Source organism: Dermacentor albipictus, chromosome 2 (assembly GCF_038994185.2).
Source record: "Dermacentor albipictus isolate Rhodes 1998 colony chromosome 2, USDA_Dalb.pri_finalv2, whole genome shotgun sequence".
Taxonomy (NCBI): domain Eukaryota; kingdom Metazoa; phylum Arthropoda; class Arachnida; order Ixodida; family Ixodidae; genus Dermacentor; species Dermacentor albipictus.
In genome coordinates, this window is record NC_091822.1 from 77139099 (window position 1) to 77211187 (window position 72089).

Genomic DNA, 72089 nt, shown 5'->3' on the forward strand with positions numbered 1-72089 from the left:
ATATATATGTGTAAATATAAATTTATATATATATACACACATTGAAGTAGACGCGCGTAGGAAGCGATTTATTGACGTTTCGGCCGGGGTCCGGCCTTCGTCAGAATCGATGAAGGGCGGACCCCGGCCGAACCGTCAATGAACCGGTTCAGACGCGTATCTACTTCACTGTGAATATTTACCCGGACCTATATATATATATATATATATATATATATATATGCGTATATACATGGTAGAAGGCGTATCTTGGTTTCAGCAAGGTTATAGGTGAAGAGAAGACTGAAATAAAGCCGCTTTTATTCAACTGGAAAAGTGGATAAAGTAAATTCAGTTATTCAACGGAAATCGCGTCAGAGAAATCATCAAATGCGAGTTACAAAAGGCTGCTAACATATTAGCTTGGGATTGTATATAAAATATACGAGAATAATGGAAACGTCACATGACCATATCACCGGATGAATAATCGGACGACGCCATCGGGTGCAACGTGACGCCACGCGATGACGTCCTCGTCAAGTGATGACGTCATATGATGTCTCTCTAAGAAACAGCACACTGTGCTCTTCCCGCTTCTTTGTACTGCCTCCGAGATTGGCCAACATTTTTGCCTGCGCACTGCCCACACGGACGCGAAAATGCCGCAAACTAGAGGCTAAGAACTTCGCTGTAAAATGTTGGTCTCCAGCAAATGGCACCACAATGCGCAGTCGATTTCAGGAATTGCAGAACCCTCTGACGACACACAGACACATACATACATACATGAATGCATACATACATACATACATACATACATACATACATACATACATACATACATACATACATACATACATACATACATACATACATACATACATACATACATACATACATACATACACGAGAAGAAGGCAAAAGGAAATCGAGGGGCCCGATTTTGATCAGTTAAATCCTCTGCATTTGCCAAACAATAACACGAATATTAGAATAGTAGAAATATTTTGTGGTTCTTAAAAGAATGAAAGAAAATCACATATAGATGTAAATGAAAGTGGACGAAAAAGCAACTAAACCCTGGTGGGATTCGAATCCACGTCTGCGCATTAGGCGTACCAAGCTATTACCAATTGAGTTAGCGCGGCGCCCTCTTTCCACGCACCTTCTGGGCAATTTATGCCTGATGTCTGCTACAACTAATCCTGGAAGTGTTCGCCAGAGCCAACACTCACGGACTGCGCAGTGGATGTACAACTTCCTATCCTCCACAGGCATCACGTAGTGCGTGAACATTTGCAGGTGACGGCAACTGGTCATAGAACACACACATGCGGCCTGTAATCATCAAAGCTGCCGGATTCGAGGCGCACTCTGTGTAAGCAAGATGAAAAGAAGGATAAATAAATGGAAACGAAAGGTGAATAATATATATATATATATATATATATATATATATATATATATATATATATATATATATGATAATATATATATATATATATAATAAATAATATATGATAATATATATAATATATATATATATATATATATATGTATGTATATATATGTACACATACATACATATATATGAGCAGAATAGAAACCGAGGAACCTGGGCCCTATAACGCAAAACTATTGCAGTATGTTTTTATTCCAATCTCCTGACGTCAAATATGCGTAACCGCTGACGGCAGCATCGGGCGCTGACCCAACGAATCATCTGAATAGACCATTACAAGGAACACCTCGTTTATAGGAGGTCACTTGTATAAATTAAAAACGAATAATATTTCCTACACTGAGCGTCTTCTCATACCTAACTTGCTGACAAGAGGCGAGGAGTACGATGAATTGGAGAGGGATACAAAGGGGCCGAGCCAGTGCACTGAAAATCGACGACCGGATGAGGACGGTGGTGCCGGCGTGTATCATCCGGCCGCTTTCGTTCACTTATCTTGCAGTGGCTGGTCGAACATCGTGACCGCATGCTGCTGAAGGGTACGAATGCCACTAAAACGGATCCTCAGCAAATAATAGTTGGCAGAACGAGGTTGTAGACATGCCGAAAGTTTTCGAAAATAGTACACGGCCAAGAAAAAAGCTTTGAATGCAAATAAACCAATGCTTTCCGGCAGGTGCGAGTAGCCAGTGCCTGAGCTATCGCCGGAAGCCATCTTTTATTCCTTTGAGAACGGGGCAGCCTGCAGCTATCCAGAAAAAATTCCCTTCTATTCGGCAGATTATTACAGTTTTGACGCGGTCACGCCACATTGACGCGGTGAGGTTTCGCGGCTTTGTGACGTCGTGAGACAGGCGGATGAAATGGGTGCAGCCCGAAAACTTTTGACCAATAGCCGAGGGCTAATAGCGAAAGGGCATCGAATGAGAAATAACTATTTTTCTTTTGTTCGGGACAATCATGCATAATCAAGGTGTACACGTCATATCAGGCGGGGAGCTATTGCGGTTTTCGTGACGTCGCTGACAGACAGTCGAAGTGGGGGTGGTTCCAAAAAGTTTTTGACCAATGGCGGAAGGCTGATTGCACAATTGGAATAGAAAAGTTTGGAATAGCGTTACGTTATAGCACCCCTGATTTTAATGGTGTGATGTGATCATATATGAATATAAACATATTTGAATACAAATACTAAAAAGTGAAGAAGAGCACAAGATCATGTAGTAAAAGAGTTACACTGCTACAAGTACGCAGGAAAAGGACGGCGTCTATATATATATATATATATATATATATATATATATATATATATATATATATATATATATATATATTGACACGTGTACTTGTTTGTCTTGATCGGGCCGACATGTTTCACCGCCTAACCAATGTTATCGCACAGCGCAGGACGCGCCTGCATGTATCGGAAGTTTCTGGAATGTTATCGCTGCTTTTATCCGCAGTCTCGCACCGAACCTTGTGTAATCTGATCGCATGTGTGCGCTCGTTGAACTATAAGTGTAGCCTGATTTGTGGGCACAGGTTCACCCAATAAAAGTTAGTTTTGTCTTTCACATTATTGCTGCTGTGTTCTTCAATGTCACCACCACGTGACACTATATTACTCCGGTGATTGGTCTCAATTGGTAGAGCATCGCGCGCGAAAGGCTAAGGTCGTGTGTTCGTTCCCCACCTGCGGCAGGTTATTTTTTCATCCAATTTTTTCCCAATAATTTAGCGTTCTTTAATTTCATTGTTCCAGCACAAGTAATTTCTTCTATATTGTCCTTGGTGTGAGTGTTTGTTGGCTTCTTATGATATATATATAAATTAGGTGTGTGTATAATCATATATATTTGTCTTTGTGGGCGTATGACATTGTGTATGCTTGCTTGTTTACGCTTTGTTGCAGCGCCGGGGTAAGAAACGAGCTCCGGGTGTATGCAAGGACGGCAAGTGCGGGAAACCTGATAACTCAACCATATGAACTCCTCTCCATGCGCCAAGTAGGACTACAGCAATTCCTGCATCATTAAAGTTAACCCAGATAGCAAGACCTTGCCGTTATAAAATAAAACCTGCCAACTGTTAACAAGCCTATTTTATGTGATTCATTTGCTCATTTTATTTCCTACCTCTGTATATGGATGGAGGGGCTGATAAGTACTGATACTTACCTAGAAAAGAAGGTTTAGCTACCAGTGCATAATGAAACCCCATTATAGATATTCCCCCAGGAAGTGAATTCACATTTGCCTGGTATCTGCCCTGCAAAAACATTTTTCCGTTCACTGGTGCAACTACTCCTTGGCAGCTATAACTGCCTCCAGAACACTGTGTTTTCTTTTATTAGATTCGGCAAAAGTTCATAGCCAAAACGAGCAATGTCGGGCGAATAAGGTGTATGCGGCATCGCTTAAAAGGTGGTCAGTTTCGACCGTTTTCCCCTGCTGTCTGTCACGAGGCATGGATGTGCAGCATTATCACACCTTTGGAAAGCTTTACTCTACTTAATTCCTTCATGTTCTACCTTAAGTATATGCAAAAAAGCATAGTAGTAGCTTCAATTGATGGTTGCACCGTGTTGGAGGTAGCCCACAAACAGAACTCCTTTTTTATTTAACTGAACCTGTTGGCATACGCGTCATCACCGAACTTTGCGCATATAATATCTCTGGCTAGGATGAACCATTCTGATTCGAATACTATGATTGATCATTTGCCATGGGATCATTGCACTAGATCCGTGTCTCATCACCTACCTGTAGCTTTGTCTGGAAAAGGGACTAGTATCATCGCTATCTATTCCAAAGTAGCCACCATGACTCCACACGCTTCCTCTTTTTCATGTGGGCAAACTTTGGAATTGACTTGCTGCAACTTTTCTCATTGCTAAGTCATCGTCAATTATGGCAGAAACTCTCTCACATAATGTTGCTAGGTACGCGCGTGTCAATACTTCTGCCTCCTATTTCGCGGTCCTACTCTATGATCATATCATACACAGGTTTCACATTTGCAGGCACGGACACCGAAACATGGCGTTTACTGGGTTTCGTTCCCTTAATAGTGAATTTGCCTGTTTCAACATTCCCAACAAAGCCCTAATTACTCTTATGTGAAAGGCCACTATCGCTGGGAATTCGAACCATTTCAATATGGATCTGCCTGGCAACTTTGTATTGGAGAAATAGGAAGTTAATTACGGCAATGTGCGTTTTAAGAAAGAGCTTTACTAGATGTACTGTCATCTTTATGCTTTTTAAAAACCAGCTGAAAGTACAGCTATTAACTTTTGCAACTTGGATTATAGATAAGTCGGCCAATAAACGCAACAAGTTGCACTATAACTAACCTTATTTCCTGCGGCCAAGCCTCAACAGATATCACCATACCGTCGTATTGTAATTGGATTCACGAGCACTTCTCGCAACTTGGGACTACCAAAAATATATTGTTTTGGTTCATGTTTGAGTTCGTGTGTTATCATGAAGTCTGTGTAGAACGAAGCAGGAATGATTCAGTGCGCCATAATGATCGTGCAACTGAAGTGGGCTGGCTAGAGTAGTTTATGAATGTGTTCATAGCGTCGCCCTAATTGTTGTAATTCCTGTAAAAACTACGAGCAGTGCGAAAAAAGTGAGTCACACAGTCTAATACACAATCTATGGTGTTTCATGATGGGCGAAACTAGGATCTGAAGACGGCAAATGGATTAATGGATGTTCGAGCCTAGAAACGCTTTTGTGAGAGATTATTGCTAGTTGGCTGACTGTGCTAGTTGGGAACAAACAGTGAAGACCAACCGAGCAGCAGCCCTCACGAGGAAGGAAAAGCCACCGCATTTTAGTCCTCATGCAACCTTTTGCGTTGTTCACGATCACATGTTTGCCGCTATAAGAATGCGCATGAAAAAAAAGTCACACACAAAAGAAAACGATTATGACGGTGGCAGTTTTGCTACGGGCAGTGGCCTGTGTAGTGATCTCTAGCATTCGGATCTCTGCTTTCTAATGCTCCATTTTAGTGGTAATAATGTCTCAGAGACAGTACCAACTATTCGCAGAACAAACAAGTTCTTCTCAATTTTGTGACTGCATTTTTTGTGTGCAATATGTTTCTCCCACATCACGGTACGCTTTATTACACTAAACTAGCGCAAATTTCAAGACGCGTTTGCAAAAAATATTTAACGACTTATTGTCCGTACGGCAGCCGAATCACAGTCGCGCGAAGCTTCGCAATCTTGGTTACGCCTGTAAGCTGTGAAAATGCATCGTTGAAATGCCTCGAAGTTTAAATGATGAGCTTCTAAAGCAGAGTCAAACCGCTTTATGAGCAGCAGGCTCATTATAACACGCTTATGTTGAATTACTTAATATGGAGAATTTATTTAGGTATTTCTTTGTTGTTTACCTTGCCTTCTGTATGTCCAGTATGCAAATCTAGCCACAGGAGCACGAGGTCAAAAAGATGATCTAAAGCAGATCGACTATGAGCCCTTAAAAAATGTTATGATTTAGAAAAATCAAGCTCTACAATAGCACTAAAGCTTACTTAACAAAACCGATAGAACTGTTCGAAGCTTGAATTAGGGTGGGCAATAAATTACTAACATGGTAAAATCGATTGATCTTATGCTCACATAATTGAAGGAAGTGCGCAATTAGCGAGCTGTCAGAAACAGTGATTTCACCAGCGACAACAAACGGTCAGTCATTCACTTTTGTCAAGGTACTTGTATGATTGCATGGAAGAAAGTGTGTGTTCTGACTTCTGAGATTTTCGCCAAGCCGAGGTGAACGAGACAGACAGGTCTCGTTAGTCATTTCCCTAGAGAAAATTGAATCCTGCATGCCAGTCGGAGCAGGCTGAACCTGGTTAGAGTGTCGGAAGAAATCTGTAGAGAAGACACACACAAAAGGAAAGAGAACGGTATGGTAAGTGGACTTCGTCAAAAATGAAAGGCAGCGAAAGCGGGACATGAAAAGGAGCATGCGCTCCTACATAGGCCTGGCAACTTGCGTAGGATATTGTGTCCGTAACAAATGCTGCCTCGTCTCGGATGGGTTTGATACCTTGAGGCAGCATACGAGAGTTTATGCGTCGGCTGCCTGCTCCTATATTTTATCTGCTGCGTCATGCCGTCGTTCAAAAGGAAGTGCGGGCGAAAACGGAGTGGCGCGGGCGAAAGGAAGGGCGAAGGCCTGTTGCGCGAGAGATATTCTTGGTTTCTGGGAGAGGAAACGTTGGGGGGGGGGGGGGGGTGATGTGCAGCGCGGTAAATGTCTCTCAGCGGAGGGCACCTCAGCCGCATCCAACTGCCTTGAGAGGGCATCGTGGCGTGAACCCGTCACTCTCGCTCTCGCTCTCGGAAGCCTGGGTTATCTTCGCATTCCTTGACCGCGCAAACTCTTAACGACGCATCGGTAAGGCCAAATCAATAGCGCGAAGGCGCTCGCTTGCCCGCGAGCCGGTCCTCACTCCAACGACCGTTCAGCGGCGTTCAATGGGAAATTAACGCTTTCGCATTCGCAACTCCCAAATGGGAGTTGTAAATTTATCTTCCTGTTTTATGCGTAGTTTTGTAGCCACGTTGGCTTTTCAGCAAGTACCACTAGGCGAAGAAACAGTTCTTACGATGCCCATGGTGTGTATTCACGGCGAGGGTCCGCTTAGGCCTGTGTGCGCAGCGATCGTCGGAGTCTTGTTTATGATCTTTTCGCTTAACAGAGATGGTTATGAATACGTCGTCGGCACGTCTATATTCACACCAGCAAGGTGTACAGCTGGGCTAATTCGCAAATATTCATGGAATTCAAACGGAAATGAAAGCACCACAGCAACCGAGACCCAACGAGTGCATAGCCTGTTGAAGTTCAGTTATCCACTTTCAATTATTTCTTCACTGGACTGTGCCATAAGACTTGTGGCTCCTTGGTCTCTCGATCTACTCGCGCTCTATTGCCGTAGCTATGGATCCTGGTATGCAACGCACGAAGTTTACCTGCGTGCATCCCGCAATCTTTGACCTGTTTGAGATGCGTTAAACTTGTCTGTTGTATTCGGTGGACCGAATCGTTTTTCTGACAAAGTCGACGTACAAATGTCGGATGCATAACTATTGAGTGCATTTATTCCCACTTGAAAACTCTTCAGAGCGCTCAATTTATTACTAGTACGGGCCTAGAGCCTTTTATTAGATGTTGCAATATGTATGGCTTAAAACAGCATAGGGTGTCTCGATTCCTAGATACGAGCTGGGATGTGGTTCATGTTGCGTCTGTTTCACGGCGACCAGGTAAGAATAACCATCGCGCAAATTTGCACTCAGCAGTACAAGGTGCAGAGTGCAGTTTGGTATGTTGGAAGCACAGCGTGGATTCAAGTACACTTAAATTGAAGTTGCAGTTTTCTCACTGAGTAAAGCTTAGGTACAGATGAAGTACGCGGATCCTAGGATGTTTTTAAGCTGTACATTGACTGTAAACTGATGTGGAACAGTTCGCGGCAGCGCCTACGCTCCCCTAACAGGTGGCGCATAAATTCAAGCGCCTGAACACATACTTCTTAAGCAGTTGCTACTTCCGCTTAGTGTTCTGTATGTTCATGTTGGCTTTGGGAGGTATTTTAGATACTGGCGTAGTAGATACTGGGCGTAGTCATGTCACCAAATAAAGAGCTTATTAAGGTCTCGCAGTAAATCCTTGAGCTGCATTGCATCACTGATTCTTAGTTCATAACTTAGGATCTCACAGCCTATCGGAGGTTTCGTTAGCTATACAAAACGCATGACTGACTTCTTCATATTTATTTAGCGTTGGCTTTTAATATGTTCATTTCGTGCAAACTTTCCAAATGACCTCCAATTATTCGAACGTGCAACTTTTCTTAGATCCCTACCGATCCAAAATTATTACTGTACCACCACCATTCCGGAGTTTTATGGGCAGGTTGAATACATAGTGTGGTATAAGTTGGTTCAATACGTTAAATGCAAAATTCAACTGCACACATGAATCGGGGAGGCAAGTACCGCATTATATAAATTTTTGAATGGATCACACATTGCTCTAAATTATTCAAATAACGTGTTATAAACAAATGCTATATGATAGAGCCGAGACGATTGCGAAGCAGATGATACACGTGATTTTATTGAAGTATACACAGCGCACAGATGTATTACCCAGTACAAACACGAGAATAAAGGTCCCCGACAAATTTGTGCAGATTGGTGGAAAATTCTTGATTTAACAATACTGACATAAAGCAAACCCCTTATGCTAATTTACAATCATTCCGAAGCACTTTATGCCACTTCTCCGTTTCTAGTGCTTCAAGCACTACGCAAATTTAAGGCTGTCTCACTGGACTTCAAGAGGGAAATATACTGTTAAAGTTGGTTTCGCCGTCTCTTAACATAGGACGACCTACATAACCGAAAACATGCTAAAACTAGGTCAGTGGCAAGTTGAAAGAGTCGAGAACCTATGTAAGTGATTCGCCAAAGGAATACTAGATGTAAGCAAACCCTGCTATGTCAGTCACAATCAGTTGTTTGTGTTTATCGCCAAGTTTTCTTAGCCCCATTACTTCTCATTGAACCCGAGGATAGGCACGACGATAACACAACTGCTGCCGCTAACAGAATGTAACAAAAAAACGCGTTTGCCAGCCATGTTTTTCTTAAAGAATTAAATGGGGCAAGAGTTATTTTTCATTTTTTATTATACAAAGTAATAACTTGCTATTTCTAAATTTGGAGCTCATACACCATGCTTATTCGTGTTGTTCACTCGGCATCCCTGCTAGAGTTTAATATGCATAGGCGTGCTTTACGATATTTATTTGCTTGTGCTGTGCATATGTATCTCTAACGCATGGCTCTTGCTATTGTTGTAGGAGTGAGGATGAATACGTCTGTACCTCAAAGGTGCTAATAAATTTTGTCAAGGAAGAATTTTGCTCCTCAAAATTTCTTTGATTTCCAATACCAAGAAAAGCCTACAAACACGGAAGTAATTACCAATTTCCAATTTTTCAGGGCGTGCTCTCAAGCTTAGAGAACCCGGCCGCCACAGGAGAGATATCCATAGAGGAGCATCCGACATAAAATAACTACTTCTTGTCTACAACATATGGAAAACATCTATTTTGGCACCTACAATTATGCCTGTAGCAAAACAACGTGAAAAAGAGTAAAATCGGTGAACTCACTACATGACATAATGACACATAAAGCAATAACATAGTCATCCAGCTTTCAACTCGTTTTTCCGTTTTTTTTAAACACTCTAAGCATGTTATTTAAAGTTGCTGCACAGGTTAAAACGGAAGTGCTTCGAAATTTATGTCACATGTTATAAATGTCTGTTTTGATTGGTGCTTTTGATTTAGTTGTACTGTCTTCGTTTGTACAATTTCACACATGGCAGTCATGTTTGTGAAGCAGACCAGTATGACCAAAAGAATACATGGACCCAAACCTAAAATAGCAAGATGACCCTGCGCACATGTATTGTAGTGACGTGCAAGTAAGGGCGTCTTGGTAATTTTAGTATTAAAAATATTGTTCGCCATTAATCATAAAAATGCAGTTTTGTTACTAGTAAATCAGAAATATAAGAAAAGAACATCAGAACCTCAATGAAAGCCGCTTGTTCATTACTGACAACTGTGGCTAACAATCCACCGAATATTATGTGAGTAACCAATTTTGCCTTTTTGTGCCACATTGGTTTTAACAAATATGAGAGAGGGAAGATTGGTGAAATGCTTTCAGCAACGAATTATCACTTAATTATTTGTCGACTGCCTTAAAGAAGGAAGAACATTACACAATTTATTCCCGTTTGTATTACATAACCGTAGGCTACGTAAAACTGACTATGTTGCAAGACAAAGTTGTGCAACCCGCCTTGTGAGCACAATAGAGCAGCTATATGTGACAAAATATCAGACGTGCGTTTGCTGCTTCTGTTTGTTGGTCTGCCCTTCCTATTCATCATGGTGACGACGACGATATCGTCGTCGTTATGTCGTTATCATCTTCAGTTATACGTCATGATTGCAGAATGGCCACAAATGAAAATAGGATATTTTGTTGTGGGACCGCAGAGGTTATATTTGCAATTTTGCTTGATAAGTACCTGGTAAATGTGGGATAAATTCAGCACATACGGACTTATGATTATATATTTCATTTGCATAGTAGCATTTCTTGCTGATGATGCACTCTAATGATATGGCTCAACGTCACAACCACTCTTTCTCTTCAGCTATGGCACAATTACGTTAATGCTTAATTAAAGTGCTGAAAGTGCACTAAAGTGCTTAATTAAAGCACTCGGACATCTATTGGAATTTTTTATTCGTGACCAGTTCAACGTTTAAAGACTTTAAAGAGGGGGAGATAACTTTTGAAGAACGTTTAAATATGGCAAAGAGAAATTATAAAATACCTATAACCATTCTGGTAAACTAAGTTTTAAGAGAATTTATTCCAAAATGGTGGTGCTTCATATTTTGAGATTCCTCTTCAGTGTGAAAATGACTACTAGCATAGGGTAACCAAAATAATCCCGTTTCATTGACTTCAAAATAACGAAAAAGGCTTGACCAACTGTTCTAGGGAGCTTCTTTTCTATCGTAGACGGCATCAAAGCTTTTGAGTTCAGATGGCACTGAGCCTCCTAAAATTAAAAATCAGTGACTTTGAAGTCAGCTCTCCATTACAACTTATTATGGGTCACGAAACTGGTCACGACTGTCACGAAACAACGACAGGAGACTGATCCTCGGAGATTGTTTTTAAGCACCAAGGAAGTAATTGGAGCCTTTCTGTTATTGCACACATGCGTTTTAAGAGTCATCTTGCACCTCGAAGTATTTAGCACGCAGTTATACGGCTCTGCTGTTTTGGGAATGCGTCAGTAGCTAATGCTTTTTCGATAGGAGGCCACCTAACGAGCTGGTTGGCTTCTTCTTTGTCGAAGTTTCTTTGTCGGAAGCCGGCTTATTCGAGGCTCCCAGCAGATTTCCAGTCCCGGACTCTTGCTTGGGGGCGGAAACTTGGGTTGGAATGAGTCGCTTTTGCTGCGATTGGCCACTAACAGATTCTTCTTTTACGCAGTTGCCTTTCTTGCAGACTCTCTTGGCGTTGTTCACGGTGACCAGCTGCAAGCAAAAGAAAAGACACCATTACGGGCAATAGGAACTTATTGGAGAGGTAATATTGAAATACCTACGTAGACACAGATGCTATGACCGAACATTTTCAGCACACCGCTCAGCTGCAATGTTTAAAGCATACCCTAACTCTGCATCATAACTAGCCTCAGTATACTTAAACGCTACCCCACTCAACGCTTTACGTCCATTAAAAAGAGTGGATGGCAGCGCCGCCTGCCGATAGAAGTGGTTTCTACGCTTCGTTGACACTACAGGGCAAATATTGAGAATCGAAGCGTGTGCTTCAGCCGAGTGGTGGTGCTGAATTAAACTAGGTGGAGTGGAGGAAATGCTTCGAGTGGCGAATCGCTTGAGAATGCAGGGCTGTATCACTCCAGCGCAATATTTCCGATAGGCGTGCGTCTTGAAGTGGCACTGTAAATGCCGAGTTACATATTCATTCCGCCAGCTACGACAACGAGAAGTAAAAGAACAAAGACATGTGCTGAGTGAGTGCTTATTACCTAATTATCATAACTGCAATAGAGAGAATTCAGTTAACAGAGCAGGTAGGCATTGCGACAATATTGGCTTCAGCGTGCCACCATACCACAGAATGCTGGCCTTTCAACCGAGAGCTTACATCTCTACTTATGAAAATTCAATAACTGCCTCTTCAGCTCAGCCACTAAATACAGCGCATTCCTACGAAGTCTTTAGGTAATATTTAAAAACAGCTGTGTTGAAGTAAAAGGACTAGTGCTTCGAAGACACCTCGTCAGTGGTGCCGACCGCGGGCTGGTTGGGGATACTGGATAATTGTTCAGTAATTAACAGGAATTATTAAACGATGTTTAGACATTTCTTTTCTACGAGCTCATTGAAGTTGGTAGACTGAAGCAAGCCCTCCGTATACGAACGATGCCAGCTTTTGGATCTTGAAAATTACAATTAGCAGCAGAACTTTGGCACGCCAAATTCAGGCTATCAGAGCGCGCGAAACCGAAACTTGTTTTATGGTTATCCGATTCGCCGTCAGTATCAGAGGTTCAGTGATGCCCTTGCGACCATCACAATATTTCCCGTGTTACCGTTGCGACAAAAGAATAAAGAAAACACAAGAAACTTCCCAGCAACATCCGAGGAGCACGAGGATAACAGGTGGACGATTTACACACACACACACGCGCGACCTCAATCTGCAATGCCGGCACGCCTAGGGACAAACGCATACAAAGCGCTCAAAGAAACTTCTCATGAGTAGTCCCAAGGCAAAGTCACACATTCGTGAAGCAAAAGTCCCAGATTTTCTCTCTCCGACCCTCTTGTACTCGCGCCTGCGCACGAGTGGCTGGCGATTCCTGAAACGCAGCGCGCTGGCTGCCCGCTGCAAGGGGACGTCACCTCGAGAAGCACGGCTTTGCACTTGCTGCTCCCTTCCAGTTTCGCGTGCTCTGACAGCCGAAATTCGTCATGCCATAGTTCTGCAGATAACCACATTTTTCTAGATATAAAAGTTGACAAAGCATTTACGAAAAACTCTATTGATTTTACCCGTTTTAATTAGTCCGCTGAAATAAAAGGCAAAACTAATTAAATTGTTTTAATTGCTGACAAATCGCCACGTATCATCACCTGACACCGCTTAGACACCGTTATTGATTGTATACCTCCGAAGGAACGTTTTTTCAGTTTAATATTACTTAACGTCGTCGTAAAACTACCAGCACATTTACCGCGTCAAACACGCTGCGAAGGTCTTAATCACGTGTAGTAGTTTTACGTGGCGCGTTGAGCTCCCAAGCAGCGCGGAAAGAAAGCTCCACCTATGTTCGTCTTCTCACATTTGTGCAGGAAGTGCAATGACTGCACGTTATAGAGAAGGCGAGCGCTGCATCCACAATCGATTACGACATGCGAAACTGCACATTAGCGAGAATAACTCCATCGTAAAAGATGGCTGAGTGCACTATGTTCAAATCTATCCGAAAGGTGCAACTTTAGTCTCACTGGAAGACGTTATGCGCATAAAGGTCAGACAGAGCCTTGAAATGTATTTCGCTAGAATAGCAGCTTGGGGGCTTGTTGGTTTCGCATCCTGGTGTTAACAGCGCAAAATGTAGATGGGACACGAGACGAGAAGGCGACACCTCAAGCGCCGACTTTCAACAACGCCTATTTGAAACACGGCTTCTTATACCTTTGCCCACACGCGTCACAGACACGCGATTCCACATCATGGGAAACATGCATTGTTTTTCACTCAAGATAATTGTCCGTGGAAAAGCTTAAGTTATTTTTTTTTGTTCGTGACAAGGACGGCGTGTTAATGTATTGGTGACGAAGTCTGGCAATCTCAGCTGCCTCGATTATCTCCCGAATCAGCTGGGCATTCTTTTCTTATCAGTACTTTACAGCGTCTGAACAAAGCGGCACAAGCTTTAAAGGGGCAATTGTTGACGTGGATACCTAGATTCCTGTTCGCCTGCTCGACGCTAAGTTTATGTTCCTTTAATATTTCGTTTGTGCATCTTAAAGTTTGCCCTATGTACTTTTTTTTACATTTCAAAGGTATAGAATACACTCCGGCTTCTGTACAACACAGTGTACTTCTTTAAAATTAATGTGTTGAAAGTCAGCGCTTGTGGTGTCGTCTTCTCGTCTCCTGTACCGTCTATGTTTTGCGCTGTTAACATCAAGAGCCATGAAGCCGAGGAACACAAGTTGAGAAACAGCGCTGCTTAAAAGAATGGTAATACTGAACTTGTTGGAACTTTCTTAAGTAGCCCACTAACATAAACTTCTTGTGAGAACGCATTCCATCACAAATATTCCCTACGCGTAAGTAATTATTATAGCATTTTGGGCTATTTTCTTAAGTTGCAGAAAAAATGTTTGAGGGTCCCATAAGGAATTCAAGTCTGGTTTGAGGAAATCCATCTGGCATCTTGTATTTTCACATTTTTTAGTTTACCTTTCTTTAGTTGCAGATGTATGGTATAAAAGAGGCACTCGAATTTTAAGTATAATTTCACGCCAAGCTTTCACGGAAGAACAATTTCGCATCTAAGAGACACGCAGTGGAATTTCACAGATAAACCCTAAAGTAGTGAAGAAAATGGCGTCCAAGCACTTTAGCAAAAAATAAACTTACCCCGCAAGAAATACCTTCAGGTTCAAATTCAATGCGCATGGGCCATCCTTTGCAGATGTACCAACACCTTCCACGGTATGATTTCGCCCACTGAGAAACATGACAAGCAAAAAAATAAATATTCGCATGCCAATGCAGAAAGCAAACATGCAAGTTTATTCATCACAACATATGACCAAATTACTATCCAATAATACACAGAGTGGCATATACACAACTGCATTTCATACCATGGATTGGTCTATCAAAGCCCTAAATGGTTGATTAGTTGTCAAGGAGTAGCTGGTAGAGGTCATTTAATAAAGATCCTATAAATATATAACCATCAAACAGGCCTGAATGATTCACGACATCTTTGTAAAATAAATAAATTCTACGCCATTTAGGTGTTTATACAATGAGAAATAAATAAGATCCTAAGTTGGGCGATCGGCCTATGTATATCGGATACTGTACAGAACTCGGAGGAAGGAGGAAAAATTGAACCTCCCCATGGCATGTATAAGCCAAGAGACCTAATCATCAAGAGCAGGTGTGGGGCTGTAGTTTTGGTGCGCACTGTTCTTGCGTGGAAAGTGGTGGTCCATGGTTTACCACTGTGCCTTACTTAAGGCTCTCTGTACGAATGGGAGCACACCGTACTGTCTCGTGTTGCTTTATGCTCTGTGTGTTCTTTATGTTCTGAATTCCGAAATTCTGATCAGTCCTGTTGCGGCTTCTTTTTATACATTTATATACGTACCATTTCGCATGCACTTCTGCGACTCCGTTTCTCTTACGCAGGAAAATTATGCGTTGCGTGTAAGTGGGTGTTTTTTTTTTTCTCCGAATCTGCACAATATAACATTTATGGTACAAATATGGCCTCCTTATGACTCCTTTAGAAGAAGAAAACGCCACAATATACGCAACTGATTAGCATAAGTCTCTCCAGCGAGTAAAGCACTTGAGCCAAACATGTGTGTAACGTCATTATTGCGTGATGTCCATCCAACATTGAGGATGCGATATTAGAGCGTGTACCTCCATAGAAACGGAACTGAAATTGTCAAAGTCATCAAGAAGATTCCAAGTGTGCATCGAGTCCCATACTTACCGGAGGTAAAGGGACGGCCCTCTCGCAGTTGCCGGGTTGCTCAGATTGCTGTTCTGTTGAATTAGTCGATTGCTCTAAAAATGAAAAAGCAGGGTTCTTGAGAAAGTTATATTGCCTCGCATTTCTCAAATAATAATTCGAGGCCACTATTCACCATACTTAGAATTTAGTAGATCCTATTATGTTTACCCATGGTATATTGCACACAGAAAAGAAGTTGAAGATTCTTATGGAAAATCATCTCTGCACTAAACAAAGTGTAGCATACGTGCAGAATAAGTGTTATTGCATTGTTACAACTTTTTTAACATTCTTAAAAGCTTTGCATACGCGATTCAGCGGTAACTATAAAACCATATAATGTCCCATTTACATACAAGTACAATTTGCCAAATAGCGCATCGGTTTTGAATAAGAAATGCCCCTAGGTGAGGCCCACACTATGCTTGAAGAAGAAAAAGCAGTACTACAGAGACTGATTTTTCAGTGCTGCAATTTGCAAAGTTAACCTTAACACACCACATCACTTGGATGTCGAGCTTTCATGAAATACGAAACTATTAATACTTGTGTTACACCATCTTAATTGAGCAGCTTTGCAAAGTATAAGTTCACCATGCCTACAAGAGCGGCTAAATACAGGCAGTAACTGTTGACAAACAATGACTTGCAAGTTAAGCGGCAGTGTTGTGCAGCAGCGGGGACCAGTCCACTGTGGCATGGCTGACACTATTGAGCTTGCCGTGCTGTCAGAACTACGTACAGTTACCCACACAAGCTAACTCAAACAACGTCCAAGAAGTAACGCAATTGTGGTTCTGCGAGCCCCTGCGCGGCGCTCAAAGCTTCGCTCGTATGAAGCGGACTGACAGTATGGGCCTCATAGTCGTTTCCTTCCCGACTGTGACTTCCATATACCAGGAGATCTCAATAGTCATGAGCGGAAGCGCCTATGTCGCCGTCGTGTAGGCAGCTCCTACACGAAGAACTATATGCGTATTAGTGTATTTTTCCTAGCGTGCTACTATGTGCTACTTGCGATGTGGGCCAGGACTGAACCCACGGAATTTTTATTTTCACGCACTTCGCAAAGCCAACATATTTCTCTGGAAATATTCTACACACTCCACATGAGGTGCGGGGCGTTCCTTGGCCAGGTCAGTGCACGGGCTCTCAATTGCGCCCCCTAAGGCGCTCATTGCATTCATGCAGGATACGGACGAGGTTCAATTGTAGTGCATTAGTGAAATATTGCAATATTAGTGCATTGAATGTAGTGCTACTGCATTATTGGATATCACGCATATGGGCAGTGTTATGGTGGGCGTCTAAGCACACAAGAAGTGAACGCTCTTTCTTAACTTCCTTTTTTTTCTAACGCTTACCATTTCTAGTGGCGTAGCATGTGGATCTTAAAGCTACTGCAACCTCTCGTGAAACAAGTAAAGCTTCTGTTCATTTCTGCAACATAGGTGATCCGCGGTGTCCTTTTGTGGCCACCATGATAAAGTCATTGACAATCTATTCCTACAGTGCTCTGACAACATGTAACCGACATCGACGTCAGCAATTTAAGGGAGTTCATTCGCGTACACATTCCATCAAGGTCAGCCTCCTTGCCTAATATTACTGAAAACGGCACAGCGTAAGATGTTCATCCTACTTGTACCCACCATTCTTAGCCCACTGACAACGTCTGAACTTCAATCTGCTACAGTAAGGTATACTTGTATACAACATGCCTATGTTAAAAAGTGTAGAAGTAAAGGCAGGGAGATTAACCAGTTTAGCTTAATCGGTTTGCTACCCTACACATTGGAGCTGGATGGGGGAGAGGAAAGATAGGGAGAAGAGATAGAGAGAGAACATAACATAGCACACGCATCGTTAGTTTCAGTCCGTCATTCTTGCGCGGTACGTGACATCACTGTCAGAGCCGCTTGTCCAAGCCCGTCTCCTTCATAAACCGAAGTATCACCTTCGCCGCCTTCAGCTGCGATGTCTTCTGTCGGCGATATGTGAAAATGACAATGATATGAACGATATGATATGACAACGATATGAAAACTGACAATGGTCTATTGTCAAGGTGCGCTAGAAAGGACGCGAGAGATTGTCTCAGAAACCAAAGTTTGATGAAAGCAAGTGATGTGAATGAAAATGTAGGATGGTCACAAAAGTTATCTGCATTGGTTACAGTTTGTGAAAAAGCAACGAAGACGTCAGCTAGGCTTCCAATGCCATATATTATGGTGCTATTATCAGTTATTATTTTCTGCGACTTTCAGCTGCAACATTTGTTTCGGAACAACTTTTTGAGCTCAAGAAGTGTCGGCACAGAGACTGTGCATATACACGCACTCCTCGGACGGCCGTTCTAGATGACTTGGTCTATAGTTTCAGCATATTGTGACAATGGGACGATTCTCATTTCTTCTTTTGTCTCCCATAGTCACTTGGCGCACTGTGCACATTGTATATTGGTTATGACTGGCTTTAGGGCAAAGTTTCGGACAAGTGGATGACTAAATTTCACATAAGGTTTATCACACATATGCTACAAGAAGCGCCGGGTTTCTGCGGCTATCTTAGCTCCCCCTGATGTGACAATTGACAAAATCTAACCGCGTCATAAAATTCCAACACTAACGAAGGATAGTGCAAAGAACTAAGATATTATCTGACACATTGATGAGACCAAGTAATGCAAACATTGTTGATTTAGCGTTTGCACAATAAAGCTTTCGTTTTTTTTGTGACTTCCACCCACTCCCTAATTGCGCTGGAGTCATTGTTTCGTTTAGCGTTGCGCATGACGGCATAATTGCAGTAAATTATTAACTTTATTTAAAGAGCAAGCAATATTTACTTTCTGAAAACGTATCATCTTCCTGGCTCAAATACGGGGGGTGTTCTTTTGCATGCCTAAATTATCAATGAGAGATAGAAGAGCTACAGCAAACTTGTTTCTGGTATCTTGAACTAGGCCGATTTTCTCGACAGTTTCGTACAAGTGGCGGGTTGAACGCCGCCTATCAGTGCGTCCGTTTGCACCTCGTTTGGGTTGAAAAACCTACCTCGGCTTTTGCTAATCTAACCACAGTCGTGTACAAGTGGGTAGAACGTCTGGCTGAGCAGTGTGTGATTCCATTCCTGCCTCCAGTAATGCACTGCTTTATAGGACGGATAAGAACCCTCCTGCACCCCCCCCCCCCCATCCTTCCGTGAGGCGTACGGTATTCAAGCGGTGTATTGCTTTGGAGAGGTTTGTTCAGACTTGTATGCTTGCTGCGCAAGAACCAGGAAAAATAACACACCACGAATATTTAAAAAGGTCTCTGGCGGTCGCAGACAGCCAACTTTCCTATAGCTGTGGTGTCCTTCCAAGCGACTGGCATTGCTGCGGTGGTGAAATGGTACAGTATCCGCCTCGTCTGCGGGAGCTCTATGGTTTCCGTCCTGGCGGTGCTCCAAACCCACCGGTTCTTTCTAATGAGCAGGCCTGTATAACAACCTGGCGCTCAGATCTTTACTTGGGTTCTCTTCTAGAAAGGGGGCCATGGATATTTGCGAGGGTCTCAAGGTACTCCTACTTCCCCCCCTGCTTTGGTGAATCAGTCAAGCATGCGCTGCTGCTGTGGGAGGCATATGAGCACTGCCCCGGGGTACCTACTGGTAAAAGATGCACAAGCACGATTCCGCCCTGGCTCTCGGAAAATAGGAGAGCCCCAGACACTTGGAAAGATAACTACCCATTGAGAAATTGGTGGCATGGAGTCGCGCTCCTATTTTTTGACGAGTCTTGCAGTTTTAATTGTGTCTCAGTTCATGCGCAGCTATCTTGTTGCTCGGAAGGTACTTCTTCCATAACATACGCCCCCGAAAACCTTAACGACTGGGCGGAGGGTTGCTTGTGCCCATCTTATAAACCGTTTTGTGTCCGGCGGTCAACATCGAACCATGCAACTCCCACAGCCGAGCTGGACTTCCTTCGCTCTTGTTCACGACTGTGGTTAAATTATGGTTCGATTATGAAAAGCCGAGGCTGCCGAAGCAGTATTTTTCCAACCGAAACCAGCATGAAGGGGAGGTATTTATGGATGACACTTTCTCGACCGCGAGTGAACTCGCCGCTTCCAACAAAACGTCGAGAAATGCTGCCTAGGCAAACACTCGAGAAACAAAGGTACAGCAGATATTTCTGTATCTGTATTATCTTTATCTGTGTATCTTTCTGCAACAGACAACTTCGGCACTGTGTATGTGATAATAGTACGTCGTCATTCCTGGCCATTGCCTCCTGATGAAAGCACCAAGATAACACAAGAGCTGCCAGTAAAAGGGAGCGGACATTTTTTAATTGCTAACAGGCCTTTTAAATATCGCTAGTAGAATGTCGAAGTACTTTTCTTCTTAAGCTTGATTACACTAAAGCGCACATTATCCGTGTGTAAGTCCAAATGAATATTGCACTAATGCAGAATAAATGGCTAATTACAGTTTAAAGTAATTACTTTATGGCACATTTTGTATTTCAGTAATTGTGGCTGCTGCCTTCGGAAGTGATATCGACTGAATACGAATTCTGAAGGTGAAACCAGCTTCAAAGTGCGCACCCCATGTTTGCGACGAAAGGCATTGGTTTTCAAGTGAGATTTGAGCCTGAATGCATGCAAAGTCTTTTTATTAAAAAGTAAATAGGCCAACACTGCACTTTTACACAAACTCGTCAGCCCGTATACCAAACTTAGTGCTAGTTTTAAAATTTCTTATACGCAGATCTGCCTTGTCGAATCTCTGCCATCGATTTTCCGTTTCTGTGATGTACTCCTCGTCGAGTAATCCAGCTCAATGACTAGATTTCCACGAAAAGCCACATGAGATTTAAAAAAAAATGTATTAAATTTAAATATGAACAGCTGGTATAAAAGGTCCTAAAGAAGGAGTTGGCGAATATTTGAAGTTTAGAATATGAATCAAATATTACAAACTAACTATTTGTTTTCGCATACAAAAACAACTTTTTGGTATTTTCGAAAAAAACGTCGCTGTTTCGCCCGAAAGACAAAGCATCGATTGCGGTAGCAAATTAGCAGATAGCTATACGAAGTAAGGAAGTAGCTTTACCGGCCGCGTAATCTTGGAAAGATTGTCTTCCTAACTGATTCAACAATCAGGGTTTCAGCGCACGCAAGCAAACATGAACACCTTACACTCGATGACCGCGGACAGTCGCTGTCAAAGCGCTTGCATCAATAAGCGTGGTAGCAGCAGCGAGCGAATTCAGTTTCGTGCTACCTATCGCTTCAACGCAAACAGCGGCGAGATGAGAGCACGCACAAATGAATGAGGTGTCTGCAGATTGTTTTCAACATACAGGGCACGTTACGGCGCGTAGAGTACTCAGTTGCTGGCGAAAGTGGAGCCACACCCTCTCCCTGCTTCCCACCTGCATCCCCACTTTCATCCGTTCCGCACGCGAGATTGGGCAACGATTGTTAGTGCACACCTTACGCCTGGTAGCGAAATACGTAGTTGCTGCTGGAGCCCAGCATCACCGCCCCCTCCCTCCCTTACTACCTCCTATTCCGCCATGGCCTTTCGCGCGACAGAAGACCGTGCGTTTGCTCTTCGCCTTCCTCACTCGCGCGCGCCACATTGAGCCGCAATCATCGGCTTCCCTCGCGTACTTTCACTCGCGAATACCACACAGGGGACGCGGCGACGGTGTTATCACCTTTGGTCCTTTATACGGAACATCACGATGACGCTGAAATGCACCTGGAGTGTCTACAGAATTTTTACCGCAATAAAACTAAGGATTTATTTCGAAGCAACGGACAGAGAAATATTGTTCATGTTCTCCATCTATTAAACAAATATCCTCAGTTATCAGAAGTGAAAAAGCGGCAAAAGTTCTCGAAGGGGCGCAAATGGGAAACAGATAATGATAGTTTTGAACCTTGCATGCCAAAGTTTGATTATTGTATAGTCTTAAATGTAATGCTTTTCGCAGTCCAGTCATGTGGCGTTTTATTATTTGAGGTACGACCAGGTATGCTTCCTTTTTCAACTGGCCCTGTAAATGTGTTTACGGCATACAAGCTCTTCAGCAGCATTTTCTTTTTCTTAACGCAGCTTCTGAAACTTTTTCCAACAACAATTGTGCAGCTATGTTCTATAAACCGCCTCTGATCCTTGAAAAGTTCGTGTGGAGCCGGCCTCTTGTATTCTGGTGTTTAACGCTTCTTGGATAGAAAGGTGTTCATTTTTTGTATTGGGAGTAGAGGAATGATGCCTAATTATGGCAAAATAAGTTTTCCTGCAGTAAATACGTACAGGTCTTTGCAGTTGAGTATTTTTTATTCGATTCCCAATAAACATATTTGATTCGTATTCGAAAAAAAATGCTGCAGGACCCACCTCTCGAATACTGTTGGCGGTTAAGCCTTATCACTGAATCAATATAGCAACGCCACCTATTACGACTGTCGAAACTAGTTATATATGAGGTGCGTACTGCGGCGGGACTTCTTTTCCGCGCTTTTCAAAAAACACACGGTGCCATCTAGCGCCGCCGCCGCGAAGCTTCCTCATCACCTCCGCAATGCCCCTCGCACGGTGCTTGCGAACACTGAGAAACGCGTCAAGTGACAACCGGACTCCTCTCTCGTGCTGCTTTCTGGACGGGCTGCAGCGCCTAGAGGCACTGTGGAGAAACTCGCGCATGGCATTCGAGACGAAAAGCATGTAGCGTTTGTGCCTGTGAACGCTGAGAATTGTTTCTCCAATTGCCGCACAGACAGTGGCACATACACAGGGACCCAAGTTGGCGAGGGAGTTACTGAAGAGTGGCACATACTTAACCGATATATGGCGCAGCCCGCTTAAGCCTTGGCATAAAAGGCGGTAAATAAAAAGCGGCTCATATCCACTCCATTTGTAGAGCGGCCTGCTAGTGCTGCAGGTTGCTCTGCTTGAGTAACGCTTGAGGCACTGGTTTGATTACGCGTACCGTTGTAGAAATTTAGAGGACACTTTTCGTCATTGTAGAGTGGCACATTCCTGGTGGTGTATGCCTGGTTTTCCTAGTTTGCGTCAATGACTTTCATTGATGATCGCCACATACCTACTGTCACATAACTAGTGACCGAAGTTGGCATCAAGGTGTTGCAGACCAGCACGAATCGAGTGACACATACCCAGTACTCCAAGTCGGCGTTAAAGAGTTTCTTCAAACAGTGGTACCTACTCAATCCAGCAACCACACATACCTAAGTCCGCTTCAAAGAGGTTCGTTGAAGAGCGGCACGTATGTACACATTGCAGCGTACCCAATGACCCAAGCTGGCCTGAAGGTTGGTTTCGAACCCTGTTGTCTTCGGACAGCAACGCGATGCACTACACATTCGAGAGCGGGCTACCCAGTGACCCAGATAAGCGGGAAACCGGTTAAATATACACATAGATAGATAGATAGATAGATAGATAGATAGATAGATAGATAGATAGATAGATAGATAGATAGATAGATAGATAGATAGATAGATAGATAGATAGATAGATAGATAGATAGATAGATAGATAGATAGATAGATAGATAGATAGATAGATAGATAGATAGATAGATAGATAGATAGATAGATAGATAGATAGATAGATAGCCCTCGGTGAGTGCGCCAAGGACTCATACAATGCTAATTACATTGAAACACTATTCCAAGGTTGCAGCGGTGGCGTAGAGGTAGAACACCCGCCTCGCGTGCAAGAGGTCCGTGGTTCGAATCCCGGTGCCGGCAATTTTCCACCGGATTACAAAAAAAAAACCCGCGTGTTGATAAATTGCATAAACAGGCCTGGAGTGTGGCCTGATCCCGGTGACCACAACCGGTAACGCACTCCCTCACCAGAGCAGGATTGGCCACCCTGGTGCAGTACTTGGCCACAACCTCCTATATGAACAACACAATCAAACCCCGGCCCTCAGTCCCCAGCAGCTGCGAAGCAACTGACCGCGGCGGCGGTCAGACCTGCGACGCTGCAGAGGGTGCTAAGAATCACTGGCTCCGGACAGGCTGCCATTGGAATATGAACCTGGCAACGTTTAACGCTAGAACGTTATCTAGTGAGGCGAGTCTAGCAGTGCTATTGGAGGAATTAGAGGGCAGTAAATGGGATATAATAGGGCTCAGCGAAGTTAGGAGGCCAAAAGAAGCATATACAGTGCTAAAAAGCGGGCACGTCCTGTGCTACCGGGGCTTAGAAGAGAGAAGGGAACTAGGCGTCGGATTCCTGATTAATAAGAATATAGCTGGTAACATACAGGAATTCTATAGCATTAACGAGAGGGTGGCAGGTCTTGTTGTGAAACTTAATAAGAGGCACGAAATGAAGATTGTACAGGTCTACGCCCCTACATCCAGTCATGATGACCAGGAAGTCGAAAGCTTCTATGAAGACGTGGAATCGGCGATGGGTAGAGTGAAAACTAAATACACTATACTAATGGGTGACTTTAATGCCAAGGTAGGCAAAAAGCAGGCTGGAGACAAGGCAGTGGGGGAATATGGCATAGGCACTAGGAATATCAGGGGGGAGTAATTGGTAAAGTTTGCAGAACAGAATAATATGAGGATAATGAATACCTTCTTCCGCAAACGGGATAGCCGAAAGTGGACGTGGAGGGGCCCGAACGGCGAGACTAGAAATGAAATAGACTTCATACTCTGCGGTAACCCTGGCATCATAAAAGATGTGGACGTGCTCGGCAAGGTGCGCTGCAGTGACCACAGGATGGTAAGAACTCGAATTAGCCTAGACTTGAGAAGGGAACGGAAGAAACTGGTACATAAGAAGCCGATCAATGAGTTAGCGGTAAGAGGGAAAATAGAGCAATTCCAGATCAAGCTACAGAACAGGTATTCGGCTTTAACTCAGGAAGAGGACCTTAGTGTTCAAGCAATGAACGACAATCTTGTGGACATCATTAAGGAGTGTGCAATGGAAGTCGGTGGTAACTCCGTTAGGCAGGATACCAGTAAACTATCGCAGGAGACGAAAGATCTGATCAAGAAACGCCAACGTATGAAAGCCTCTAACCCTACAGCTAGAATAGAACTGGCAGAACTTTCGAAGTTAATCAACAAGCGTAAGACAGCTGACATAAGGAAGTATAATATGGATAGAATTGAACATGCTCTCAGGAACGGAGGAAGCCTAAAAACAGTGAAGAAGAAACTAGGAATTGGCAAGAATCAGATGTATGCGTTAAGAGACAATGCCGGCAATATCATTACTAATATGGATGAGATAGTACAAGTGGCTGAGGAGTTCTATAGAGATTTGTACAGTACCAGTGCCACCCACGACGATAATGGAAGAGAAAATAGTCTAGAGGAATTCGAAATCCCACAGGTAACGCCGGAAGAAGTAAAGAAAGCCTTGGGAGATATGCAAAGGGGGAAGGCAGCTGGGGAGGATCAGATAACAGCAGATTTGTTGAAGGATGGTGGGCAGATTGTTCTAGAGAAACTGGCCGCCTTGTATACGCAATGCCTCATAACGTCGAGCGTACCGGAATCTTGGAAAAATGCTAACATAATCCTAATCCATAAGAAAGGGGACGCCAAAGACTTGAAAAATTATAGACCAATCAGCTTACTGTCCGTTGCCTACAAACTATTTACTACGGTAATCGCAAATAGAATCAGGAACACCTTAGACTTCTGTCAAATAAGGGACCAGGCAGGATTCCGTAAAGGCTACTCAACAATAGATCATATTCACACTATCAATCAGGTGATAGAGAAATGTGCGTAATATAACCCACCCTTATATATAGCTTTCACTGATTACGAGAAAGCATTTGATTCTGTCGAAACCTCAGCAGTCATGGAGGCATTACGGAATCAGGGTGTAGACGAGCCATATGTAAAAATACTGAAAAATATCTATAGCGGCTCCACAGCCACCATAGTCCTCCATAAAGAAAGCAACAAAATCCCAATAAAGAAAGGCGTCAGGCAGGGAGATACGATCTCTCCAATGCTATTCACAGCGTGTTTACAGGAGGTATTCAGAGACCTGGATTGGGAAGAAATGGGGATAAAAGTTAATGGAGAATACCTTAGTAACTTGCGATTCGCTGATGATATTGCCTTGCTGAGTAACTCAGGGGACCAACTGCAATGCATGCTCACTGACCTGGAGAGGCAAAGCAGAAGAGTGGGTTTAAAAATTAATCTGCAGAAAACTAAAGTAATGTTTAACAGTCTCGGAAGAGAACAGCAGTTTACAATAGGCAGCGAGGCACTGGAAGTCGTAAGGGAATACATCTACTTAGGGCAGGTAGTGACTGCGGATCCGGATCATGAGACAGAAATAATAAGAAGAATAAGAATGGGCTGGGGTGCGTTTGGCAGGCATTCTCAGATCATGAACAGCAGGTTGCCATTATCCCTCAAGAGAAAAGCGTATAATAGCTGTGTCTTACCAGTACTCACCTACGGGGCAGAAACCTGGAGGCTTACGAAAAGGGTTCTACTCAAATTGAGGACGACGCAACGAGCTATGGAAAGTAGAATGATAGGTGTAACTTTAAGGGATAAGAAGAGAGCAGATTGGGTGAGGGAACAAACGCGAGTTAATGACATCTTAGTTTAAATCAAGAAAAAGAAATGGGCATGGGCAGGACATGTAATGAGGAGGGAAGATAACCGATGGTCATTAAGGATTACGGACTGGATTCCAAGGGAAGGGAAGCGTAGCAGGGGACGGCAGAAATTTAGGTGGGCGGATGAGAATAAGAAGTTTGCAGGGACGGCATGGCCACAATTAGTACATGACCGGGGTTGTTGGAGAAATATGGGAGAGGCCTTTGCCCTGCAGTGGGCGTAACGAGGCTGATGATGATGACTATTCCACCACCTCTACATTAAGTGCGTCAAAGCGACAGCGCTCCACCTGCACCACGAACCTCCAAATTGAGCGTAGCTGCCTCATGGATGGTGATCCCAGCGAAGTTGCAGCCAGGGTACTTTCGATAATGAACGCTACTATGGAGGTTCAACCGGGGTGCGGATATTAAAACAAGATATACTGTGCAATGGTGTCATTCATCATTGGGCTTGGCAGAAAGTTTGCCACTTCTTTTGTTTGGTAATATCCCCATCAGGGTCCTTAATTCACGAATGGCATGGAGAAACAATATACATTATAATACTTCTTTCTCATTCATTATACGTGAAAAAAAGCAGCGAAGGTTTAAGCTTCTAATAATTTTTATATTGCTTTAGAATGCGCCCTATAATAAGGCGATTTTCATCCGGCTGTTTAAGCAACGTATTCCTTTAGAGAAATAACTTTCCTTAAATGGACGTTTTCAAAAGCTCAGCCTGAAGTCAATGAATACACAAAGCAGTTTTTTGCCATATAATTTGGAATGATCTACAAAATTCGACCAGACCAATAGCATGTTCATTGTTCAAAAGCGTGTTCATAAACAATAGCGTGTTTATGAGTATCGTTTATATTGCATGCAAATGCACACTGCACCATCCCTTAATCCATCATGTGACAGCTTGCATTCTCATGAGTATGGTGCCATTTAGGCTCTGCGGCGCGTCACATGCACCAGTCTAAAACCACACTACCAAAAAAGATGCGCTTGCAGACACAAATTTGAAGTACCTATAACAGGCCGCCATTTTCGACAGGGTCTGCAAGAACATGCAAGTCAGTGAGGAGGATACGGCTGTGTCCGGCATCCTTCTCGTAACTAATCCGCAGACCACGCCCAAGCCCCGATGATAGATGAAGAAAGTCTGGACTACGTGCACTTCCTCTAAGCACAGGATTTAAATTAAAAGATTCTGGTGGATAGATTGCAAGTAACAGGAATATTACGTTGGCTACGACTGTACTTTTGGTAAATCTGCTTGAATTGAGGCACGCTCCGCGCGTAGGTTACGGATGCGGCGGAAGTAGGTTACGGATGCGGCGGAATTGCACATCGAAACACCCACACACCACGGCGTACATCACGTAGGACACTAAGCTCGCTAATACAATTGCGCAAACTTAACTTGATTGCACTCACAAACAAAAAGGCAAGCGCGTGCCTCTATATGCAGTAAGTTTTAGCTTTTTTTCTTAATCTCGAAAAAACTCATGCCTTATTTCGGATGCGAACTTTATGTGAGTGCTTAAAACTGATTTGTTAAGCTGGAGAGCGAGTGTATACTGCAACTTTATTTTTGCGAGCAGTAATGCAGTTCAGCTCTGCAGTAGCTGCACAGCATGCGTTATAGAGCTCATTGATTCTTATTTTCGCTTTATGTATTAAGAAATGCTTTCCAGTTTTACGTCTCCTAGGTACACAAAACAGACGCTATGAATTGGTTGCTTAGTTCATAATAAATTAGCACAGGAGGTTTAACACAGTAGCACGAAAACGTTTCTAAACGAAAATATCAACGCCTATACCACACTAACATGTCTGTTTTATGAACAAGTAGATTTATCCTACAAAATCTCCGAGAACGGGCTCTAAAAATGAGAAGTATAATAAAAGACCATTCCCTAAGGTGAAAATAAAGTGTATGATAGAAAAAAATCGAGTTATCTGTCCGACTATCAGCGTCTGCAGGTAAGTGACCCGAAACATCGGTTCTGCTCCATGTGGCAGTAATGGTATGCGGCTAATCACAGTTGACTCACTAGAATGAATCACTAGAATGTGGATACCGAGCCTAACTGACATTGCTAGGTGATGCAGGCGTAGTTTTTTAGGCTGCGATATAACTCCACTTTTTCCCTGTTGGCCACGGTTACAGTTCTTCTTATCTCACTTCTTTTCTCAAACCTCTTGGCTCGTTTATGGTTTAGCACAGTGGCGGCTGAACCACAACTAGTGAAGTTGGCTGAATCACCATTGTTTATAATGGAGGGATGAAGCTTCGATATCAGTTTCGGGGAGTCGCTGGATTCTTAAACATACTAACTTCATTTTTTTATATTTTACTCTGTACTCAATAAAATATCTGGTTTCAAGCAGAAATTAGGGGGAAAGTGCAGGGGGCATTTCTGGATGGAAAGCGAATCATTAAATATGTGTTCTCACATAAACTGAAGTAATAACTAATAATGTTAAGGGAATATAACATAGAATTATGACATACACTGCAGATAGAAATGGACAAGTGGGAAAAATATTTGCGTTTTCTTACACTAACATAATTGCTATCTTCTACTTTTCACAACTTCATGCTCTCAGGGCATATTCGATAGTAGCACAAAATTTAACGGCCGCATAACACAGCCTAATGGGCTCGTGCTGAAGCTATTTTAGTTGTACAATCATTTGTGCAGTTAGGCATTTCAAAATTTAGTTTAACGGGTACATTGACTGTGAGCGTAAATGTCTTTGCACTTTGTGAAAAACAACGTTTTCCTTCTAGGTGCGGGTGTATAGTTTGGAGAGTAATGAAGCTTGGTGTCTATATAGGCACAGTTCATTCACATGTTAAAACAGATACATAGATTATAGTAAGTTGACCTAGGTCTCTCTCCTTGTTGGTATTCTTGCAGGCAACCTGTTTGCTGCATACGTCTATAACAATGAAAAACGCTTATGCTATGACTATGGCACATGCTTACCCATTTAAAAGAAAAGGCATTTTGAAGTTGTCGTTTTTTTCTTCTGAGAATTAGGCATTCAGTGAATAGAGTGTTTTTGAGCGTAATTACCAGCAAATTTGCTACATACATAAAACGGGTCAACCTGCCACCGAAATGTGATTCTTGTGTTGCATCCGTCCGGCATTATTTACAACCGAGCTCAGTGCAGTGGGTTAAGCAGAACCCACAGCTACAGTGCAGTGTCTATGATGCTTCCCTGTTGAGTGCGAGGTCGCACGCGTGGTCCCGGCCGCGTACTGCTCAGTATAGATTGTCGCGAAATGAGAAAAAGCTCGTTTAAGTGGACGCTGACCCCACGTAGTCGCAATGATTCCGGACTTCACCATTACGGCATGCCTCGTTATCAGATCGTGGTTTTACTGGAACGTGAAAATTTATTTTTCCGCGTAACTGTCAGCCTCCAGTAGATCAGGATTTTTCATGGGCTCTTTCTGTGGTCACCCAAAAACAGTAGCGCCACCAAGCGGCCGCGGCCACTCAGACCAACCTTAAAGCCAGGTGGAAAAGGGCTTTGTCTTTCCGTTTCCACGTAACGCAATTATGGTTTCTCGTACAGTCGAGTTGCAAATGGAAGCTATCATCTTCGTAATTAGTGTGCAAGTCGTAATATTGTAATTATTTCAAGAAATATATTTTCCAAAGTTCAGTCAGTTCAATTTTATTTACTTATTTATTTATTTACAGAATACTGCAGGCCAACTTGTGACCCAGGCAGGAGGGAATATGTTCATACAGTAATGTAATTAAATGCGTTCAAAGAAAAGAAATGCATATGAAATATGAAATACATTGAATCATATGAGGTACATTGAAGGATGATATAAATACAGAAAAACACATTCAACAAACATACAATGCAAGGGATTGAATTGAAAGGAAAGAAATATTTGCAGTAACAGTTCACACAGGTTGTTTTTTCACGCTAACACGCATTAAAGTACTCATTCGGTCGCACGTTTATTTGAAATGCAGTTTTTCAATGGCATGTAATATGTTACTGGACAGGAATGCATCGGCCGGCAGAGAGTTCCAATCATTTATTGTTCTAGGAAAGAAAGAATATTTAAAGCAATTTGTACGCGCGAAAATAGGGGTTATCTTGTCGGGGTGATAATTTCTGGTAGCTCTAGCTGGTAGCGGCTGGAGACCGGGTGTATGACCAAGTTGTAGTTGCCTTTTCCAAAGGCGGAAAAGGAATGTTAGGCGTGCTACTTTTCTTCGGCATTCTAGGGTGGCAATATTATTTTCATTAATCAATTGAGAGGGGGAGTCATAACGTCCATAACAATTATATATGTAGCGGACGGCAAGCCTGTTTATGTTTTCCAGTTTTTCAATATTTGTTTTTGTGAATAGGTTCCAGACGACGCAAGCATATTCTAATCGCGACCTTACGAGTGTGTTGAACGCCAGTTGTTTCACGGATGGAGGAGAATGTTTCAGCTTGTGTCTTAGTAGGCCGAGTTTACGTCGAGCAGACGCACAAACATTATCAATGTGTTCCCACCAGGTTAGACGATTGTTGATAGTTACACCCAAATATTTAAAAGAATCAGTCTCAGAGATGGCGGATTGAGTAATAGTGTGTTGATATGTTAGAGAGTGTTTTTTGTTGGTAATGCGCATAAAAACCGTTTTTTCTTCATTAAGTTTCATTTCCCAGGTGTCGCACCAGTCAGAAATCTCAGTAATACTTTTATTCAGGATCACTTTATCATTGGTATCTTTAATCTCTTTGTAAAGTAAGCAGTCTTCCGCGAACAATTTAATACTCACACTATCGTCTATGCATGTTGTTATGTCATTTATATATACTAGAAAAAGTAGCGGTCCGAGCGCGCCTCCCTGCGGCACTCCCGAATTTACGGGGAGACATCCAGAGTAATGGCCCTCAACATCGACGAATTGTCTGCGCATGCTCAAGTATGCACAGATCCAGTTTACAATGTTAGGTGAAAACCCATAGTTGCTTAATTTTGTTATCAAACCAAAATGAGAGACCCTATCGAAGGCTTTGCTGAAATCGAGGAATATAACATCAACCTGGCCGGCTTTATCAAGAACAGAGGCGAACGCGTAGACGCTAGAGAGAAGCTGAATAGTGGTAGACAGCCCCTTACGAAAGCCGTGTTGGCACGGGGACAGAATACCACGTTTTTCAAGAAATTCCGTCATGTTTTTTGAGATAATATGCTCTAAAAGCTTGCAAGATGTAACCGTCAGTGATATAGGGCGATAGTTTGATAGTAATGTAGGGTCACCTTTCTTAAATGCAGGCACAACACGAGCGACCTGCCAGTCTGATAGAACGATGCCACAAGATATCGACGAGCGGAAAATTACGAGAAGAAAATGTGAAAGCGACTCGGCATAGCGACGAAGAAAAGCATTAGAAATGCCGTCAGAACCGCACGTCTTTTTTGTGTTTAGATTTAAGAGCATAGAAAATATACCTTCGTATGTTATAAAATCAGAATTTACGTTTTCTACATCTTCAGCCATCACCGGAGAGCACTGATTAGACTCAGAGAAGATAGAATGGAAGTAATGATTAAATTTGGATCTTCAATTATCTGACCATCAGTCTTTAGGTGGTCAAGAGCTTGCCTCTTCTTATAGTTCAAATGTCGCCAAAATTTTTCAGGGTCAGTCTTAAGAAATTGGGTCAGTCTTAAGAAATGGGTCAGTCTAAAGAAATGATGCACTTGCACTTGGCGAAGGGCTTAGAAGAATGAGGGTGTATGCTACACTTCTTCCGCACATGCACGTGCGCGCGTAAGATATTTGTGCACACAATCTATCAGTCCTCGATGCGTGGGTGCTTTGCCCGTTGCATTTGTCGCACAGCGTCAGATGCAAGGAAAACAAGTATTTACCTATTGTTTCATTAGACAATAAGCCACTCTGACAGAATGAACTAGGCTACACACTTCCGGCCTTTTAAGATGTTCAACTTAGAAGCATTTCTCTCTAAAATCATACATAGTTCAAGGGAATTTTCCATGTCTCAATAATTCTCAATGTCTCAATGTCTCTCAATATATATATATATATATATATATATATATATATATATATATATATATATATATATATATATATATATATTATCAATCCTAACAGTCGTAGTACAGCCCTTTGGGCCGTTTTCTATTCGAAAGTAGTCATATTGGGGTTCTTATACTTCTTATACTTAGACAAAGGAATTTCGCTCTCGAGAGCAGCACTCCTTGGTAAGTTACTCGGGCGAGCTTCCCACGCTAAGCGTGCCGCACTCGCCTCGCACATGCTTAAGCTTTTCTAGGCTCTAGAGCCACTCAAGTTCCCTATTTTGGGCGAGCGGCCATTCTTCCAAGAAAGTATGCCTTCCAACGAAATCAGCGAAAATCGACCATCGCGGACAACATCAGTCTCTTTCCACGCAGGTACGAGGCTCCGGACAGGATCGTTAATGTAACCTGGGGACTGACGGACCAACTGACCGAGCTATCTCTCCGGGTAACATCCAAGGGCCATGAGTTGAAATCCCCGGTTCTCTTCCTTTTTTCCCATTTTGTTATCTATTTTCTTCTAATTTATCAGTATATCAGGGAATAGCATATCTTCGCCACCACCGTCCGCACGGGGACCCTATCAAATTTTTTTTTTCTTGAAACACTTGTAAATTTTTTCTCCTTTAATATTTATGGCAACTCATGTGCAGGTAATAATCTACCAGGTTTCTGCAGTTGAATGCAATATGTGCGGTTTAATCGAGCTGAGATTGGTCGACCTTGATTAATCGAAGAAGGCACCACTGTAGGTTAAATGAGGCGTACAACTCCTGTGCTGGGTAACAGGTAGAGTATCCGCCTCGCGTGCAAGTGGACCGTGGTTCGAACCCCAGTGCCGCGAAATTTCCCACCAGATAAAAAAAATGCACGTGTTGATAAAATTGCATAAACAGGTGTGGAGTGCTGCCTCATCCCGGTGACCAGAACCGGTAACGCACCCTCTCACCAGAGCAGTATTGGTCACCCTGGTGCAGTAGTCGCCCACAACCTCCTATATGAATACACCAATCAAACTCCGGCCCTCACTGCACCGCACCCGCGAAGCAACTGACCTCGGTGGCGGTCAGACCTGTTACGCAGCAGAGGGTGCTAAGAATACCTGGTTTGGGGCAGGCCGCTATTGTAATCTGAACCTGGCAGCGTTTAACGTTAGCACGTTATCTAGTGAGGCGAGTCTAGCAGTGTTATTCGAGGAATTAGTGGGCAGTAAATGCGATATAATAGGGCTCAGTGAGGCTAAGAGGACAGAAGAATCATATACAGCGTTAAAAAGCAGGCCCATCCTGTGCTACCGGCGCTCAGAAGAGAGACGAGAACTAGGAGTCGGATTCCTGATTAATAAGGATATAGCTGGTGACATACAAGAACTCATACAAAGTCTTGTGAAACTCAATAAGTGGTACGAATTGAAGGTCGTACAGGTCTACGCCCCTACATCCAGTTATGATGACCAGGAAGTCCAAAGCTTCTATGAAGACGCGGAATCGGTGATGGGTAGAGTCGAAACCTAATACACTGTACTGATGGGCGACTTTAATGCCAGGTTCGGCAAGCAGTAGGCTGGAGACAAGTCAATGGGGGAATATGGCATAGGCTCTAGCAATAGCAGGGGAGAGTTATTACTAGAGTTTGCAGAACAGGATAATGTGCGGATAATGAATACCTTCTTCCGCAAGCGGGATAGCCGAAAGTGGACGTGGTGGAGCCCGAATGGTGAGACTAGACATGAAATAGACTTCATACTCTGCGCAAATCCTGTCATCATACAAGATGTGGACGTGCTCGGCAAGGTGCGCTGGAGCGACCATAGGATGGTAAGAACTCTAATTAGCCTAGACTTGAGGAGAGAACAGAAGAAACTGGTACATAAGTAGCCAATCAATGTGTTAGCGGTAGGAAGGAAACTAGAGGAATTCCGGATCAAGCTACAGAACAGGTATTCAGCTTTAACTAAGGAAGAGGACCTTAGCGTTCAAGCAATGAACGACAATCTTACGGGCATCATTAAGGAGTGTGCAATAGAAGTCGTTGGTAACTCCGTTAGACAGGATACCAGTAAGCTGTCACAGGAGACGAAAGATCTGATCAAGAAACGCCAAGGTATGAAAGCCTCTGACCCTGCAGCTAGAATAGAACTGGCAGATTTTTCTAAGTTAATCCACAAGCGTAAGACCGCTGACCTTAGGAACTATAATATGGATAGAACTGAACATGCTCTCAGGAAGGGAGGAAGCCCATAAGCAGTGAAGAGGAAGCTAGGAATAGCCAAGAATCAGATGTATGCGTTAAGAGACAAAGCCGGCATTATCATTACTAATATGGATGAGATAGTTCAAGAGGCTGAGGAGTTCTATAGAGAATTATGGAGTACCAGTGGTACCCACGAAGATAATGTGAGACAGAATAGTCTAGAGGAATTTGAAATCCCACAAGTAACGCCGGAACAAGAAAAGAAAGCCTTGGGAGCTATGCAAAGGGTGAAGGCAGCTGGGGAGGATCAGGCAACAGCAGATTTGTTGAAGGATGGTGGGCACATTGTTCCAGAAAAAACTGGCCACCCTGTATACACAATGCCTCGTGACCTCGAGCATACCGGAATCTTGCAAGAACGCTAACACAATCCTAAGACATAACAAAGGGAACGCCTAAAACTTGAAATATTAGAGACCGATCAGCGTACTGTCCGTTGCCTACAAAGTATTTACTAAGGTAATAGCAAATAGAATCAAGAACACCTTAGACTTCTGTCAACCAAAGGACCAGGCAGGATTACGTAAAGGCTACTCAACAATAGACCATATTCACACTCAATCAGGTGATAGAGAAATGTGCGGAATATAACCAACCCTTATATATAGCTTTCATTGATTACGAAAAAGCGTTTGATTCAGTCGAAACATCAGTGGTCATGGAGGCATTACAGAATCAGGGTGTAGACGAACCATGTGTAAAAATACTGAAAGATATCCATAGCAGCTCCGCAGCCACCGTAGTCCTTCATAAAGAAAGCAACAAAATCCCAATAAAGCAAGGCGTCCGGCAGAGAGATATCATCTCTCCAATACTATTCACAGCGTGTTTACAGGACGAATTCAGAGACGTGGAGTGGGAAGAATTGGGGATAATAGGTAATGGAGAATACCTTAGTAACTTGCAATTCAATCATGATATTGCCTTGCTTAGTAACTCAGGAGACCAATTGCAATGCATGCTCACTTACATGTAGAGGCAAAGCAGAAGGGCGGGTCTAAAAATTATACTGCAGAAAACTAAAGTAATGTTTAGCAGTCTCGGAAGAGAACACCAGTGTACGGTAGGTAGCGAGGCACTGGAAGTGGTAAGAGAATACATCTACTTAGGGCAGGTAGTGACCGCGGATCCGGATCATGAGACTGAAATAATCGGAAGAATAAGAATGGGCTGGGGTGCGTTTGGCCGGCATTTTCAAATCATGAACAGCAGGTTGCCATTAACCCGTAAAAGGAAGGTATATAACAGCTGTGTCTTACCAGTACTCATGTATGGGGCAGAAACCTGGAGGCTTACGAAAAGGGTTCTGCTTAAATTGAGGAGGACGCAACGAGCTATGGAAAGAAGAATGATACGTATAACGTTAAGGAATAAGAAAAGAGCAGATGGAGCGAGGGAACAAACGGGAGTTAATGATATCTTCGTTGAAATCAAGAAAAGGAAATGGGCATGGGCAGGTTATGTAATGAGAATGGAAGATAACCGATGGTCATTAAGGGTTACGGACTGTATTTCAAGGGAAGGGAAGCGTAGCAGGGGGGCGGCTGAAAGTTAGGTGGGCGGATAAGATTAAGTAGCTTGCAGGGAAATGGCAACAATTTTTACATGACCGGCGTAGTTGGAGAAGTATGGGAGAGGCCTTTGACCTGCAGTAGGCGTAACCAGGCTGATGAGCTGAGGTGAACAGTGATATTTGCAGTGATACTTGCACAAACTGTGAATGCTCTGTGGTAGCAGGAACACTTGATCATATCTTTTGCTCGTGTCCTGCGTACGCACAAAAACGGCCGCAACTGGTCTCTTCTATTGCAAATGTTGATAAGAGGCCGCTTTCAGATGTGTTTCTTTTAGGTCCTTGGCCTAATGGGAACCGCACCGCCTTGATAACGAATGCCTCTAGAGCATTTCTCTAAGCCACTGGACTGGACGCACGGCTTTAGAGATGCTACAATTCTGTGAAGGTGCATATACGCACCTCTTCCTCTTATCATTGTCACCAACATTCATCAGCCATTTTCCTCCCGTCCATTTTCCCCAGTGCAAAGTAGCAGACCATGAGGGCAAGATATAGCTCAGGCCATTCTCTCTGCCTTTTGTGTAAATAAATATATGTCTATCTCTATTGGCTGAGAAAAATTCAGTACTAGTAGAAGGCTCCTTCTCATAACGACTGCTTAGTCCTGATGCTTCTTTGGCGTCCACTGTGCATTACATCATCTTTATTGTCCTCTGAACACTTTATCGTGCTTGCATTACAACTATATGTTTCACCGCATTCAATGCCACCATGCTGTTCAACATCAGGATACGGCAATTTGAGAGTTAAGAAGATAATTTAGCCTGAGGTACCATAAAAAAATTAACTGCCGTTCCCCTCAGTGAAGCATGATAAACGATGCTGTGAATGTGGGCCCTTTAATGGCGAAGTGCAACTCCGCCGCGGGTCGGCGCGGTATTGCACAAACTTTGCGATCGCCCACGTATGGGGAGTACTTTACTCCTGCTTCACCTACACCGTGAGTCGGCCCGACATTGCACTATTTTCGGGGTAGGCACACGTATTGTGAGCGCTTAACGCCTGCTTCACCTCCGTCGCGGGCTTGCCTGGCATTGCACTATCCTCGGGATCGGCCCACGTATGAAAAATTATTTGTCTATGACCGCGAACAGGAGATCCGCCAAAGCCGGGCCATAAAAAGCCTAGTTACAAAAAAGTACATGGTTAGATAAAGGAGAAGAAACCATCCCCTACTAAGGGGCCGCAAAGGCCTAGTAATTTGCATACGTCACTAGACATATATGTCGGCTAAAAAAGAAGTGATGTAATCGCGCGTAAAGTAGAAGCATCGCTCCCGAGGTACGATAACTGCAAGCAGTTTGTCGCAAGCATAGCTTTCGAGTTTTCCTGGAATCACTAGTGCGAGATAATTTTTAACGTTGAAGAAGAGATAGATTGGCGGTTATCTACTGCTTAATCTGCAGGGCTTCAGTTTATGTGAAATTGTAGAAATTGTTCCGCATATATGGAACGCGTGTAAGACTAAGAATGCCAAGGAAAAAATGTGTGCGAAATTAAAAATATTTTTACAGGCAAGCAGCTGGTCGCCTGTGGGCTACAGCGCCGTTCATAATCTGGCAGCCATAATTTCTTGTGCCAGGCATGGGGTCGCTGGTGGAAAGCTCTTTTCGCTATTCTGGGCTGCAGAACTACATAAGGTAAACAGGCGCAGTAATTGGCTACATACCCTCACAGCCGAAAACTATTACTGCAGATTGTAGCTGAAACCAGTGATATTGTTTATTTAATTTTCTGGCATGTAGAAACAGTCCATCCTACGTGAAGCCATAATCTCGAAACTTTGGAACAATTCGACGTAACAAAGCAGTCAAACAAATTTAGAATAAAATGTGCCTTTACTATCATTGTAACACCATACAAAAATAAAGCTGCGAAGGCTGAACGAAGAAAATTCTCAGTTGATGGCCTAATGCCAAGTGTCTCTAGTATATTTATTCAAAATTTCCTTGAGAATAATGTCTTACATCATTGCTAGCGAAGTTCTAGCGTACTGACCCATGTGGATATTTCCACCTTTCCATAACTTAATACTGTAAGTAGCTATGGACACAATTTTTCAGTGCTCAGTGTGACCGTGTCAGTATGAGATTCGTAGCTTGCATACAAAGATGCGCACTCCTTTTATAGACAGCGGCTCTTGAGGAGTGTTTGCACACTTTAGCATTCTATCAAGACATGGGCTACGTGCGTTTCCTCCAGAACTGCTCAGCCTAAGTGCAACTAATCCTAGAACACGGGCACAGAGGACCAATAATTATGCTGCAACATCTGCTCTATACTATATCTTTTGATTGTGGAAGAAAGTTCTGAGGCCTCCTGGACATCACAACCATTTTTGCTCCAGCGGTTTATGTTAGTACCGTCTCGAAGTCCCTGGAGCTGCTTATGTACACTTCAGCACACATTATCATTGCTGTGAAAACTCTTATATGACCTCTTTACTGAATGCAAAAATGTTCATCAAGATTTCAAGTTTGGCAGGCAGCTTACACTCATACTCATGCTGAGGGACAACTTTGTTAGACCTGCTTCATTGTTTTACTTAGTTTGCGTGTTCATTGCACCTGTAGTAAAAAAAGCTATTTTCGACGATACCTAAAAAGCGCAATAATTAATACTAACAAGTGCAAGGTCAATATTAGGGGCTCGTAATGTAATCATGTTGGTAAAAGAAGCTCTTTGGTGAACTATTCAAATTTTAATGGAGGCAAGAACATGACGGGAATTCGTCTGTAACTAGCGAAATGGGAAATTTGATGACGGGATTCTCATTTACTCTCTCAGATAGCAATCTAGTAAGTGGACTCCAAGAGTCAGGAGACAATAAGTGCTCGACTAATCAAGGAGCATTTATTAAAAAATAAGGGACCATTATATGTCAAAGACAGTGTAGTTACAAAAATCATAGAGACATGCTTTTGAATCGTACTATAGAGGCGGCATGAATCACTACTTCAGCGATGTGGGTCATACAGAGGTCTCAGTGAAATCCCAATCTAGCATTACCAGAGCTGAGTGCAATACAGCACCACGTGAAATACTTTTACTCCTTGTTCCTCTCTTTCAAGGGAGTAAAGAGGCAGCACAACATGAGCCATCCTAAATTATAAGCAGGAAGAAATAGGGTAATAAAAGCGTCTCTTTGAATTTGGCCCTTCCTTACACATGACAGCAGCAATATAGATGCACCTTCCCTTCAATTACATTTGTGTAACCATAAAATATAAAAATAAACACAACGTGATATGCATCCGTTTCAGATCAGTAAGCCAACGTAAACGAACGAAATGTTTTCTTGTTAGGTCCCACTATTTTAAATGTTTAAGTTGTGCACCTGAAGAAATACATACCACCACACTTTGCCTTGAGGCAGGCTTCAGAATAAGAAAACTACCTGTTTTACACTTTCACAGCTTTGAATCCGACCTTATAGATACGACAAACAGCAAGTAAAGGTTTGCATAAACGAGTGCAAAAACTGCAGTTTTTGATTCTTCACATATAGCTAGTTGGTCGGCCAACAGAGAACGTGTTGGACGGCTACTTTTGCACCGACGAACGAAATGTTTGAAAAGTCGTACCTGAATCGGCGATTGCCAAATTCATCAAACTTCCAACGAGAATGGCCACTGCCAGAGAGGACTTCATTTCTGATGACTGACACTTCAAGCGAGCCGAGCGAAAATGAGAGGAAAACGCTCCGAGAGCCGGTCAACATGCTCTATCATGACCTAGTTCACCTGGCTTGTCAGCTTGTCATGCTTGTGCGTCAGTCGTCGTCAGCTGTCTATCATTCTATGTCAAACGGAATCGTTCGACGGATGTCGAGGTAGCTTGTCATATGTGTTTTTCTAGCAATGGTGACCAAGGTGAATATATCGAGATGGAAAAGGTGCGAACAGCTTAGTTATGAGCGCTTACCGGAGTAAGGTTCCCACGTTTCGCGCAACCAAGTTATATCGCAAGCGGTTTGCACAGCACTTTTATATTAATAGTAGTGTTTCACTCGAGCGATGGGAAACGGGTATCACTCGTTCTTTTGACCAGAGAACGCGATTTTGTGAAAGATGACGCAAAAGCCGGTAAGAGATGTATAAACTTCAACTTAAGAGTGACTAATGTGCAAATATACCATGCAGCTGAACAATATTGTATGCCGCTTTTTGGTCAAAATTGCGAAATGTTTGTACAACGAGAAAAGGAAGAAAAATTTGGCTCACTCAACCTTTTTGGTCTAATATCAGTTTCGTACGTAGTCTAACAGAAAGCTCAGTTATTTCGTTGACAGTACTTCTTTATCTGCTCCCCAAACGAGCAACCTGCAATTTCGTTGAAAAAGTGGCCAAGATCTGCATTTTCTGTTTTCGAATACACACGTGAGCCAAAGCCAACGGCATACGTGAATGCATGGTAGAACAAAGATAGAGCTTTGTCCTAATAAATGGGATCAAATTTCATGATTTTATTCCTTGAGCTGGTGGCGATCTCTGTCATCTGTGAAATTTTGTGAACGAAGCCGAATAACAAAGTAACAAGCTCTTTAGTAACGTAGTAAGCTGGAACTTTTTTTTTCAAAATACAGTGGCAGACAGTCAACCCCCGTCTTATATTGCGTTTTTTTTTTCTTCTTTTTACAAGAATTACAGATGGGGTTTGACCTGTATGACGGTGCGACCTATACTCTGGTTTTTACAGTAGTTTGAACAAATTTCGAATAATGTGTCGATAGGGAGCTGGTACGTTAAAAATCAGTAGATACTGTTTAATAAGGAATTTACTCGAATATTACCGTACCGTTCATACAGGCTGCAAACAAGCCTACAGGGCAAGTGACAGCGCCTATAAATTTTCCTTCTTTTACATACTTGATGATGAGCGCAAACTGAGAAGAAAAGCCGTGGGTTCAAGTACCTTAATAAACTCTATCCTAACCACATGTGCTTCATTAACTTCTCCTTCAATAACAAGAAAGGTTGTGGGTTCGACTACCACCAAGGATTGGGGTTCGACACGAAATATCGTCAAAAAGAATCCATCAAGAAACTATATCTTAAATCACTATGGCTTAATTAAGTTTGCCTCAATTAACACCAACGTCGTGGGTTCCACTCCTACTAATGGTCGTGGACTCTACTCGCACCAAATGTCGAGGGTTCGATGACTTTGGTCACGCCAACGTCAACGCCGAATTTGCCGCTTTATGAGCCATATGATGATTTCGCATTGGAAATGCACTGATAAAAAATGTAGAATTTTACTAGAAAGCAAGGTAAACCCAGTGTGGCAATGGTAATTGTCGTGTCGTTGTTCGGGTTAGTGGGATGTCATTGGTAGCTTGCTCAATGTGTCTTTCCTGCAGCAATAATTACATTCAATACAAATACGCGACAAAGATCTCCTTGTGTCGGGGAGCATTACAATGTTTACTGCGATAGCGTTTTAAGCAATACATAAACTTGATTGATTCCTTAATTCCTTCCTTCATTCATTAACTAACTCATTGTGAATTAATTCATTCCTTCACGTGGTTTAACAGCCAAACGCAACACAGGAGAGGGAAGTTATAAAATTGGCATGGTAAACTGATTCATATTTAACGATAAGGTGTGGGCTCGCTCCGACTGTATAATAAAAAATCAAAAGAACGCCTGTCCTCTCCGGATGCGTATTAGTTGGGGAAATAGTATGAAAACAAGGCTGAATACTTTATGTTCAAAATTACGATGCTCAAATGTTACCTTTTCATCAGTATGATAAGCAAAAAAACAAGAGGAAAATTTCCTGAATGTATATATTGCTCTCTATGCTTCGAGCTCGGGTATCCCGAGTGTGTCTGCTGAGTGTCCATACGCTTGGACATGGAACCTAACCACTGCCTTTTCATTGGCGTTAACAGATAATATCGTTCGTGGAAGGTGCTGTGCACTTCACACATCTACATGCACTGAAAAGACGACCTTTGACTTAGCGATAAGAAACGTGTAGGTTTTGCCCCCGGCATTCGACACTATCGCCGAACGTGCGGGCTAGGTGTAGATAGAGAAAAATATTTGGAGTGACCAAAGTGTGCGTCCTATTCAGTTCTCTGTCTGATAAGATATGTCTACGTGAATCCTGCCATTGTTGAGTCTTCGTGTACCCTGAGTGTCCCGATGTCTACGTTTTAACATAGCTGCCGCGACAACAATTGTTGCCGTGGCAGCTATATTAGATAGCAGTATACTTTGCACCGTGCCTGCAAAACAAATCTACGGAACACTCTCACAGGTCATGTGCTAGCCTTTCCTGAGTGACCTCTCACGGTAACAAATCATGTCGAATAATCCAACAGTCGTAAACTTAGTGGAATTAATTATAGAAGCTCTGGCGTACTTAACATCTGTTTACAAAGAAGCTAGGGAAAGGGCGAAATGAAACATACGAAAAGAAATACAAACGTTCACAGATACTGTGTAAATGCACTGGCTCAACAATTTCCCCGTCACTCCATGAAACATTGCGCCAAACTACCATCTTTATAAATTCTCAGCAATTATTTAAACGTGATTAGCTGATAGATTTGCTTAATTTTATTGGAGTTAATAGGGCATAATAAACATATTTTTTGTATACAACAATGACGAATAGGGGCGGTGTGTTTATGTTCAAGTGGGTAAACGGGCTACGATAATTGTTGCACACACATTGCAAACACCGCACTGAGGACAATTAGTTTCTTTTGTTGTTTTGTAGATTTCGATGTGTTACTCCTACAAAAGTTCAGTATAGGCTGCATGGCCCACCCTCTTTCATCCCTCGCCCTCCTACATGAAGTTGAAGGCCAGGCATGTTGCTAGTATTAGCTCTCCAACTACCATTAACCACTCTTTCTCACTCTCACTCTCTCTCTCTCCATCTAGCACCTAGGAAATTTGAACTAAATCGAAACTAAAGTCATTAAGTTAACTTGCGTAAAGAAGGAACTTATCGTTTCTTTATTTCATTTATTAAGCACAAGTAATTTCCCCTATGTTGTCCTTGGTGTCATTGTTTGTTGGCTTCTTATGACATTTACTCCAACAGGCCGCTCAAGAACAGTTTCTCGCATTCATGGAGATAAATCGACGTGTCGCAAACGCATGTTGCACATCTGAATGTTATACAAGGCATCCATAAATTCTCGCGCATCAAGTTCTGTGCTGCTGCCCGGTGTGTTGATCTCTCGAAGGATCGGAGCACACGTGACAATGCGCTGGCAAATGCGCGTTGCCTTTGCGTCTAACCCAAAGGTAATTCCCCTTGTGCTGTCAATGATGGCTGCTTAATCTGGTATGCAACACCCATCACCCAGTTTAAGAAAGCATGAGCGTGCTTTCTGCAGCAGCCGCCCGATTTTTTCTTCTCAGAGGCAATCTTTCGACGCAGCGACAAAAGAGAAATCTGGAACATTGTGCATGCTCGTTATCTTCTTCAGACTGTGGGAGAATGGGTGCATGTATAGCACAACTTCTTGCCTACTTCTCCTTTGTAGCAATGTGGGCTACTTAACACGGGCACATTTTGCTTCGCGCAGAAGCACTCCTGTAACTGCCGGTAATACCATGCAAGGGAATTGTGATTCTATTGGCATTCCACTCTGTAATTAACTACTTGAAGTTGTGAAATACTCATTTTTATTGTAATAAGAAATAGAACATTTATTGATTTACTAAGTAATGGTGCGAAACGCTAGTGTTGATTTTTTAAAATGATTCTGATTCTGGAGAGCGGGAGATGCTGCATAGACGCACCTGTTGCAGAGCGAACGAATGGAGCAGCTAACTTCTATTCAATAAATATTTTCTCGAATTGAAGTAAAATGCCACAAGGTTGGGAGCTGAAGAATCAATTTTGTCGTCTAACGAAAGCAAAGTAATATTCTTAAAATACCGCAATGTTTAAGTTCATTCAAAATATTCCGCGCCATTGTAGTATTTGATAGACTTTGCTCGTTCGACGACCGCAACTCACACTACGTGCAGTTTGTGGCATGATGACCATATTGTGAGGTTGTAGTGACGGTGAAGAACGGCGCAGTCTCAACTGTGAGTCACACACTCTTTATTGGGAAACCTTGTGTCCAGAAAAACTAACCCCCGAGAACAGCAACAGCGGCTAGCAAAGTCGCTGATCATCCAAAATTTGATCTACGAATCTGACTCGTCGGTGGTTTATAGATGGCTCAATGAACTTTCCAGCGTAATCGCTGGCGCTCGCGTGCGTTCTGGAATGCACACCACACGAGGGCCAGCGACAACATAGACAACTGATTGAAGCATCAAGAATATTAGAGAAACTTCCGATACAGGAAGCCGCGTCCTGCGCTGAGTTAACCTTTGAAATTTGTTCGCTGGGTAAATGCACCCATCTCATACAGATAAAGAAGTACGCTGCTCAGTATGTTTCATAAACTTATGCTTCATTCTCAGCAGACCGCACACCCAGTTATGAACGATATTGCATGAGTCAAACGATGCAACGAAGCCTTCTACTTTTCTCTGATGCTGAACGCATACATTATACTTGGTGTTTAGAAGTCAGAAAGCAGGGGGCATGGCATTCGGTACTTGAACGCAGTTTATTATGGGGTTCAAATTGAATTCTAGTCGGAATTGCTATTTGAAAATCACAATAAAATGTATAATGAGGAATGAACAGAAATTGTTGAGTACACCGAGGAGGCCTGCGTTCGTGTATGGGGCAAGTGGCTGTGCGCACGAAACGTGCGAGCACAATAAAAATATATAATCTCCAGCAATATCGGTGAGAGAGAAAACTCTTTATTGGAAAATCGGAGTATTTAGACAGCGTATTTTCGCCTACATGCTGGTGACAAACTGAGCATGCTGTCCTTTGCAATGACAAGGGTCGCCGCGTTACTTACCTACAAATGAAAATGCTGGAGTGGCCTCATTTCCGAGCATGAGCCTTCAGGCAAACGTGGCCAATTGTTTACTTCGCAGCTGTGCTAGTATCATGTCCCAGTTCAGTGCCGATATCGAAGGCCGGAAAGTAGATTGTACGTATTTTTCCACTGCAGCCCTTCGCAAAAAAGACTGCACACAGAGCTATTAACAACATCTTGCTCCAGCAAGCGTGCTTTCGTTGGTTTAATGCGACCACAAGTTCTTAAAACATGGGGTATTTTAAAGCACCAATACCCACATGAACGACAGTAACATAAGGATCTGGTGGGATACCTAGACGGCCACTAAGAGTCATTTGTTGAGGATGATTGAGGCTCCAAAATTGGGTGAATGTGTTAAAGGAGCACAAATCAGTGCTGAGTGCAGTATCAAGCTGCTCGGGTCAGAATAGTGCATTTGATAAAGGTTCCAAGATTTTGTTTAAAATAACCATTATAGGTGGCGGCTGATTCAAATTTTTATATTTGAAATACATGTAAACTGTTGTAATACTTTTAGGAGCCAACTGCTGGACCAATTTAAGGAACTTCGCCATCTTTCAATGAAAAGCAACGTGAGAAACACAGACTGAGAAACACACTACACGAGTGCCGTTTAATAAAGATAACACAGTTCTGGAAACTGCAGCAGTTATAGCAGCTAAATGCAAAGAAATTTGAAATAGTAGTTTAGGGCTTAGAGATAGTTGTTTCATTGTTTACAATGACCTTACAAAAGTCCTACTCATGAATTAATGATACATTTCAGAGCTGTGTTTAATGCATTAAGTTTGACAACTGTTTATGTACTATTATGTGGAGTTTACGGAATATAGTTACTTATAGTTAGTTGCTGAGGTGCAGAGTTGAAAAGATGATGGATGTACGTTTTCTTTATGTTTCCTAATCTTCAGCAACAATTTACTCAAAAAAAGGCAACGCCTAAATCATAAATTACTATCATCCTGCCATTCCTATCACAACTTATTATGTTGACTGCAACAAAGCTCAACAAGTTCCGTGTAGTGGTTCATAAACAAGAAATGTTTGTTAGCCACCACACGCACCCAGGAGCCCCAATGGTAAATGTTCCGCTTGGGAAGACAAAAAGATTCGCATGTTCATAGGGAATATAATAAGAGTTTCCAGTTTTTCTAAACGTCGTCGCTTCATCTTCACTTTTTTGGCTACGTACACATGAACTCCACACGAGCCGGTCCAGTGAGAAATCAAGCTCACTGAGCCCAGCATGACCGCTCTTACATGAAGTAGCTTCTGTTTGGTGCAGACAACGACGGTACGCAGAGTCGACCTGAGGCTGCCGTGACATCAACGCGTTCAAGCAAGACTTCTGATTCCTGCAGCCGTCTGCAACACCCTATTCCATGGCCCTTATCGTTAAAATGACTTTGTAGCGAACAGTGCTTGTCATTGCAGTGTCTTGGCACTATTCCTTCTATCGGTGCATCGAACGCTGACGACTGTGATGTCACGGAAATCTTAACCATGGCTCGCCACACCTGTTCGCGTTTACGTGTCGGTTGCAAACGGGTCGGGCTAGATCAGCCTACTCGATGAAGTCAGGCTGCGCAGAGTCAGTAACCGTTTTCGTCTACCTGACAGTGCTTGTCCTGGTTATCTTTTTCATACGCTGCGTACCGAGGTTAGCTCGCGTCTCAAAAAATGAAAGACACCATAATTAATCACATTTCTTTCTTGATATAACATGTTATACTTCTCGTTTATTACGGAAAAGAAAGTCAGGAACTCCACTGATAAAAAAATGGTGGCAAGCCTCAAGGAGCCCTAAATGATTTATTGTAAATACTTTTGTGCAAATACTTTCAATTTGTTTTTCCCAGGAATTATTGTCGAGGTAACGTCATGATGCAGAAGGCAGTCAGGTGCAAGCAGGACGTCACGGCGTTTTCTGAACGTGACTGCTCTCTCAGCTGCTATCATCTTCTTGAAATGAAACCCCGTCAATCCAGTTTGAATTCTTTTTTCTGGTGAGCAAAGTGGCAGCCGTGTATAATATTAGTTTCGGGCGCCGCCCATAGGTATTCTAGCTCGAAGCCTGCAAGTTTTTGGAGCACTGTATTGGGACGACGTAGCCTTTCCCATTCAAATTCGCGTTCAATCTTTCATTGCCGAGTGCGTAATGATCTTAAGCGTTTTTTTTTTATGGGAAGCTCGAGGTGGTTTCAAGAGCATCCAATCCGTAAGGCACATTTTATTGAATTCTACGTTACAATAATGAAAGTCTTATTTTGCGTTCCGGTTGCCAGACCTCATCATTGTGATGTTAAAACGCTCATCTTCATTTGACAACGGAGAGTATGGCTCTGAATAATTGCCATGTTCGACGAAATATACGTAGGCGGATGAGTATGGTCCAGCAATTGGACACCGAAACACCTACGTACCCAAGAAGAAAGGGGAGGAGCACCCCCCTTCCCCTCCCCCCCCCACGCTACCACTCCTCATACATTCCTAAAGCGCCACCAAATCTATCTTGAGGCGCGACAACTCTTCGGCGGTCAACATTTTGCTGCCTTTCAACTCCTTTTCGTAGGCAGTAGTTATCGACATCTCCTGTCATGCGAAGTCCAGTTTTATCATCGATTGGGCGCCTGCGCGGGTAACTCCAGGTGCGTTCAGTAGTCACCATCTCTTGAAACGGTCACGCCCATCACTATTACTGAGTTAGTTCACTCTTTTTTTAGGGTAATCGAGGGACCAGGAAAGGGATTCAGTTCATAGTGAGTTGGTCTGTAGGCGGCCGGAGAAAATGCCAGTTGGGTTTAACCTTTGCTTTTGCTTCAATATTTCCTCGAGTGACAGCGCGCCGCGACGCTGGGAGATCCTCGGAACCATATGCCCGTGGTGTGGGCTATGTAAGGTGGAAAATAAGATCATGCGAAACAGCTTCCATCATCAAGCCCTGCATTAAACGTCAAACCAATACACAATATGAATATTGCCCGCTACAACATCTGATTTTTGCGTAATTGTACAGTACTTTTCGTACAAAACGGGCAAAGGGAAATAAGGGAAGCAAGGACTGACAAATTAAGCGATCTACAAAGGAGAAAGCCGAGGCAACAGCATAAACTTCAGCAGTGAAAACAGAGGCATGCTTTGGTAGACGAATACTTGTTTCCCAATTTTCCGTTACGGTTCCTCCACCTACGTGTTCCATTGTCTTAGAGCCATCAGTGAAGAATTCCATGTTGTTTTGATATTGGTCCTGAAGAGCACGGAATTCTTGTATAATGTGTTCGCGTGGGGTGTCTCTTTTCTTTAAATGTGTTAGTGTCCAGTCACATAACTGTGTTAAACCCTACCACGGGGGCAATAGTTGTGGTGTTTCGGCAACCTCGAGGGACTTCGCGAAGGATGTCATACTCCAGACAATATTCCTGATATCGCAGGACAAGCTGCCTGCCAGATGTTTTAGCATATGTGTTGTGGTGAGGAATGAACTTTGAGCACATAGAAAAAAGTGAGTAACGCGCTGCGCTGATGTAAGAAATGTTCATTACACTCAACGTATAAACTTCGGACAGGTGATGTTCGGTAGGCACCACTTGCTAGTCGCAGTCCCATGTTATGTACTGCATCAAGCCATCGAATGTAAGACTGTCTGAATGAGCCATAAAACATGCAACCGTAGTCTAGAATGCTGCGCACAAGAGACCGGTAGATACGTACAAGACACGTTTGGGCCGAACCCTAATGCTTATGAGAAAAACCTTTAAGGACATTTAGCGCTTTATTTCCTTTAACCTTAAAGGCTTTAGTGTAAGCGAGGTAGTTTAGCTTGGTGTCAAAGTTTACTCCTTAAAACCTATGGTCTCGTTTCGCCGACAGTATGGCGTCATTCAACTTCAGGGCTGCATCGCTGTGTAGCCCTCGTTTCTGAGAAAATAAAACAGTAACTGTTTTCTCTGTGAACCAATTACTATTTTTGTTAGCCCGTTGTGTAGGTTTATTTATTGTGATTTGAAGCTGCCTCCTACCTACAGGTTGGCAATTTCAGGCGCTGCAAGCCTCTTCAAGATCGTCTACGTGTATAGAGTGCATAAGAGACTACGGAATAATCTTATTAACTGAGTTCATTTTACTGTAAAGAGTGTCGTGCTGAGAACAGAGCCTTATGAAACGCCATTTTCATGTGTAAATGTATGAGAACATACTGAGCCCAGATGTACCTGAAATGTTCTCTTAGACACAAAACATCTAGGCAGTTCAACATTTTACCACGGATGCCGAGGTCAGCCAGGTGTTTTAAAATTCCATATCTCCACCTGGTGTCAAAGGCTTTTTCTAAATCTAAGGAAACTGCAAGGTAGTGTTGTTTGCGTAAAAACGCATATCGAATTTCATGTTATAGACGGCCTAGATGGCCAGTAGTTGAAAAATCCTTTTTATATCCACACTGGTGGGGTCAATAAGGTTTCTTGATTCTACAATACCCGAGAGTCTTATATTGACAATGCTTTCATATAATTTTGCCGAACAGCCTGTGAGGGGAACAGATCTGGAGCTGCTTGTGTATGTTGGGGATTCGCCGGCTCTTAGAAATGGAACTACTATTGCCTTTTCCCACACTGCCGGCATTATACCAAATTCCCAGATTACATTGAAAAATTTTAGGACAGCATCTACAGATGCTTGAGATAGATGAGCCAGCATTGCGTAGTGAATATGATCGTGACCTGGCGCTGTTTTTTTCTCTGTAGAAAGGAATCTATTTATATTTTGTTGCGTGAGGGTGGAATTGTACGGTTCATTTGACTCGCCAGCAGTGGGTAGCTTCCACTTTTCAGCAGACAGTTTGTTCTTTAAAAATCCTTTAGTATAGTTTACTGAATTGGATACATCGCTAAAATGTTCGCCGAGTATATCTGCCTGTTCTTGTAGTTTTGTTTGAGTGCCTGGACTTGGAAGTGATGGTATTAATATGAGTAATCTCCCCGAAACTTTCCAATCTGTTCCCACATTCGGTTAGACATGACTGAACTGTTTATTTAATATATGTATTTCTTCCACGATAATTTTTCTGCCTGCCTTCGGGTAAATCATGCTTTGGCTTTGGCCTCTTTAAAGCATAAGAGGTTGGTATAGGTGGGGTGGTTTCGTAATATTGTCACGTGGTCGTGACGTCAAAGAACACAGTAGCAATACTGTGAAACACAAAACTGACTTTTATTGGGCGAACCTGTGCCCACAAAAGAGGCTACACTTATAGCACAACGATGGCGGCGAACACGGTCGGCGATCGTCGAAAATCTGATCAGCGGGTCAAGCGCGTCGGCTTTTATACAGCAATAATCGAATGTTCCAGATTAAACGTTGGGACCTGCATGCCTTCTAAAATGTTCTACACCATTTGTGTCAAGCGATGAAATCAGATAACACAACGTTCGGCGACAACAGACAGCGGATAGAAGTATCGATAACTTTCCAGAAACTTCGGATACATGCAGGCGCGTCCCGCGCTGTGAGATAACATTTGTTAGGGGGCAAAACTAGTCCTCCGATAAAGACAAGTACACGTGTCAATACCCTCCTCTTAAAAAGCATCGACCCGATGCTGCAAACAAACGAAAGTAATAAGTAAGCACTCAAAGCAAAGAAAAAAGCAAAATAAGGCAAGTTCGTTAGCGTCCGTAAAATGGTTTAACACGCACCACGTGGACCACTTCAGGTCGTGCGCGAAGTCGCTGTGAATGCGAAATGCCGCCTGGCACGACCTCATAGTCCAGTGCGCCAATACGTCGGATAACCTTGTAGGGTCCGAAATAGCGTCGCAATAGCTTCTCACTCAGTCCTCGTCGGCGTATCGGGGTCCATATGCAAACACGGTCGCGGGGCTGGTATTCGACGAAGCGTCGTCGGAGGTTGTAGTGTCGGCTGTCGGTCCTCTGCTGGTTCTTGATCCGCAGGCGGGCGAGCTGTCGGGCTTCTTCGGCGCGCTGGAGATAGGTAGCGACGTCAAGATTCTCTTCGTCAGTTACCTGCGGCAGCATGGCGTCGAGCGTCGTCATCGGATTCCTGCCGTAAACTAACTTGAACGGCGTGATCTGTGCTGTTTCTTGCACCGCCGTGTTGTAAGCGAATGTTACGTACGGCAGGACGGCATCCCAGGTCTTGTGTTCGACGTCGACGTACATTGCCAGCATGTCGGCGAGGGTCTTATTCAGCCGCTCCGTAAGACCATTCGTCTGTGGGTGGTAGGCAGTTGTCCTCCTGTGCCTTGTCTGACTGTATTGCAGAAAGGCCTAGGTGAGCTCCGCTGTAAAGGCCGTTCCTCTGTCGGTGATGAGGACTTCTGGGGCGCCATGTCGTAGCAGGATGTTTTCGACAAAGAATTTCGCTACTTCGTCGGCGCTACCTTTCGGCAGTGCTTTAGTTTCAGCGAAGCGGGTGAGGTAGTCCGTCGCCACGACGATCCACTTATTTCCGGTTGTTGACGTCGGAAAGGGTCCCAACAAGTCCATCCCGATCTGCTGGAATGGTCGGCAAGGAGGCTCGATTGGCTGTAGTAAGCCGGCTGGTCTTGTCGGTGGTGTCTTGCGTCGCTGACAGACTCGGCATGTTCTGACATAACGGGCGACGTCGGCGGTCAGGCGCGGCCAAAAATGTCTTTCCTGTATCCTCGACAGCGTCCGAGAGAATCCAAAGTGCCCAGCGGTTGGATCGTCGTGTAGGGCATGCAATACTTCTGGACCCAGTCCTGACGGGACAACAAGAAGGTAGTTGGCGCGCACTGGTGAGAAGTTCATCTTTACGAGTAGGTTGTTTTGAAGCGAGAACGAAGACAATCCTCGCTTAAATGCCCTAGGGACAACGATGGTGTGCCCTTCCAAATATTCGATGAGGTTTTTCAACTCCGGGTCTGCTCGCTGCTGTTCAGCGAAGTCTTCTGCGCTTAAAATGCCGAGGAAGGCGTCGTCATCTTCGTCATCTTGCGGCGGCGAGTCAATGGGGGCGCGTGATAGGCAATCGGCATCAGAGTGTTTTCGTCCGGACTTATAGGTTATAGTGATATCACATTCTTGCAGTCTTGGGCTCCACCGTGCCAGCCGTCCTGAAGGATCCTTTAAATTCGCTAGCCAACACAAAGCGTGATGGTCGCTGACGACTTTGAATGGCCTGCCATATAGGTACGGGCGAAATTTCGCTGTAACCCAAATGATGGCGAGGCATTCCTTTTCGGTTGTAGAATAATTGCCTTCCGCTTTTGACAACGACCGGCTAGCGTAAGCTATCACGTGTTCATGACCATATTTTCTCTGGACTAGCACGGCACCGAGGCCTAGGCTTCTGGGATCAGTGTGGATTTCGGTATCGGCGTGCTCGTCGAAGTGCGCAAGTACGGGCGGCGACTGCATGCGTCGTTTGAGTTCTTGAAATGCATCGGCCGGCGGCGTTTCCCACTTCAACTCGACGTGAGATTTAGTGAGCTGTATCAGCGGCTCAGCGATACGTGAAAAGTCCTTGACAAATCGCCTGTAGTAGGCACACATGCCAAGAAATCTACGGACTGCCTTCTTGTCGATGGGCTGCGGGAACATTGCAATGGCAGCTGTCTTCTGTGGGTCGGGGCGAACTCCAGACTTGCTGATGACGTGGCCTAGGAATAGAAGCTCATGGTAAGCGTAGCGGCACTTTTCTGGCTTCAGAGTGAGCCCTGATGACTTGATGGCCTCTAGTACTGTCGCAAGCCGCCTAAGGTGATCGTCGAAATTTTCGTCGAAGACGACGACGTCATCCAAGTAAACAAGACAGGTCTGCCACTTCAATCCTGCTAACACCGTGTCCATGACGCGCTGGAATGTGGCAGGCGCCGAGCAGAGTCCGAATGGCATGACCTTGAACTCGTAGAGGCCGTATGGCGTGATGAAGGCGGTTTTTTCGCGATCTCTCTCGTCGACTTCTATTTGCCAGTAGCCAGACTTGAGAACCATCGACGAGAAGTATTTTGCGTTGCAGAGCCGATCTAATGCGTCGTCTATCCGTGGTAGGGGGTATACATCCTTCTTTGTGATTTTGTTCAGTCGACGATACTCGACGGAGAAACGTAAGGTGCCGTCCGTTTTCTTCACCAAGACAACAGGGGATGACCACGGGCTTTTCGACGGCTGGATGATGTCGTCGCGCAGCATTTCGTCGATTTGTTCTCTTATAGCTTCACGTTCTCGCGGCAAAACTCGGTAAGGGCTCTGGCGGAGTGGTCGAGCGCTTTCCTCGGTTATTATGCGATGCTTGGCGACTGGTGTTTGTCGAATCCTCGAAGACGTCGAAAAGCAGCCTTTGTATCGTTGGAGCAGACTTTTGAGCTGCTGTTGCTTAATCACGGAGAGACTTGGGTTAATGTCGTAGTCTGGTTCGGGAACCATGGTCGTCGGGGTAGATGCGGCGGAATCCGAGAGGACAAATGCATTAATGGTTTCCAGAATTTCTTCGATGTACGCGATCGTCGTGCCCTTGTTAATGTGCTTGAACTCCTGGCTGAAGTTTGTCAGCAACACTTCAGTTTTCCCTCCATGCAGTCAAGCGATCCCTCTTGCGACGCAAATTTCACGGTCTATCAGTAGACGTTGGTCACCCTTGATGACGCCTTCTACGTCGGCAGGCGTTTTGGCGCCTACGGAAATGACAATGCTGGAGCGAGGCGGGATGCTGACTTGACTTTCGAGCACACTTAAGGCAGGGGTGACTACTAGAGCTCTCCGGTGGTATCGCTCGATCTTCCGACAGCGTTATGGACTTCGACTTCAGGTCAATGATTGCGCCGTGTTGGTTCAGGAAGTCCATGCCGAGAATGACGTCTCGCGAACACTGTTGCAGGATAACGAAGGTGGCAGGGTAAGTCCGGTAATGAACGGTAATTCTTGCCGTGCAGATTCCAGTTGGCGTAATGAGGTGTCCTCCAGCGGTCCGAATTTGGGGACCCTCCCATGCAGTCTTAACCTTCTTTAATTGGGCGTCGATGTGTCCACTCATTACAGAGTAATCGGCCCCTGTGTCGACTAAGGCAGTGGCTGCGTGGCCGTCGAGAAGCACGTCGAGGTCGGTGGTTCTTTGTCTGGCGTTGCAGTTGGGTCTTGGCGTCGGATCACGGCTGCGTCGTGTTGAACTGAAGCTGGAACGTTGCGTCGTCAAGTCGTCTTTCGTCGGTGTAGTCTTGGCTTCGCGACTTCTTCGGGACGGCGGCGTGTCGTCATTAGGTCGTCGAGATGGTTTCTTCGTCGTGTTCGTCGGCGGCGGAGGATCTTCGTCAGTTCGACGAACAGCAACGGCACCTCCATCGGTTGCTGCTTTTAGTTTTCCGGATATGGGCTCGCAGAGCAGCCCCGGGCTGGGCCGGTGTATGGTCGGCGCTGCGGCGACATGTAGCGGCCTGGTGACGGCGAACGGGACGGTCGTCGAGGGCTCCATTGAGTAGCGGTGAGGTAGTCGGCGATGTCACGTGGGCGCTCTCCAAGCTTTGGACGCGGCGCGTTGACGGCGAACCCTCTCAGTCCCATGTCGCGGTATGGGCATCGGCGATACACATGGTCGGCTTCTCCACAGTGATAGCAGAGCGGGCGGTGGTCGGGGGCTCGTCAAATGTCTGTCTTTCTCGGGTAGCTGCGCTGGGCGACAGGTGGGCGTGATGGTGGCGGCGGCGGTGGTCGGCGTAACTGCGGCGTTGCATGGCCCTGGCGCGGTCGTGGAGGGGGACCTTGACGGCGGGCGACGGCGGCGTAAGTCATCGCTTCTGGCTGGGGCTGCGATGATTGTGGTTGTAATTCGGGAACTCCGAGCGATCGCTGTACTTCTTCTTTGACGATTTCGGCGACTGTGGCCACTTGAGGTTGCGATGAAGGGAAGATCCTTTGAAGCTCCTCTCGTACGACTGCCCTGATGGTCTCGTGCAGGTCGTCGGTGGCCAGTGAGTGAACGCCGGCGTAGTTTGTCGAGCTCGTGTGGCGGTTGAATTGCCGGTTCCGCATTTCGAGTGTCTTCTCAATGCTCGTGGCCTCGCGAAGGAACTCTTCTACGGTCGTCGGTGGGCTTCGTATCATTGCGCCGAAAAGTTCCTCCTTTACACCACGCATCAGCAGGCGGACTTTCTTCTCCTTGGACATTTCCGGGTCGGCGTGGCGGAACAGGCGGCTCATTTCCTCATTGAAGATCACAATCGTCTCATTCGGTAGCTGCGCTCTGGTCTCAAGTAGACCTTGGGCTCGCTCTTTTCGCACGACGCTTGTAAATGTTTGCAGGAAGACGCTACGGAAAAGTTCCCAGGTCGTTAAGGTGGCTTCTCGGTTCTCGAACCACGTCTTGGCCGCGTCTTCCAATGCGAAGAAGACATATCGCAGTTTGTCTTCGTTGTTCCAGTTGTTAAACGTAGCGACCCTCTCGTACGTCTCAAGCCAGCTTTCCGGGTCCTCGAAAGTTGAACCGCGTAACGTCGGAGGCTCCCTGGGATGCTGCAGCACGACGGGAGACGTTGGGGCTGCCATTGGGGTGGACTTGGTGTCAATCTCCTTGCTCGTCTCAGGTAGAAGTCCGTGCTCTGGGGGCAGTGCTTGCAGTCGGCGGCTAGCACGCTGGTCTTGGGCGATGTTGGTTTTGTCGTCGGGCTTCAGGCTTGGATCGCTGCTTTGCGGGGGCGTTCGGTACAAGAACGCACAAGCACCTCCACCAGATGTAACGTGGTCGTGACGTCAAAGGACACAGTAGCAATACTGTGAAACACAAAACTAACTTTTATTGGGCGAACCTGTGCCCACAAAAGAGGCTACACTTATAGCACGACGATGGCGGCGAACACGGTCGGCGATCGTCGAAAATCTGATCAGCGGGTCAAGCGCGTCGGCTTTTATACAGCAATAATCGAATGTTCCAGATTAAACGTTGGGACCCGCATGCCTTCTAAAATGTTCTACACCATTTGTGTCAAGCGATGAAATCAGATAACACAACGTTCGGCGACAACAGACAGCGGATAGAAGTATCGATAACTTTCCAGAAACTTCGGATACATGCAGGCGCGTCCCGCGCTGTGCGATAACATTTGTTAGGCGGCAAAACTAGTCGCCCGATCAAGACAAGTACACGTGTCAATATTAACCAGGCTCTATATTGAAGCTTTTTTGCTTTCTTACGCACAGGAGTCCATCAGGAATAGATCGTTTTGCACATAAGGCCAGATGTTAGTGGTATTGCCTTTCCTTCCCTGAAATTATAATCACCGTGAACTTCTCATTAATTTCATTTAGGCTGAGTTCACATGAAAATATTTCCTCGAGTTTTGACTGTTTCACGAAAAGTGTCTAGGTGGACAGATGTATTTTCCAGCGACTAGGTTTAAAATTTGTAATGGGTAGTGATGATGCGAGTTTGATGACAGCAAATACATGATCGCATTCATATGAGGTGCTCAGGACTTCTCATTTAAAATCACTAAAACCCATGGTGAGCAAAAGGTGAAATCAAGGCAACTAAAATTCTATCAAGCAGACGAGACATCGTTTGGCGAACCTCAGTTTAGAAGACAAATGTTATTAGACAGAACGAAATCTTCAATAAGCGGCCCTACTTTGTCAGTTTTATCGCTTCCCCAAAGAAGTAAGATGAGCATAAAAGTATCCCACTAAAAAAAAGGCTCTGACAGCTGCTCAATTAAATTTTCCAGGTCTCAAGTAGTAAAATGGGTATGGGGGGAATGTGCAATGAACAGATGGTGACAGTCTTAAACGGTAAAACGGTGACAGCTGCAGCCTCGTACGGATTATTTAATAGAAGGTTCCATGTGGGGATACCGTCTTGAACAACAATAGCCACACTTCCTCATAGATGGCTCGAGTGCTTGCGGTCCTTTCGTACGAGAGTAAAACTTTTAAGAAAACGGAAAATTTGTATATTTGGGGCCTAAGTTCGATTCTTCAAGGCCGAATGCTGCTGGTTATAACTTATTTATAATGCCTTTCATGTCACCTAGACTGTAGATTAGGCCTCTACAATTCCAATGAATGCTGAACGCCATTTTTTGTGAACCGAAAAAAAATTACTTATGCGCGTGAGCTTACAAGTTGTAGGTGACGTGTATTACAAAGTTGATTACTTGCATTGAGGGTGGTAACCGTTCGTGTTACCTGTCCCTTTCTCGGTGCAGTTACAAGATGTTTCTGCTTGGAGTGATCTAGGGAGCATGCATTTTTATTCGTCAATGACGCTGGGGTTTTGGGACCGACCTCCATAGCCTTTTCCGAGGCGCAGGATGCTCGATAGTTAGGCGTAGGGACGTGAGTCTCGGGCCGTGGGGTTCCGTTCAACTTCGGGCCCTGGGGCGCTGCAGTCTGCCGGTCCATCTTCGAAGATGACGGAGCAGCCTTGGCTGCAGCCACCAAGTAGGAGTTTCTACAGGAGTACCGGACGTGGACACTGTAGGCTCCTCCAACCGGTATGGCGCTGTCCGCTGCCGCGTCCCATTGGCATAGCTTACTCGAGGCAAGTGCCCTAGCTTTTTCCTCGCTTCATAAAATGAGATCTTTTATTAAACAGTTATTGCGATGATTCCTTTTTCTCTTTTCCAGCAAGGACAGCTGCGTGAGTACGTCGGATGATCGCACTTGCATTTGACGCATTGTGCAGGAGCATTGCAGTTGCCAGAGGGATGGTCGTTGGCACTACACTTCGCGCAAGTTTGCTTTCCTCTGCATGATTGTGATGCATGTTCGAACCTCTGGCGCTTGAAGCGCCGCCTCTGGTTCGGTATGAATAGTCGCACTTTGATTTTCAGGTAACCTGCGTCGAGTAAACTGTGGACACGGTACTACAGCCAAATCTGAGTACTATGTGTTTTGTGGGGATCTGTTTGTCGTTTCACCAAAGTGTTATTCGTTCTAGCTTGATGATGTTTTGCGCCTGGAATCCCTCAAGGAGCTCTTCGTCACTGAGGTTTTCAGAAATCCTCTTCTGATATTACTCCTCTGCTTGTGTGGAGCGAGCGATGTTGGGAGGTTGTAATATTAGAGAGTTTTAGCCCAGCGGGTTTACGGCCAGCGGAGCGGAGCGGGCGAGCGGAGACGCGACTGCGCATGCGCACCACGCTGAGGCGGCCAGCGGTTTTACGGAGCAGCGTTTACGCCCGCTGGAAAGCACTCCCCAGCGGAGGGTATACGCAGCGCGCGAGCGTGCGTAAGGGCGTGCGGGCGTGTATGGGAAATGCAAGACGGCAGCCGCGAACATGAACGCCGGCAGTTCTGCATCGAAGACGGCGACTGCCGCGCTTTCCCGTACATTAGTACTCCGTACATTATTAACAAATAATGCACTGAGAACATTTAATATATCTTTATTCAACATTTCTTGCATAATAAAAGCAAGCGTAATTCAGTTTCATTTCTCAGTAACTCCTATTCGAACCACTAGGTGGGGCAGCAGATCAGCGGATCACCCCGCTCGAGCGGGTGATCCGCTGGGCTAAAATTCTTTTTTCGCGACCCGCTCCGCTGGCGCAACGGCGGAGACCGCTCCGCTCTGCTGGCCGTAAACCCGCTGGGCTAAAACTCTCTATTAATGTCGCCGATACTTGTGAGTTCCGCAATTTTTTTCGACTTGTTCTTTCTGTTTCAGTTCGAGGAGGAGGTCTCCGCTTGCCATCTTTGATGCAGTGTAGCCTGATTCCATAGTGTTCGATAGGCACTGTGATACTAAGAAAAGTGAGAGTTTTCTAAAGGTTCTGTTGGTTTCACTGTGAAGGACATGGAATTTTGGGAAGGTGTCATCGTTCGGTATGAATAGGAACTGGAATGTTCCTTCGGTGCGCCCTCGTTTTTGAGGCCCACCTTGGAGAAAGGGAGAGCGTTAAAGGGAGAGCGTTTGCCACACAAAAACCGGTAAATTCGGGGGCGATGGTACCCACCCACCACCAAGCTCAACTAGGGGACGCCACTAGGTTGGGAATAATACATGCCAACGCCAGTCATACAGCGCTGCTATACAGTATTGTGTAAATATACATATATACACCGATGACTGTAGGTATTACATACGGTTGACCCTTGCCACTAGGCAATGCAGAAGCAATAAGAAGCGAAGAAAAGACAGGAAAGACAAAAGGTGAGAAAGAAAGACGAAGATGGAGAGGAGCATAGGAAAAGGCGACTGCCGATTTTCCCCAAGTGGGTCAGTCTGAAGGTGGCATGTATGTGAAGCAGAAGCCGAAGAGGTGTGTTGGCTCGGCCCTGTTGCCTTAAAGGTCCACACAAATAGCATCGGCTCAACCTCCAGGATAACCCTTTCCACAGACACGGCGAAGCCAAGCACGGCTACAAGCGGGAGGGTCCAAACGACGTGTGCTCAGGTACGTGGTGTCGCAACACACCAAACCCCGGTTGATCCTGACGGCCCTGCGGGGGTTGCAAGAAACAAAATATCTTTTGGCAATTTGACGAAGAAAAAAGCTGCACCAATCCTTGTCAACAATCCTTAGCGCACCTGAAAAAACTGGTTGGGATGCTTCGTTCAGAGCTTGACTCCAATGCAAAAAACAGCAAACACACGGTATAGCCTTTGAACGTTCACGCGATAGCTATATAGTGTCTGAATAAAGTACAATATCCTATTTTCAGATGAAAATATTACACATAGTCGCCCTAGCGAATATTGGCAGGTGGCCCACCTTTCATCTCTCTGTCTTTTCTCTCACTTCTATTGTTTGCTGCTTGCATTACTCATTGTTTTTTCTATAAGCGCTAAGCGGTATGCCGAAGTACTTCACGGGTATCTTCACCCAACAAACATTAGAAGTGTTCAGGGTTGAAGACGACTCCCCGTGCCAGAATCTCCGACATTTCCACTAGCTGAAAAAACTATTTGCAACGTCCCCAGATTTATAGACACGCTTGCATATTTCTGAATGCTCTTGTCGTTAAAACATACGGCTATGTCGTCTGCATAGGCGAATAGTTTCACATCTGTTGATTGCCGCGAAAACCCAGGATACTTTCGTTTTCAATCATATGAACTAGCTGTGTGCTGAGTGGGAAGCCTTCAAGGAATGAGCGCTTGGTACTCGGCAACCAAAATGATTCATTATTTGTCTCGTAAAGCAGTTCCGATAGTCCATCGCCACCTTCTCAGCGAGTCATCATCATCATCATCAGCCCGGTTACGCCCACTGCAGGACAAAGGCCTCTCCCATACTTCTCCAACAACCCCGGTCATGTACTAATTGAGGCCAGGCCGTGCCTGCAAACTTCTTAATCTCATCCGCCCACCTAACTTTCTGCCGCCCCCTGCTACGCTTCCCTTCCCTTGGGATCCAGTCCGTAACCCTTAATGACCATCGGTTATCTTCCCTCCTCATTACATGTCCTGCCCATGCCCATTTCTTTTTCTTGATTTCAACTAAGATGTCATTAACTCGCGTTTGTTCCCTCACCCAATCGGCTCTTTTCTTATCTGTTAACGTTACACCTATAATTCTTTCCATAGCTCGTTGCGTCATCCTCAATTTGAGTAGAACCCTTTTTCGTAAGCCTCCAGGTTTCTGCCCCGTAGGTGAGTACTGGTAAGACACAGCTATTATATACTTTTCTCTTGAGGGAAAATGGCAACCTGCTATTCATGATCTGAGAATGCCTGCTAAACGCAACCCAGCCCATTCTTATTCTTCTGATTAGTTGCGTCTCATGATCCGGATCCGCCATCACTACTTGCCCTAAGTAGATGTATTCCCTCACGACTTCCAGTGCCTCGCTTCCTATTGTAAATTGCTATTCTCTTCCAAGACTGCTAAGCATTACTTTAGTTTTCTGCAGATTAATCTTTAGACCCACTCTTCTGCTTTGCCTCTCCAAGTCAGTGAGCATGCATTGCAATTGGTCCTCTGAGTTACTAAGCAAGGCAATATCATCAGCGAATCGCAAGTTACTAAGGTATTCTCCATTAACTTTTATCCCCAATTCTTCCCAATCCAGGTCTCTGAATACCTCCTGTAAACACGCTGTGAATAGCATTGAAGATATCGTATCTCCCTGCCTGACGCCTTTCTTTATTGGAATTTTGTTGCTTGCTTTATGGAGGATTGCGGTGGCTGTGGAGCCGCTATAGATATCTTTCAGTATTTTTACATATGGCTCGTCTACACTCTGATTCCGTAATGCCTCCATGACTGCTGAGGTTTCGACAGGATCAAACGCTTTCTCGTAATCAATGAAAGCTATATATAAGGGTTGGTTATATTCTGCACATTTTTCTATCACCGGATTGATAGTGTGAATATGATCTATTGTTGAGTAGCCTTTACGGAATCTTGCCTGGTCCTTTGCTTGACAGAAGTCTAAGGTGTTCCTGATTCTATTTGCGATTACCTTAGTAAATAGTTTGTAGGCAACGGACAGTAAGCTGATTGGTCTATAATTTTTCAAGTCGTTTCGTCCCCTTTCTTATGGATTAGGATTATTTTAGCGTTCTTCCAAGATTCCGGTACGCTCCAAGTCATGAGGCATTGCGCATACAGGTTGGCCAGTTTTTCTAGAACAATCTGTCCACCATCCTTCAACAAATATGCTGTTACATGATCCTCCCCAGTTGCCTTCCCCCTTTGCATATCTCCCAAGGCTTTCTTTGCTTCTTCCAGCGTTACCTATGGGATTTCGAATTCCTCTAGACTATTTTCTCTTCCATTATCGTCGTGGGTTCCACTGATACTGTATAAATCTCTATAGAGCTCCTCAGCCACTTGAACTATCTCATCCATATTAGTAATAATATTGCCGGCTTTGTCTCTTAACGCATACATTTGATTCTTGCCAATTCCTAGTTTCTTCTTCACTGTTTTAAGGCTTCCTCCGTTCCTAAGAGCATGTTCAATTCTATCCATATTATATTTCCTTATGTCAGCTGTCTTACGCTTGTTGATTAAATTCGAAAGTTCTGCCAGTTTTATTCAAGCTGTAGGGTTAGAGGTTTTCATACATTGGCGTTTCTTGATCAGATCTTTCGTCTCCTGCAATAGTTTGCTGGTATCCTGCCTAACGGAGTTACCACCGACTTCCATTGCACACTCCTTGATGATGCCCACAAGGTTGTCGTTCATTGCTCCAACACTTAGCTCCTCTTCCTTAGTTAAAGCCGAATACCTGTTTTGTACCTTGATCTGGAATTCCTCTACTTTCCCTCTTACCGCTAACTCATTAATCGGCTTCTTATGTACCAGTTTCTTCCGTTCCCTCCTCAGGTCTAGGCTAATTCGAGTTCTTACCATCCTGTGGTCACTGCAGCGCTCCTTGCCGAGCACGTCCACATCTTGTATGATGCCAGGGTTAGCGCAGAGTATGAAGCCTATTTCATTTCTAGTCTCGCCGTTCGGGTTCCTCCACGTCCACTTTCGGCTATCCCGCTTGCGGAAGAAGGTATTCATTATCCTCATATTATTCTGTTCCGCAAACTCTACTAATAACTTTCCCCTGCTATTCCTAGTGCCTATGCTATATTCCCCCACTGCCTTGTCTCCAGCCTGCTTCTTGCCTACCTTGGCATTAAAGTCACCCTTTAGTATATTGTATATAGTTTTCACTCTCCCATTGCCGATTCCACGTCTTCATAGAAGCTTTCGACTGCCTGGTCATCATGACTGGATGTAGGGGCGTAGACCTGTACAATCTTCATTTTGTACCTCTTATTAAGTTTCGCAACAAGACCTGCCACCTTCTCGTTAATGCTACATAATTCCTGTATGTTACCAGCTATATTCTTATTAATCAGGAATCCGACTCCTAGTTCTGTTCTCTCCGCTAAGCCCCGGTAGCACAGGACGTTCCCGCTTTTTAGCGCTGTATATGCTTCTTTTGGCCTCCTAACTTCACTGAGTCCTATTATATCCCATTTACTGGCCTCTAATTCCTCCAATAGGACTGCTAGACTCGCTTCTCTAGATAACGTTCTAGCGTTAAACGTTGCCAGGTTCATATTCCAATGGCGACCTGTCTGGAGCCAGTGATGCTTAACACCCTCTGCTGCGTCGCAGGTCTGACCGCCACCGAGGTCACTTGCTTCGCAGCTGCTGGGGACTGAGGTGCCGGGGTTTGATTGTTGTGTCCATATAGGAGGTTGTGGCCAAGTACTGCACCAGGGTGGCCAATCCTGCTCTGGTGAGGGAGTGCGTTACCGGTTCTGGTCACCGGAATCAGGCCACACTCCAGGCCTGTTTGTGCAATTTTATCAACATGCGGATTTTTTTTTTAATCCGGTGGAAAATCGCCGGCTCCGGGATTTGAACCACGGACCTCTTGCACGCGAGGTGGGTGTTCTACGTCTACGCCACCGCTGCACTCTCAGTGAATACGTGACCGAAATTGAGATCCCATGGCACAGAAAACACGAGTTAGTGCTCCTCGTCTAATTTCCCAAGTTTAATTTCTACATGGCACATGTATCTTGATAAGTTACTGGCTCTTGGAATTCAAGTACCGTTAATTATCGCAATAAAGATTTAGCCTGTTGTAGTTTGTACTCTAGGATTATCACACTCTATTTTCTCAGCTTCTATTTTTATACTCCCTTTCGCTCATTGCCATTGCTCTCCTAGGCTGATAAGGCTATTCTTGGGCACATACTTAGACAGACTAAGAAGACTTCATTAAAACATTCGTCTTTCACCAGATTCGAATTCATTTTTCACAGCTCCCACACAAATTTGTTACGTTGTTTTTGTTCAACGCCACATTTTACATGACATTGATCTCAAAATGAAACTACGATCACTGAAATCGCATTGGCACTTCTCTGTTAGTTCTACAGACAATACGTTCAATTTAAACAAGCGTGATATATATACACCCAAGACGGCATTCTGCATTACACTAGCTCATTTCGGACGCAGCTATCTGGCCTGAAGACCACAAATAAAACTTCTTTGACTATAGGCTTCGGTAGCATAACAAATAACAAACAGCCCGCCAATGACCCTGTTAGGTGGCCGACTATAGTAGAACATCTAGCCGTGGCTCTCTGCACCACGCTCGCAGTCTTCTCCTAGCCTTGTACAATAGTCTCCTGCTTGGCTAAAACGTCCAGGTTTTGGTCCGTGAGCAACCGATCCAGTTGGTTCTGCATTCTGTCTTACGGTCAGTCCTCTAATAACAGTGGTAAGTGTCAGGTTGGTAATCATTGTGACGTCAATGCAATGTGGTAGGCCCGGAGCATGGTGCTCACTCTAACGTCTAGCAGACCTCTAGGCGAAACCGGGGCCGTCGGGTGGACGACCCATTACACCATTTGGTAGGGGCTTTTCGATGTTGTTCTGATTTTGATGAACGTTCCGCTTGGTCCTTTCGCTAATACGACAAATAAAAAGGGCCTTAGCGGTGGGCTATCCAGCTCTACCGGCGTCAATGCCTTCATCGTTGCAGTTATCCATCAGGAGAGGCCGCTTAAATGATGGTGAGATGTCATCAGTTCGGACGTCGCTGTTGCTCAACTGCCGGTCTCTGGTGGAAAACGCCGTGTCCACCTTCATTTCACAGCTTCAGCTACCGTTGACAACTGCCTCCACATTCTAAATAGCGACTGCAGGCTCCACCTGGAGTGGTCACTTTGTTGAGAGTCCGCGCTCGCTAGATTTTACGGTAACTAGCCTGAGGTAATAATACAAGAGGTTACAGTTTGTTTAGGGGTCTTATCCCTCGGAGACTGTGTAGTAATCTCCCGAAGCTGATTCAATCGAGCTGCATACGGTAAGGTAGGCAGTTTAATGAAAGTAAGGCTCTGAGCAACAGCGTGCGATATAAAATCTCTGACTGACAGAACCCTGATGTTATCCACCAGGCGACAGCGGCTCATGTCCACGAGCAGATGAATATGGCTGAATAAATCAGCCCCTATAATGGCATAGCGGGCGTCTGCTGTCCAAAATAACCATCGGAACCTTCTCTTATGACCGAGGTCGAGGGTCAGAGACTTGTATTCTTAAGTTGCAATGACGGAAGGTTTAATGTCTTGCAGAGGGACTCACTTTCCGCGGATACGCCGAACAGCTTTGAATGCAGGAATTATGGTGACCTCCGCATCAGTATATGACAACAAACGCAGTCCTGTGGTTCGGTGGTTTCTATGGAGAAGGTGCCCTGACGTATGCCCATGATCGCCTGTCGTTGTTATTGGCCACTGGCCTAAGCGCTTCCCGTTTTACATGAACCACGTGACACACATCGACGAGCCGTGGCGCGAAAGCGTCGGTGGCAGTAGTAGCACAGGGCCTGTGAGGAAAAACTACTCGCAGATTTGTCAAACGGCCTTTGCATAGAACGCTGTGGGACAAGCTGATGAGCTCGATAGGGTCGGTCGTTGAAGTTCCGAGTGTTGCGGAATTCCCGACGCAAGTGGGCGACTTGAAATGCGAGCTCTTTTACTGTTTCCTGGAGGAATTCGGTTTCGGAAAGTGGAACGGTACGGAGAGCATTTATGACTACTGGAGCGTCGGCCAATTCGACGAGTTCTGACAAGCGCTTATGTTGAACTGTGACGACAGCCATGCGCACAATGGCAGGAAGATGTTGTCGAAACAACTCACGTAAAACAGTCCTGTCCATGGAGTCTAGTTGGTCACCATTTAGGTTTCGCAAATGACGTAGAATCTGAGTTGGACGTCGGTCATCGAGCTTTCTGGTGTTCAGGATCTCCTTTATACAGCGACGCGCAGGCGGGACGAGACGTGAGAAGGAGCCTCTTTGATTGTCGTATATGGCGTTTCTTGAAGTGCCAGGAGGAGGATGTCGGGTACTCGGCCATGGCCTGTAGTTTCAAAGCCTCAAGCAGGAGTTAATATTTGCGAAACTACGACATGACGCGATGTCTGCGAAACTTCTTCTGCGCTTGTACAAACCATAACGAGGGTTCCGTGAGTCATAGCTGTACGCTTAGCGTAAAGGTAGCTGTAGCTCCTATTTCACCAGTGGAAGCCACTTGGACGGTTGCAGAGGTAGTAGGAGCGGAGTTGAGGTCGTCAGGAGTCTGAGTTGGATTCGCTCAAGGTCGCGTTTGTCATCAGAGCCACCAGTAACCATGGAACCACCAGGCACAGCTAAGAGCTGAGGGGTTTATTTGTGCATCCCTTCACTTGATCTTTCTCGTGTTCCCTGGTGAAATAGCGAAACACACTCAGAGGTATCGGCAATGATCGACTCCACTACTCGCTTGTGCCTAAAACCAGCGACACGCCAGAGGAAAGGTTTACCACACATTGTATCGTCGTCATTCTTGTTTCCTCGTGCAACTCTCGCTGTGCCATTGTCATCGCACCATTTTCGTCATATCATGTCGTCAAACTGTCGTGTTGCAACAAGAATCCCTTCAGGAACTTCATCCCACTGTCACCATGACGACGTTGTCATACCACCTTCGTCGTTGCATCGACCTTATTTTTCCCTCACTGTGTATAAATCACGTTATCATCATTGAATTGTACTTATGCTACCGTCATATGCCATACATTCGTTTTCAAGCAATCGCCAACATTCCGTCTGGGTCACCCTTGCTTCGTCATCCGGTCGTCGTCATGCTATAGTTGCCACTCCATCGTCGTCTCACAATCGTCCTCATTGCACTGTTCTCAAGCCGTCGTCGTCGTCACACTGTCGTCGTTATAGCATCGTTGTAACTTAAGAATCCTCAGCTAATCCTCGTCATGCCTTGGTTGTCACAGCGAAATGGGCGGATACGTGAGACAGTGTATGTCGCAAATAGGTGGAACAACTTTTCTCCAGAAGGACCACTGCAGAATTGTAAATGCTTATTCTGCAATGCAGTGGGTCGTTACGTTCCTTGACTGCTAATATTATTACCTTCATACTTTCTTTAAAATTTTTCCTTTCGAGCTGTTTTTTTTGGTCATCGCACGTCTAGTAGCATGCATAACTTGCAATAAATCGCAATCTAATGAACATAGAGGTACACTCAAAGATGTGATGAAGTTATATGCATTGCTTGATAGCGGATCATCACCCTGGTCTCACGGTCACGACAACTGGGTTTGCTTTAGAGATTCTCCTTGATCATACCGTTGAATCATACGTGGATGAACGCATGTGACTGCTGGTTGCACTTTAACACGGTGAAATTTGTATCGGATAAATTCTCGTATTGATTTTTTAACATCTAACACAGTGCAATCAAACACAGTCAAAACGTCAGAAAAAGTGACGGCCCAGCGCTGACTGTCCTTTTACATTGTTAAAGAACGATACACTTATAGGGAAACCAAACATAGTGAACAATCATGGATGGCTTACTGATGTATGTGGCATAGCCAATGTTATGTTGTAGGCTTCCACTGTATTTTTTTTTTTTGTCAACCGGCCTCTACGCTTGTAAATAATAGTTACTTCATTAAAAGGGAGATGCGCCCACCTGACTTGCATGCACTTGCAATCCTCGCAGATACACTTCAAGCACTCGAAGTCCGACATTAACACAATGCTTCGTTTGCAAAACGCATTTATTACCGCCAGACAATAAGTAACGTACACGACACATTTTACGAACGTGATATACTTGTTAACAAGATATGCGCTACTTCTTCTTTTGGTTGTTCATCCGTCAGCCTATTGTCTCCTGTAGATGAGGTACTTAATATCGTATCTCCTTTCCTTTTTCAGAAAAAGCGCATATCAATGGCACAACCAACAAAGAAGATTGTTTAACCAATGCGCAATTTCTAGTAGGTATAAAATTTACCGTATACCTTCTTGATCAAGTTGATTCTGCTCTAGCACCGTTCCATTTTTGATAGGAACGCCTAATGTTATAAACGATACCTTCGCAAACAGAGTATACCGGAGCTGTTTAATGGTCACCACGCCACTTAACCCACCGACCCAACTTGCCGCACTTGTCAGAGTATATGACCAAGGTAGGAAATCTAATGGCCTCTGGAAGAGTAGCTTGCGCGCAGAAGCTCGCTTTGAGATGTCGGAACAAGGCTTCGTGGGCGAGACTGGGCCGTGATCGTCGGTTCCCCTCGAACGCCTTCACTAGTACATACAACGTAGGGTGCGCGGTCACGGTGTTATCGCCCTTGGACATCACGGCGATGGAGGAAAAGCGCTTGGAGCGTGTAGATAATTGCAATTGCAGTATAAATTAACCAGGGTCCACCAGCGGGGTGCGAACTTTCGGCCGCCAAGCGCAGGAACCCGATGCCCTAAGCATCATTTCTCAGTATATTTTTTATTGCGATATCCATTATATCAGCGCTCCAGGTGCATGTTTGCCATCGCCGTTGTCGTGATGTTCCGTAGAAAGTCCGATGGCGATAACACCGTCGCCGCGCGTCATATGCTACACGTGCGAGTGAAAGCACGCGAGGGAAGCCGACAATCGCGGCTCATTATGCCGCCGCGAAGGAAGGAAGGGGAGAGCAAAGCCTTCTGTCAGGCAAAAGGCCGGCGAGGGAGGGGAGGGCGAGCAGAAGGGAGGCAGGAACTAAGGAAGAACGGCGCGCGTTGAGCTCCGCCAGCAACCGTGCATTTCGCGACTGTGCTCAAGGGCAACCGATGACCGCATTTAAATCTCGCGCGCGACATATGGAGAAACGCGGGAAAGGCAGTGCGGCAGTGACTCCGCCATGTGCGTACATTGCACGGCCTCGTGAGGTCGCGCGCACCGTGTCTTGGAAGGGATCTGCAGACTGCTCATACCTTTGCGCGCGATGTTTTCTCGTCGCTCTTGCTTTGAAGCGATAGACTGCACATAAGTCACATTGCTTTCTGCAGCGACCGCGCTTGCTCACGTGCTCACACCATCGTTTTGACAGCGAGTGTGCCCGCCGATCGAGTGGGAAGTGTTTACGTTTTGCTTGTGCTTGCTGACACCATGCTTTTTAATTCAGATAGTAACCGAATGTTTCAAAAGTTTATACGGCCGATAAGACTAGTAGCCTTGCTTCGTATGGATGTCTACTAATTTGCTATCGCAATCGATGTTTCGCTTTTCGGGCGAAACTGCGACTTTTTGCTACGTGGGAGCAGAATTTCCAGAAAAAGAAAGTGCTGCGGAAATTTAAGGGTGCTGAGACATTCTAAAGTCAGGAAATCAGGTACAAGCGTAGAATAATGACATTCAGTCCGGTCGTGTTTCTTGTGCAGCGCACGCACTAAGAACGTAAGCAGCAGAGTCCCTGTAACACGCCCGATTGCTTCGCACTGTCGCACATAACGAAGACGAAGACGAAGTACCATGAATACGTCATATTGTGGGTCACATGTATGTTTTAAAGGTAATAAGCCAATTGTGTAAGGCATTATATGTAAATGTGGTATAAAATATTTTCTTTACATTACATTTGGGAACCCTACATTTCCTAAATATGGTGCGAGAACAGTGCGAGAATATGGTAACCGTTTCGTGCCGTAGTCGACAAACGGCATTTGTGTCCACATGCTGAAGCAATTGATCACTGTTGTGCATACAGTAGGGCTTCCGTATTGCTCTAGGACATTCACCAAAGGACACTTTTATAATAGGCCACATCCGCACCTATACATATATCATGCTAAAACAGGCCAGCACTTTGCAATTATTGCCGCGTGTTGATTGATTATTGCTACCGTACCATGGAACATACCCACAAAGAAGGAGTGGCCGAGAAAAACGTCCAGAAGTTGACTATGATGATGATTTGATGCTATGGCACATACCAACAATGGGGGTTGGCCAAGTAACGCGTTTTCACGTCATGCTAACGCCAGCTAGATATATCAGATGATCACCGTGTGTACATAATGGTTTTTGCATCCATGCTACGGTACATAACCGCAACCGAGGAGTGCACAAGAAGTGGCCAGTACACTTAAACAAGAAGAAGCAAAGGAAAACATACCAGTATGAGATTTTTAAGATAGCATAGCACAGGTACGTGAGTAAATATGAATGCGGCAGTTTCCTTTACGCAGAGGATGCAGGAATGAAATGAGCACTGCGGTAGCATTTCAACAATTGCTTTACAAAAGCATCCCTTCAAGTACATTTTCCAACAAGTTCGTAGAATATACGCAATTTCTTTCAATAAGATGCCTTAAGATGCCGAAATATTAATGCATTTTTTACACGCACACGTCACATTGACGCGGTGAGCTTTCGCGGTCTTGTGATGTCGCGTGACAGGCAGGTGAAGTGGGCGCAGCACGGAAACCAGGGTTAATGGCTAAAAGGCATCGAATCAGAAATAACATTTTTTTTTGTTCCGTCCAAAGATGCTTAATCAGTGTGTACACGCCATATCAGGTGGGGACCTATCGCGGTATTCGCGACGTCACGTGACAGGCGAAGTGGCGGTGCTTCAAAAAAGTTTTTCCTAAATAGCTGAAGGCTCCTTCCGGAATTAAAATAGAAAAGTTTTGGAATAGTTTTACGTTATAGGCGGCCAAGGGCTGTTTCGTGCTGTCGTCTACAAATACCCATTAGTGCCCACATGCTGTAACCATTGATCCCTGTTTTGTAGACTGTAGAGCTTCCGTATTCTTCTAAGATATTACCCAAAGGACGCTTTTAATATAGGCCACAGCCGCACCTATACATACAAAATGCCAATGCACGCTAGCGCTTTGGAATGGTTGCAGCGTGTTGATGATTGTCTTTGACGTACCATGACACACACCCACAAAGAAGGAGCTGCCAAGAAGCATGTTCATAAGGTCACCATGATGATGATTTCATACTATGGCAAATACGCACAACGCTGGGTAGCCAAGAAGCGGCTTTTCACAACATGCCAATGGCCGCTAGATATTTCAGATGATAGCCCCGTGTACATTGTTTTTTATCTCCATGCTACGGCACACATCCGCAAACTAGGACTGGCCAAGAAGTGACTAGTACACTTAAATAAAAAGAAGCAAAGGAACACATGCCTGTATGGGATTTGTAACGGCAGGGGTACGCGAGAAAACATGCGCGCGGCAGTTTACGCAGAGGATGCAGCAATTGAATTCGCAAATTTGCAGCATTTAAACAAGCGCTTTACGAAAGCTTCGCTTCAGATACAGTTTCCAACAGGTTCGTTGAATATGCGTAATTTATTTTAATAAAATGCCTTCGCGATATTTTTAACGTGACACGTTGCTCAGTTACGTCACCGGATGTGCTTACGCCGTGATCGTCGGGGTAGCTTATGCACCACAACTGGTTGTGTTCTGAGCGCATGTTTTCACCCGCTGCGCTGGCTTAACGGCTATGATGTTGCGCTGCTGAGCACGAAGTTGCGCAATCAAATCCCGGCCACGGTGGCCGCATTTCGACGGGGGCGATACGCAAGAACACCCGAGTCCTGTGCATTCGGAGCACGTTAAGGATCCGCTGCTCGTAATGTAAATGGGGAGTCCCCACTACGGCGGGCCTCAAAATGAAAGTGTAGTTTTTGCACGTGACACTACATAATTCCTTCAGCGCATGTTTCACCGTGACGTCATGCGCTCTCACCTCTCATATATCTGATTTTAACGTCTGGCTTAGCGTTATGCGTTCTGCACAAGATGGTATTAAGTACAGCAAAGCATGTTGTACCTCTGACCACGCATTTTGCGGTGGATTGGGTAGATAGGCAAACTGATCTATCCGTATGCTTGGGGCCTCATCGATAAAAGAGGACCGTTACTGATGGCGGTGGGAAAACTGAGCTAAGGTGTAATGTTAAAGTATAACGAAATGTCCCCAA

General features: G+C 44.5%; 1 protein-coding gene across 1 annotated transcript; it reads right to left on the reverse strand.

The window, feature by feature from the left end:
• Window positions 1-8580: 8580 nt before the first annotated feature.
• Window positions 8581-40207, reverse strand: LOC135918801 (uncharacterized). The gene is made up of 4 exons (XM_065452504.2): window positions 40029-40207; window positions 15868-15941; window positions 14772-14861; window positions 8581-11623 (listed from the first exon to the last, which is right to left on the reverse strand). Exons 1-4 carry the CDS (start codon window positions 40093-40095, stop codon window positions 11384-11386), a joined length of 471 nt encoding a protein of 156 aa, XP_065308576.1. The 5' UTR covers window positions 40096-40207; the 3' UTR covers window positions 8581-11383.
• Between the last annotated feature and the right edge of the window lie 31882 nt (window positions 40208-72089).

Bases quoted from the DNA above. Each gene is read 5' to 3' on its own strand.
- LOC135918801 (XM_065452504.2), bottom strand. From the start codon at position 40,095: ATGAAGTCCTCTCTGGCAGTGGCCATTCTCGTTGGAAGTTTGATGAAT. The intron at 15,942-40,028 runs GTACGACTTTTC...TTTCATTTTTAG, and splicing joins TTTGGCAATCGCCGATTCAG to AGCAATCGACTAATTCAACA. The intron at 11,624-14,771 runs GTAAGTTTATTT...TTTTGCTTGCAG, and splicing joins CTGAAGGTATTTCTTGCGGG to CTGGTCACCGTGAACAACGC.